Genomic DNA, 70,710 nt, shown 5'->3' with positions numbered 1-70,710 from the left:
AGGGGGCCATGATGGCACATCCTCCTAAGTTACCTTTGCATACCAGCACAATGCCCCATGACAACCTCAGAGGCTCATCTGGGACATTCTGCCCTCTGCAGATGGTGTTGCAAAGGTGACCAACACCATGTTCTATGTGGGGGACTTTGAGATATTGGCTTGTCACACAAGTGTTCAAACACCATTTACTTCTTCCTTCATACAGTACAAATTGCTTGAGGTATAGACACAAATTGATTGAATTTATTATTGAAATTTTCATGGCAAATGTGGAAGCCCAGGTGGGTCATCCCCCTGGCAACTAGTGAGATGTCCCAATACAGCAGAATCACATTGCAAAGATGTACATGAAAAGTACTATGCATGGTGGGATGGGAGGGGATGTATAGGTCAAAGGATACTTTGTGGATTAAACCTGTCAGAGGAGCAAGGGGGCTAGGATTTCTGCAGCTATTTCAATGCTAATATAAGTTGCACTTTCAGGAGTAGGGACCCCTGCCACCCAAGGCAGTCTTGGGACATCCCAAATAATTGCATTTGAATGGATGGCTATGTGGGAAATCCCATCTGTCCCAGGGCCTAAAAATCTGCATAGCCCTGGGACATGACCAGATGTCCCTGGGCAGACCTTGGTCTCAGAGGCTATTAGGCTGGATGGTTTGGAGAAACTATTCAGCCTAAATGCTTATGAAAAATGGTTACTTGAAATGTACTTACCATGGTGAAGTACAAGTGGAACTCTTTAAGAAATGGTGCTGTGAGCTGTGCAACTAGGTAGAACATGCTCAACTAGACCACAAAAAGATTATTAGGCTAGTGGAAAAATACCTGCATGGATGCTGTCACACATCAAAGGTGTTTGGTGACATGGACATGGATACTGCTGATGAATGGAGATGAAGACTATAGCCCTCATGTGTAGAATGACAGCCAGGAATGTTGGCAGTCATCCTTCACACAAGAATGAGTCATCAATGCCAAAGAGAAACAAAAGAAGCAAGGCCTGTGTATGGCATTCCAGTTTTTGACATATCTCCACTCTGACATCTGACAACTGCCCTCCCCTTTTGGATGTCCTATATTGGTATCAGATCAGTCCTGCATCTCTGTCATCCCACCTTGGCCTAGGAGTGATTTCTTCAAGATGTGACATGCACAGCCTCCCCCTAATGCAATTCCAGTGTGCTTACTCAGTTTCTGACAATGCTTGACTCATACTTTGAAATTCTGACTGTCCTTGACTCACCTATTGCCAATACATTAGGAAAAGGCTCCCTAGCATTATATAGCTATATAGCACTTTCTGTTGCTTATTATTGCTTTATGTGGACATATCACTGGGAGCCCCTGTACCCTGCATGTGCATGTGAGAAGTGTGATGTAGAGATTATGCATGAAGATATCACCTTAGTGGTGTACCTGTTATACCAGCTAAAGTGAAAACAATCAAATGGGGGGAGAGCACCTCTGCTTTCATAATCAGAAGACAACCACTGAATCAACAGCTCTGAATTGCTAAAGCAGCTGACCAGCAGTGGGAAGATTTGTGATTTGAGATGCTGTGGCATTGCAGGCCATTGAAGTAAATCCCGATCCATCACATGACACAAGGTCAAAAGGCAATCAGACCATTTGATGACCCTAGGGGGTGTGCACTGTTTTTACACTCCAAAAGTGGCCAGATGAAGGGACCACAACCACATTGGAGATGGTGCATTCTGTGCATTAACTTCATGGAGATTTGTTCCCACAGTGCTAGTCTAAGTCCCCAAGCTAAGTACCCAGACCATATGGCTCAGTGGTTGCAGCACCTGGTAAACACCTAGGAGGTCACTGTTTCAATCTTAGGACTGGGCACATTTTCCTCATAAGGCCACTTTGGGACATCCCTGCCCCCCTCTGGCAAGCAGTGGGATGTCCCACAACAGCCTCTAAGGCTACATTGGGACATCCCACCCTCCCCTTTGCCAACCAGTGGGATGTCCCACAACAGCCCCTAAGCCTATATTGGGACATCCCTCCCCACTATCTGGCCAGCAGTGGGATGTCCCACAGCAGCCCCTAAGGCTAAGTTGGGACATCCCACACCACTCTCCACATAACAAAAGGCCAAAATGCTATCAGACCATTTGCATGACCATAGGAGGCATGCACCCTTGTTGCACTCCAAAAATTCCCAGATTGAAGGACCATGTTGGAAATTGTGTATTCTGTGCATTGTACTCCACATAGATTTGTTCCCACATCACTGATTCATGCCCCATGCTACTGATGCTATCACCTAGACAATATACACAGCTGAGCAGTCAGAGCACCTGGTTAACACCTAAGAGGTTGCTTCAATCCCAGCTCTGGTCACATTTCCATCATAAGGCTACATTGGGACATCCCACCCCCCTCCAGCAGCCAGTGGGATGTCCCACAATGGCCTCTCAGACTATGTTGGGACATCCCAACCCCCTTTCCAGAAACCAGTAGGATGTCCCACCACAGCCTCTCAGGCTACATTGGGACATCCTACCCTGTATCTCTGACCTCTACATTGCCCTCTGCCCACAATTGGGATATATATTGTCACATTGTAACAGGCTCAACCAATGGCACCAATCAGTTCAAGTCAGATCACCATGATTTTTGGAGATTCAGAACCAGGGAAATGAAACACAGTGTTGGGAATACTGTAAGTACTCCCTACTAAGGAGATTTAATTATTTTATCCTTTCTACTGTATTTTTGCTTTGATTTACATTAGTGATACTTAGCCTGTGTGGCGCATTTTGGTAGCTTAGTCAGCATTTTTGTGCACCAGTGTATGTCTACAGTACACCATAAAAAAGAAGGAGAACCAGACAGTGAGACAGCAAAATCAAAGACTGCGAATGAAAGACTGTGACAAGCCCTCATTGAGGCACTCCCAGATGACCTCCAGATGCCTTTACTTGCTCATTTCCCCACTCCATTCATTTTGACCAACTCCAGTCACTCCTTCACATAAGCTCAGAACTAACTTACAACTGGAGCCCACTGTGAGGGGCTCTGCTTAGCTTGGATCCATTCCTCCTCCTCCTCCTCCTGCCTGGATTTCGCTTTTTGGCAGGCTTTACTTCGCATTTTTGGCCCTCTGGAGTTGTATGTCATCTCCTGTGTTCGTTGTTCACTCCCATCCAGCCATTCTGAGCCTCTAGAACCCCCTGTCAAATTGCTTTTAGGCATTTTGCCTTCAAAAGTCCCCTCAGGTCACATTTTACCCTCTTGAAGTCATTTTTCCAGCGCATTTTCAGACTCCTAGCACACTGTTTCATCGCCTTCAATCGCTAATCTGCCAGTAGGCTCCCTGCCCAGCCATTCGCAGCACTTCTGGCCACATTTGTGTGCCCTTGCCCCCAAGAGCCCTCTCCAGTCGCATTTTTGGCTGTTTGAAGCTGTTTCTCTTTGCATTTTGGTCGTACAAGGTCTTCTGCATCAACCTCACTCATTCCCCATCATTTTCATCTGCCTTGTGCCATTCCAGTTGCTGTTAAACCGCATTTTTTGCGTTCGAGACCCCTTTGAGCCACTTGGACCATCACTTCAGCTACCCTGGGTCTTTTCCCACCATTTTTCCGCTGCCTTAAGCTGTTTATTGTCACCAGCACTCACTCTCAGTCCATAGGAGTTGCCCACACCCATTTGAGGTTGCACAAAGTCACTTTTTGGCATGTTATCCCCAGAATCATCCTCACCCCCTCCTGCTGCCAGAGTTTTACTCTTGGCAGTGTTTCTGGCTTGTTTTTGGCATCTTACTGCTGCAGGTCACCATCCCCAGTCACTTGTCATCATTTTCCCCACCCATTGGCACAGTTCCGAACCACTCATGTCCCCATTGAACCAGTTTTCTGTGTTCAGCTTCAAGAACCACTCAGTCTTCCAGGGTTGTACCTCTGCTATTTGTGCTCTCATTTTCGCCTCCAGCAGTCATCTTTAGTTGTGCTGAAGCCCTCCCACTTGTTTTGCAGTTTTTTCAGTCATGCTTGGTCGCCTCCAGCTATAGATTGGCTCTTCAGGGCTTTGGGTTCAAATCTACATCACTAGTATTTGTGTCTTAGTGTTACTGGTCGAATTCTAGCCTTTGGGATTGCATCTGGGTAATCTGTACGCCTGAGTGCTTGAGTTCACATTTTGGCCCTTCAACTTGAGTATTTCTGCTTTGAGCTCACATTTTTGCTGTTCACACTCACTGTCTGAGTCATCAAAACCTTCAGGATTGCATCATAGACCTTTGAGCTCACTTTGAGTCCTTTGTACTTATGTGCAGCTGTATTTTCCCTTCAGCAAGGCTTGAGTTCTCAGGAGACCCACAGGACCTTCAAGACTACTTTGAGCAGGTAGTCAGGTACTGCGAGGAAGGGGAGTCTTCAACCATCTGAGTTGCACTTTGGTTTGCACCTCCAAGCTCATCAAAGCTTTGGTCACACTTCATCAAGCCTAGTAATAGTGAATGGGATCGATTCATAGGCCTGATCATCCAGGTGTACAGATGCCTAGATCACTTGCAATTTTGATTGTATATGTGAAATCAGCCTATGCTTTTTCAGACTTATATAGTGCTAGAACTAGTCTAATTTTTACACCAGGACCTACGTACATCTAATTTCACTGATTCTGAATCTGCAAAAATTGTGGTGATCTGACTTGAATTGATTGAGATATCAAAGATATAACATTTAGCTGCTACATGTGATTTTGTTCATTTGGCCTTACCCTCAGTTTTGAAAATAGCTGTAGCACAAGGAGCAACAAGGTGCAAACACAGTAGCTAGGACTGCAGGAATTGTATATACAGATTGAGGCATCACATACAGTGCCTAACAGCAATGGACATGTGATGGACATTGGTACCATATGTGATTTGACCCTGGACTGCACCTAACAAAGAGTTGATAAGTGGCCAGTACTCAAATGTAACAGTAATGGCTGGGGTGACTGACATGAAGCTACAGGATGCAGTAGAGGACTCCCAGGCAATCAGGGAGAAAGGGGGAAAACACTGATTGGATCACCCAATCCTGAGGTATATGCTAAACTGCCTCAAAACCCTTCAAACACAAAAGTGGGAATATCTCAACAATGAGCATGCAGAATTGGGTGAACAAGGGCACCCTGGAAATGGGTCAGTGAGAGGGATTTGTGGCTTGAAAAGCGAGAGAAGCAGTGCAGATATGCATGAGGTACAATGGGAGAACCTCAAGGGGTGGGCCTTGTGACAAAAACACAAATATCTCCATAACTACTGCACCAATCACAATGATCTAGACATCTCCAGGGAGTCATCATCTAGTAGTGTGAGTCTGCAAAAAAGCGAGAGATGCATCAGAGAAACCAGCAAGATACAGCCCCAAGATGATAGGGGTAACTCTGGGCAAGCAAACAAGCAGGTGAGGACCTCAGGACAATGGCTGGGGTGATTGACCCAGGCCTCAGGAAGGTGGTCAGGTACTCATAGATAAACACGGAAAAAAAGGAGCCACCATGATCAGACCATCAGATCCTGAGCTATGCATGAAACTGTCTCACTGCCCTCCAAACATGCAAATGGTGATATCTCAATAGCAGCTACATGGAATTAGACAAAAGAGGCCTCCCCAGAGAGGTCTCAGCGAGGGGAATGAGTGGTCCAAAATGCAATAGGAAAGGCACAGGACTGAGTGGAGAGCTGCAGACTTGTCCCCCAAATCTGATGGCAACATCAATATACAAGTGGTGCATGACAAATATGTTGTAGGGGAAGCAAAAACTACACTAGTAGTAATCTCCATTTATATACTCCCCAGCAAAGTCATGCTCATATTGTGCAGCATTACCCCATTAACCCAATGAGGTTCACCTGACTGGGTTGGAGGGTAGTAGTCATCAGTATATGGACTGTTGTAGTGAGGATGGTTGGTTTGAGATGGAATGCGATGGAATCCTTGGCAAGATGGAAGAAATTGATTGCAGTGGCCAGGAGGTAATGCCTAGAGAGAATGCAAGTCAACAGTGAAACCTCTGCAAAATCGAATTACTCACATCATATGGGATATTAGATGGGCCAGGATCACAATAGTTCTTATAGTCATCCTGAGAATTCTACATAGTTTTTCCTTAGTCTTGTTACCAAAGGTCAGAGACCTGGATACTCACTTGTCATCTGGGAAAAGACTGCTGCACTGGGCCAGCCTCTTGCATTTGAGGACAGCATGGAAGATTATCCTGATGTAGATCCTATACAACACTTCATTAGTCTTGTTATCAGACCATAGGAACCAAACCCTACCCCATATTGTGGAGCTGGTGCAGGAGGCTCAGATGGGCCAGGCTCTTGAGTGTGCACATGGTGTGGAATTGTGGATGGGTCATGACATGAATCTTGTGCAATGGGGTGCACATCCCAGTGTTGATTGTGTGGTGCAGTTCAACAGTCAGACTGTAAAGCCTTGCAAACATCAGCATATACCAGATGTTGAGTACAGTGCAGAACTTACCTGGGGACCAATAGTATTGTGATTTAATGCCTCCACATGAGGTCGCTTCCAAGAGGGAAAAGGGAGTTGTTGCTGTGGTTGTGGCTGTGGCTGTCAAAGGACCTCCATGTCTTGCTGCCAGCAATCTGTTTCCTTGAGGGACTTCTGCCACTCTGGATCATCTGAGATCTGCCACAAAACAGTACCATCAGTAGCTTTGATGAGTGCAATCTCACTCTTCAAAGGGTCAGCATCTGAAATATCAATGACCTCTACACAGAACTTCAGCATCCAACTGGATGAATAAAATAGGGAATACCTTTGTTCCAGCACTTAATCTCAATTTCCAGCACATCATCCAGACTATCTTGTTCTTCTTCATCATTGGTTTGCCCATCATACAAAAGACCCAGTTTTCTCTGAAGGTAAGGTACTACAAGTTGATGAAGAGCACCAGCCTTAAGTTTCTTGTACTCAAAACCAGGGCCTGGTGGAGATACACTGTGGGGCCAGTTGACAATAGTGAGGTGGCTCTTCTGCAAAAACTTGAGAAGCCAGTGCCAGGAAACTTTCTGGGATCACTGACTTCAATGCCATGTGTGACTGAGCAAAGGATCAAGATAAATGCATGTACAGCACAAGAATAACTTACCATGCAGATCCCTCAATGCAGCCAACATCTTCTCCTTCATCATGCTTTTGAATACTCTGTGGTTGCAGTCTCTCAGAGTCTCCTTTGTATGGCAACATAGTTCCAGTGCAGAACCCATATCTCCAATGGAACTGGTGCCAGCCACCCTGGCATCCACACTGTTGCCATTCCTGAGACACCTACAACAATCCAATGAGGTTGAATAAAACATGCAAGAAATAAACTTACTTGAAAATTATGGTATACTTATCCATGAGTGACTGGACATCAGTGCCATTTTCATTGATGAAGTTTCTTATCATCTCAGAGCCTCCAAATATGCCAGAAGTTTGACATCCTGCAGGGTCCTGTGCAACATACATTACCACTCCAACTATCACAATATCCTCAAGATTGGACCATGCCTCTGCCTGTGGAACAATGAGAATTGATGGCTGCACAGTTGCAACCACATACCAATCCAGAAAATTGTGTCTTTGCATTGTCCACTCTAGCTGCAATAGATTTGATGATTGGTTAGTTGGTACAATGGAGGAGCTCTCACTCCACTCATAGATGGCTTTTTACTTTTCCCTTCTTGCTGCAAAGTCATCCTTGGGGATGCCTTTCATGAGGGTGTTGTACTTCTTTGTAATCAAATTGTTGATTGAATTTCAATCAGCTGGTCAGGATGTTAGAATGGTAGATGTGAGAGGGAGGAAAGCCATACCACCATCTGGTTTGGGCTGCATGGCCCAATACCACAAGTGGAAGAGGTTGGCCTCATTAATTGTATGAGAAGCCTTAACACTAAATCCCACAGTGACGAGTATGTCACATGTAGACTGCCCATGCTGTCAGCCAAGTTTTTCCACCATCATCTTGATGTCCTTCGCAAAAGCACATATTTTGTCTAACACTGCTGTGGACAGATTCCCTGGCTTCTTGAGGTTTGGGAGTTGGGTGTCATGGTGACTGTTGCAGCATCAATGTCCTCAGCATCTATTGCCCTACCTTTACCCTTCTTCTGAAGTCTAGTATAGATCAGGCCACCTTCTTGGCAAGGATGGACAATGTCCCCTACAGGATGGGCAGAGTCACCAGACTTGTACACAAGTGGAAAGGATGGGGGAAGTGGGGATTGGGCACAAGAAACAGTCTGAGCATTGTGAGTGTGTGCATCATCATCATCATCTAAGAGTCAACATGTCAACACAAGGCAGATGTGTATATAGATGGTAACAGAACAGGATCACAACAATTCTTTATCTATATAACAACCAGGGGAATGATGGGCAGCAGGAAACAGTCATGAGTATCCAAAGCACCAAGCTTTGAAAAACAAGTGGGCACCAACCCCACCATTGCATGACCAGAGAGGCACCAAACCCTGAAATCAAAATAAATGAGAATTATCTGAAAAAAAAAAGAGAGAATGAGGGATACAAAATGGAAAAACCTACCATGGGAGTTGCTCAAGCTCTCCATCTCCTTGTCATCATTCTCATTCTCATTGTAATCAGAACCCTTGTCATCATCATTACTACCAGGAAGCCAGTCATCCTCATTCTCACTACCAGACAGCAGGTCATCCTCATTCTCATTACTGGACAGTTGGTCATCCTTGTTTTCATTGTTGTTGGGATTCTTCTCCACCTCCTCCATTGCAGAGTCCTCATCATGGATTTGGTTGTCCAGCTGCAGGGAAGGGGATGGGAGCATTGGAGTGTTGGTGATGGAAGGATGAGGTGTCAAGGAGTGTCTTCTATCTCTCAGGCCAAACATGTGCTCTTCCCAGCCTTCAGGAGGGTGGACTGTGTGCTGCAGTTTCAGTTTGCCAATCATATCTTTTGGAGTAGATTGCTGTGAGTGGAAAACAATGTTAGAGTAATGGATGAGAAATATACTACAAGACATACCCCTGAGTGTTGCACTCCATTGTTAGAGACAACAGCACCACCTTTTTTTAAATGTTTGGAAACTGGGGCATTTTGTGAGGATGGAATCCTTCAGTTGTGAAGAACATGAGTGATCAAGTTGGCAACAGAGTCCCTCAAAGGCTCTGGGATATCAGCAGAGTGGGGCATGGTTGTATGGGGGTGTTGAGAAATGGGGGAGGCAAGGTGAGTATTTAAGGTCAGTGCATGCCAAGCCAAGATGAACCACATGGAAAAAAAAAACCATCTAGAACATGTTGTCTCAGTGTGCAAAGTTCTGGACATAGCATCAGCAAGGACATATGAAACCACAAAAAGAGGACACAACATAAGGGGGATGAAGGAAAAGCATGCAGGAAAGAAGTGGTTGTAATGAGTATCAAGGATGACACACCTATTAAAATGGAAACATATGGGTGGAATTCCAATTGAAATCTGGAACAGTGGTATTCCATCTGCATGACCCAGAAAGTGGGTTTCCTCAGGACTGAAAAACCACAAGAGTTCATCAGTATCCAGTTATAGAGAAAGGAATGGGCTTACTAGATCAAAAATGAATTGCTCAAGCCCTTAAGGGCAGTCACTGATGAGAGCAGGGTTGACACAGTCCGATAGATGCAGTCCCTCTTTTTTTAAAAAAAAAAATTCTGAATTTAAGTGCATGAGGGTATGTCTACCCTATGTTGCACTATTCTAGCATAGTTTGACAAGCTGGTTTTGGCCCCTGTGGCCTACCATTCCTTACCAGTGAGTGAATGCCCTGATGGTGTGGTAAGGGTGGTTTAGGATATCTGCTGACCATTTTAAATCTATCTACATTGGCCCAGCAGTCATGAGACTGGCAAGTTTGTGAGGCATAATGAGTTCTTTGTCTAAGTGTTTGGGTCTGTCTTGGGCATTTGTGCTATGCTTGATGGTGTGATATCTGCAGGACATGGGAACTGGTTGTGCAGTTTGCTAGGGGAACATGGGTTTTTGGATATGGTGAGGGTTAATGTCAGTGTTAGTGAGTCGGTCAGATGGGGAGAGTGGGATGTGTTTGTCGAGTGGGTTCAGTGAAGTGGGATATATAGGTACTTCTGAGAGCTTTTTGGCGCATGCCCATGGTCTTGAGGCATCTGATGTCTTTTTTCCTGTCTTTGTCTGTTCACTTATCTGTGCATTGTGTTATCCTACATTTAAGTTTGTTTGTGGATCTCACCAAATGTTTTTTGTAGCCATTTGGTGGCTGATATGTATCTGAGGAGGTGTGGCTGTGCTTTTGGGTTGGTGAGGAGGTATGCCATAGACATGGTGTCCCTTCCTAGTGCTCTTTGTAATACATGTCACTCTCTGATGTATGTGGTGCACTGGAACAGGTAGTGGTGTATGTCTTCCTGGCTAGTTTCACTGCATTGCAGACACATAGGTGTGTCACTATGCCCTATGTGGTGGAGATGATTGTTTAGGGGGATATGTCCTGTGCATAGTTGTATATACAAGCTCATTTGTCTCTTGGGGAGAGGCAGTAAGCTTTGTGAATGATGCATTGATCAGTTGGGCATCTATGGCAGATGTTCTGTTGAACTGGGGTGAGTTTTTCCAGGTCTTGGCCCATAGGGTCTTAAGTTTCACATTGTGAGTTTGCTTGAGAGTGGAAATGCTGAGGGGTAACTTCTTCCTTAGTAGCAGGGGTAGATCCTCCAGAGGGCTGGCCAACTCTGGTCTCATTGCTGCTATTTTTGCCTCTCTGTCTGCTAGCTTTTTTCCCTCAATGTCCATGTGTCCTGCTATCCATTGTATTGTTACATTTTTTCTTGAGAGTTGTTCTTTGTTGAGGGCTTTGATGATCATTGATCTGGAACATGACAGTAGGTAGTAGCCTGGTCTCACTGACAACTGCTCACTCAATCTTATTACTGCTTGATTGTCGACTGTTATGGTTGCTGGGTATGTGACTTCCATTCTGGTGTTGAGGAGGTGTGCTGCTAATGGTAGGGCCATCGCTTCAGCTTTGAATACTGTGTGTTGTGATGCATTGCCTAGGTGATATCTTAGTGTGGTGATGTGTTGATAGTGCTCATAGAGGAGTGCAGCCATGCCTACTCCATCTTCTGTGCTTGACCCATCTGTGAATATAAGGGTGCAATCTTTGAGCTCCTCAAATTCCTTGACCACCTCTTTTTTTGTTCAGGGCTATGGTGATAATGTGCACAGGGGGTGCATGAGGTGGGATCAGGAAAGAGTGGATTGTTTCTGTGAGGTGTGGGTCAATGTTGAGGTCATGCAAGAGATGGTGGATGGACAATTTGTGTCATTTAACATTTGTTTTGCTGATTTTTGTAACAAGTGCATGGAACAGGTGTTTGCTGGGTAGCAACAAGAGCCAGAGTGATGGGTTGTACAGCATTTTCTGTATGATGATTGGTGCTGGTTGGATGTCGGTGTGTACTAGCAATGTGTCAGTGGGGGTTGATTTCATGGCACCTGTAGCTGCTGTCACACACCAAAGGTGTTTGGTGAGGTGGACATGGATATAGCTGATGAATGGAAATGAAGACCATAGCCCTCATGTGAAGAGGGACAACCAGAAATGTCAGCAGTCATCCCTCACACAAGAACAAGTCATCAATACCAAAGAAACAAAGAAGGAAGTGAGTTAAGTGCCAATAAAAATTCCTAAGTGCCCATGTACATCATTCTGGTTTTTGACATGTCTCTTCCATTTCTGCAGATACTGAAGCCATTCCCACATTTGCTTGTAGTGCTCAGCCATGTGATCCTACCTTCCAAAATTGGAGAGGATCTGTGCACTTCACATGTTTCTACAGCACTCCCTCCAAAAGATGCTTATTTTGCTAATTCTTCTGATATGGCTGCCTCCACATCAATTGTTTTGCTTGTCCCCTTTGCTAGGGACCATGGCTATGTATATCTACCAGGAGTTCCTACCAGCTTCTGTCCCTCTCAGCCCATCCAGCTTGGACAGTGCATTCTTTTTGTCAGTATGACCTCCAGGAGGACATTCTTTGGTTGCCTCAGGTCTGTTATTTGCTTGGAAAGGTCTTATGTGGTTGTTTCAGTCTCTCCAGTCCAAGAAGCATATGGATCCTTCCTCCCAGCTCCCTGCAATGTCTTCATTCCAGTCTCATCCATCATTCTTCCAAAACTGTGACAGTTACAGTATAATCTACTGTTCTCCACTCTCCCTGATTGCATCCATGAAAAGTATGATGCATGTCTTGCCTCCTTGTTGCAAGATACAGCAGAAGACACTCCCCCTTCATCCTCTCTTCCAACAGAGCCTCATTCATGAAGTTTTTATTTGCTTCACTGAGAGGATGGTTTGGGGGGGAAAGTTGTGATCCCCTATGCTCCTGTCACCCCACAGGCCCCCAAAGCTTTACCCTGATGAAAATGCAACCAGAGCTGGGATTGAACCAGCAACCTCCTAGGTGTTAACCAGGTGCTCTAACCACTGAGCTATATGGTCTGGGGTACCAGTGTCAGTAGTTTGGGGGGTTAGACCACTACTGTGGGAACAAATGTCCATGAAGAGTAATGCACAGAATGCACCATCTCCAACATACCCCTGTTGACATCTGACTCACCCTGTCTGCTTTTGGTGTACTATATTGGCATCAGAACAGCACTGCCTCTCTGTCATCCCACCTTGGCCTAGAAGCAATCTCTTTGAGATGTGACATGCACAGCCTCCCCCTAATGTGATTCCAGTGTGCTTTCCCAGTTCCTGATATTACTTGACTCATACTTTGACATTCTGACTATCCTTGACTCACCTATTGCCAATACTTACCAATCTTTTGGCCTTGCTTACTGATTCTTTGCATTTTGGCTTACTTATCCTTACCAATGCTTTCTAAGATGATTACCCATCACTTACATTCCTTACTCATCAGTTACCAATCACTTACCAAGTGTTTGCACCTTGTTTTCCATAGGCAACACCCCTGTACTGTATATAAATCACTGTACTTAGATAGCTGAATAAGAAGAAGATGCCAGAGAGCCCCTCTTGCTCACATTTTTCATCATCACTCAGTAATTCATTCATCAGCTGTGATAGTTGAGACTTTATTAAGGGTCTAACTATCATCTGTCATCAATCTACTTTGTTCCAAGTCCTCCCTGAGCTCAGTGCAGCTCAGGGCATTGAATTAAGTCATCATCCATCCTTCTGTAGGCTGACAGCAGTCTACCCCATCACATTCTATTGCATTCTTTCTCCCTCTTTGTCAGGAGCACCCCCAACCCTCAGCACTCATCTTTGAGTGTTGTAGCCTGCAAAAACCCTCCCAAAGAAGAGGTTCTACCATCTAGTTACTGCATAGGCACACCACCACTCACTCTTTTTGTCTTTTGTGTTGGTTTTGGTTGGTTTCCACCACTGAACCACTCTTTGACTCACACCACTATGGCTGCTATTCTTTGTATTGTTAGTAAATGTTGTGCTATACCTTTCAAGCCTCTAATTCTGGTGGAGTGGTTTCTGGAGTAGGCCAGTTGAAGCCACACTGGGGCTGCATACATCATCTTCGGGATGCCTACTGTCTGGTGGAGCTGACACATTAGCTTTGCAGGTATGCCCCATGACATTGCAGATATCCTCCTTAGGAGGAGTGCTTGCTTCATTCCCTTTGCTATAGCTTGTGCTGCAGTCTGCAGTGCTTTTTCAATTCCCCTTGCTTTCCTGTGGAACTCATGTTCACTGGCTATTTCCTCCAGGGGACCAATCTTGGAGAGCTTGGTTCTTAACACTTTGTTGAACTTTTTCCAATCTACCTTGCAGTAGTTGTGGGCATGGAGAGATGAGGATGGCATCAACATTGTTTTGAAGTATGTTAGAACCAGTAGGTGGTCGGTGTTGGGTCCCCATTCTTCTGGGCTTGTGTTGCAGCTGACAATTCCTTCCATCACTGATTCTGTACAGAAAGCATTATCTGGGTGCATCCAATTGCCGGAGGATGACAAATGGAGAGTGGGTATCCCCTTGGGCAGTGCTTGGACCATTCCTTAGTCTGCCATTAGTTTGAGTAGTTTCTGCACTGATGTGAGGGCTGTTGCCATGAACAAGTGGTGATTGCAATCTTTGTCCCAGAGTGGGTGATGTCTATTGAAGTCACCCAGCCACAATATCTGGTTGTTCTCCATCAGGTGTAGGTCCTCAATGTTGGCAGCAAGGTATGTACTCAGCACATCTGCAGTGTGATCATGCTTGCAGTCATTGTATATGTTGAAGAGCATGAAGGTGCCTCTCATGGTTCTCATACAGATTACAACAACATCTGGGGACAGGAAGGGAACCTGTTCCCAGGTGTTAGTACTTATTCAGGAGTTGATTCATGTTACTGCTTGGGGCTTAGCATTTTGTTTTGCTTTGGTTGTCAGGTATGCCACTCTCCAGTGAGTGTTAGCTCATGTGTTGCCTATCTAGTCAATTGGTGGCTCTTGTAGAGATATTATGTCCCATTCATCCACTATTGGGCTGTTAATTAATGAGTGCATGGCTATGTGGGAGGTATTGAGGTTCTGTTGCCAGATGTGTAATTTTGTTAGTGTATTATTGTGTATATGGTGTTCAGACATTGGTCATGGGAGGGGTGGGGATTGTGTTGCCTGGTGGGGGGTTTGTGATGGGGGTGGGGATGGGGGAGGTTGAGTTGGGGTAGTGGTTGGGGGGTGTGGGAGATTATGTTGCATGTGGTGACACATGAGGGGGCCTCCTCTTCCTCCTCTGGTGTTGTTTCAGCCATGTCTAGGTAGTATGGTGTGGAAGACTGCTGCCTCTCCAAATGTTGTCTGTCTGAGTTGGCCCTGGATTTTGGGCTGTGTGTCATGACCATGACACTGACATAAGCTCCTAACACCTACTCTGCCCTCTTCCAACATGTTCTCATGCTTCTCTGCCCTCTTCCAATGCATTCCCACACTCCTCTGACCCTCCCAACACCTCTCTAAGGTCCCCTGTCCATATTCTGACTGACTCTGCCCACCTCTGCTCTCAGGCCAGTCATGTGAAGGCCAGACCTTCACCTGTGCCTCCTCCAAGACCTTGGTCAGCTTGTCAGGATGTCAGACTTGCAGCCCTGCATCCCAGATAGGGTTCCACCCTTGTGTCAGTTTTTTCTCCATTCTTCTGCTCCTTCAGTATTTACCCTCTCTCCCTTGTTGTAGTAGTTTCCTTGTCTCAGTTAAGGTCCCCATCATCCCTACCCTCTATCCCTTGTGTTGGAGGGACTGCTAACCTGTTATACACTTATTGGTTTGCATTTTACACTGCACCACCCTTGACCTACATCATATATAAGGCCACATAGTACTCCAACATAATCAGTATGAATATTGAATAAAGTCCCCACCTTCAACTCCCTCTCAGTTCCCTCCAGAGTTTCACCTCCACTCCCTCTGAGTCTGCTCCACCTCTGAAATATGAGGGCTGAGCTCACGCAAGGGGCAGCACACTAGCTGAACCTGACACCCTCTCATCTGACCTCTGACCTCCAACTCCAAACTCTGCCTCTGAAACTTTCCTCCATACCCCTCTGCTCACTGTTCATTGAATATCTCACCACCCAGTGGTTGGATTCACTTCAGACTTTGACCACTGTACTCTGCAGCCCAACCCACTCCTACTCTTCCCTAAGAGGAAGTCAGGGGTGTTGTGTGATCTTGACACTGGGTTTTGGGGTCTTGTTGGTATGATGGGGTTTGTTGGCCATGGGGGTAGTTCAATGTGGGTCCATTCCTCCATAGTTGGGAAGTATGGCATTTGGTTTTCTGGGGTTCATTTGTCCATGGCATGACATCTTCTGGTGAGGTGTCATATACCAAGAAACCCACAGTTCAGTCTTATGTTCAGAATGCTGAGTCAACACCAAATGCCAAAATGAACTATGTTCCTCACTATACTTTTCTAGTTAGCTTTTGTACTGCCCTCGCTTGTGCCAAGGCAGTGTCTGTCTTCAGCTCTCAGACCCCCACCTCCTTGCTTGACTTTTAGTTAGTTCCTGGCTTTGCTATTTAGTCCCTCACTGGTAACCCCCAGCCTTCAGGTTTCCAGTCTTCAGTATATATACACTGCATATGTTGTACTTAGTTCCTCAGTCTGAATATCAACCTAGTTCACCCCCTAAGCTCCTAGCTTAAGCCTGAGACAACTCTCAGCCTTCACTCCTGACCCCCCTCAGCTTTCTCTGACTTCAACCCAGCTTGTGCAAGGGTCTAGCACACAAGCTAAGACCAAGGGTTGTTGCACCCAGCACTCAGCCTTTGGCCTTCAACCCCTGACCCTGTCACAAACTTAACACAAGGTCAGGGCAGTTTCTGTCAACACTGGTGTGGGTGTCATTCTGACAGTTGATGCAGTAGCTTGTGATGGAATTGCAGTCTTGTGTGTGGTGATCCTGGGCACATATGCCACACATGTCTGCAGTCTGTTTACAGTCCCTGGTGAGATGCCCAATGCATTGGCATCTAAGGCATATGATTGGCTCTTTTTTGTCTTTGTGTGGGCATAGCCTGTTGAGGCCCCAGTAGATGCCATCTCTGAGTAGCTGATTAGCAATTTCAGGGGAGGAGAGAGAAACAAGTGCATGTGCTACTCATTGGTTGGGGGAGCATTTGGCCAGATCTTTGATCCATTTGATTTGAGTGATTGATTCATGCAGCATGTTGTTCTCGCTTTCCATTTTGCAGAGGGTGTCTGGTAGTTCTGTGTTGGTCAAGACAGGGAGGAATGGGATTACTATGTTGAAGTGGTAGTTTTTGATCATGACCTTACCACCTAGTTTCATAAGGAAGGTTGCATTGTTGGTGGGTTCTTTAATCCACACAATGACTTCTTGGGTGTTGAGCTCTAGGAGTATTCCATTGTTGCATAGCTGTGTGATTGATTTGAGTTGTAGGTCAGGGCTGTTGACTTGTTCTACTGCCTCCATTGCTAGTTTGATCACTTCTATTATGGACTCTCTTGACAACAAGTCATTGAGGGTGGGGTGATTGCTGCTGGGGTTGATAAGTAGTTGACTCTCTATTACAGTGGCATGGGCCTTAGTGTATTCCAGTGATAGATGTTTCCCAGTGGGATTTGGTTGGAGTTAGTTGCTGTTGTTGCTAGGGCATCCCTGTATGGCATGTGGATTGTAGGGGGAGGTGTGTGGTTCTTGAGTAGATTCTTCATATCTTCCATTGTCATCTTCATCATGTTTATGTCTGTGATTATGTTTTGAACCTCCCCTTCCAGATGGTGGGTATCCATGCTACCAGTTGTGTTGGCAATTAACTCCATTTTTTCAACAAGGTTGTTGTTCAGCAAGTCTGTGTTCTTGTTGATTTTTTCTAGTTTTTCAGCAGTCAATAGGATCTTGGCTATCTGTGGGGAGATGGCCATGATGACTGAGTTTTATATGCTGGTTGATATGGCTTTGATGACAGTGTTTGCAATTGCCAATACAGCTAGTTCCCTAACTAAGTACACTGCAGCTCTGATGGCTGACCTTAGTGTATTATTCACTCCTCTAGTTTGTGAGATGTAGAATAGCATGTATGAGATGTGTTTGGGGGTGGCTGGTTTGCCTTGGACCATGTATAGTTGGTCCAGATATGATCTGGCTGAGTCTACATTTTCTATTTCAGCTTCCAGGTCATTGATGATGTAATCTAAGGAGAATCCACTGCTCCTGGTGGATTTACCAGTTAGGCCAGGGCCTGATGCATGAGGTGCTTGTGGGGGTCCTGGCATGGCATGGGAGTTTGACCTCAAGGATGTCTGTCCTGTTGAGGTCATGCAGCAAGGGTTGTGGTGTATCAAGAGTGCAGGATGTGAGTGATGGGTTAGGTTATGGTTCTGAGGACTGGTGGGGTGTTTGTTTATCATCACTATTCCTATGACAGGCTCTACTTTTTCCTAGCTGGTGTGATGAGCTCCAGAGAAAAATTTTCTTTTGGGGTCCTGGTTGGGGTGCCACATGGAGCAGAGTCAAGGAGCATTTTAGACACACTCCATTTCATGCAATTGATAGCCAAATTGAGCAAATAATGTAGACTGAATGTCAGAGGTACAACAACCTTTGGGCAAAGTTGTTGCTGAAACACATCTCCAGTACTGAGTGACAAGGGTCATTGTCATCTGTGCAATTGATCACCAGATCAACACCAAGACCACCCTTGAAGGTGCCAAGCCTTCAGTGGCTGTCAAGGGAACCAAGCCTGTGACATTTTGTAGAGAGATGCTCCAAGTGTTCTGCTGCTAAGTGGTAGAGCTTGAATGGTAGAAATTTACAAATGATGGAAAGTGCTGAGTTGCCACTTGCCTCACAGTCAGGCTGCCATACACAATACATGGCCTGAGGGTTTATACTTCATAGTAATTAATTGGAGACCAATGTGAGAAATACTTGCCAACAGATAATACAATAGCTGTTAGTCTTTACATAGATATGGTAAAAGAAATTCTGGTGGGAGTATGCACACAGTCATCTGCTAGATAGAGTGGCTCAAAAAAGTGTCCCAATGTTTGGTGATTTTGGATGGATTTGAGATTTATGAGAGAACCAGTAGGAATCAGTTCAGACTCCTGCAGGACCAAAAGCAGCACTAACTGTTGCCTTGACAACAAGGGTTTGTTCATGTAGTTTGGTTGCCATGGCACTGAGATATAACCATTTTAAAATGACATGTCATTGGGACACTTTTTTGAGCATGATGTTGTCAGTCATTATTTAGTAAATAACCTAAGGATTTGACAACTTCATAAGGATGGTTTGCTTCAATCTTGCCTGATTATGTAATGTACATAATCCTGAGCCATAAAAAAGACTTGGTGCCCACTCAGATAACCCTACTCCACCTTGAAATGCATTTTTGCCTCTGCTGGAGCAAGTGTCCATCTTCTTTCTGAATCTGGCCTTTCTGCTCATCAAATATCCTCTAAAACAAGTCTGAGAAGCAGCACTGTGGCCAGGGTCATCTGAGAGTTCCAGCTAGATAAGGAAAACCTCAAAATGTGACATCCTTGCCAGCTTTCTTCTACTAGCAGAAGGATAATAATCTCTAGTGTGACCTCTGGAAGAACTGAAAATGCCATCCAGGCCACCCATATAATAAGAGTGGCCCTTTCCCCAATGTGTTGATATTGGCAGTGTGGTAAATTCCATGTAAATGGGGATTGAGGGGGATAAGGTGGCAGGTGTACACTCTTTGCAGGACAACAATCCTGAAACTGCCAGACCTGACAGGCATAATGCTGCCATGGGGTATGTGGGTTGCAAGCCAGATGACCCTATGAAGGCTGCAATATGATCAGTCCAGAAATGTCACTTAAGAAGAACATACTCACCTTCACCATGAGATATTAGTAACAAAGTGCTTGCTAGCATTTCAGTGTCTGCTGCATTCAATTCAAGGTTTCTGATCAGAGTAATTAGAGCACCTGTGCCAAAATGTGTTAATTGTCAGGAGTTAGTCAGAAAAACACATACTGAGGTTGCTAGAGCTTATACCCAATCCACTTCTGGGCAAAGGTATCTCAGACATGGTGGGTCAGGGAATGGGAAGGAAAGGCTGGAGAGTGAATGTGCAGAGAATTGTAAGTATGATGGCATATCTCCAGCAGAAGGCTACCTCATTCCCTTTCCCCATTTGTCAGAAGCCATTGTGGGAAAACTGGAAGTTTGACCATGATGAATCATGCACTTAGATGTGATGTAACTCTTCATAATACCCTGGAGGAAGTAGCAGAAATTGATGGATAAGATACACTGAAAAGCTAAACACATGCCCACATTAGAATTTTGCATGGTTGATCATGAGGCAACCTGGAGAAAATTCATAGTAGAAAGGAGAACTTGAGATCAACAATCAGAATCACTGCCCTTGAAGGTAACATGACACCAAGTCTCTGATACCATAGAGGAACACACCACGTATTCAATTGGCAGGGATAGATATGAATGGATGTGTTGCTAACTCAAATCTTCCAGACTAAAAGGCAAGGGGAGAACTGCACTATCATCTATGCAATTGACCACTGAATCTGTACCAAGGATAGATGAGTGGGGAGACAAAGGCATTGCAATAGAAGGCATATACTGGCCAGGCAGAATGACAGTGCAGCCAGAGGTGGGAAGAACAATGGACCTAGTAATGTAGTATTCACTGGTAAATGGGTCAGTAGACTGCAAAGCATAATGACATGTAACTTATGCCAAAAGCACTGACCTGCAAAACCTTCATTAATGTCACTGAAATATGAGGGTCAGTCTTGACTGTTGTCATGTAAATACTACAAGAGAATGGACCATGAGGTGTCTGCATGTAATGAGGTATCTACACCATTGGTTGAACAATGATGACACATGTCCTAAGGATGTAAGGAGGCAGCAATGCTAGTGGTGGAAATAGAGAGAAGATGGCTTTAAAAGGAAAAGAAGTCCAACAGAACAAACATAAGACAGACATAAGGTAAAACAAGGAAAACAGGGGTGAAATGTGACAGGGTGGGATGTCCCAATGTAGGCTTGGATGCTGTTGTGGGACATCTCACTGGTTGGCAGAGGGAACAGTGGGATGTCTTAATGTATCCTTAGAGGCTGTTGTGGGACATCCCACTGGTTGCCAAAGGGGAGGGTGGGATGTCCCAAAGTAGCCTCATAGGCTGCTGTGGGACATTCCAAGTCCCCTTATGAAAGTCAGTGGGATGTCCTATCCCAGCCTCAGGGGGCCATGATGGCACATCCTCCTAAGTTACCTTTGCATACCAGCACAATGCCCCATGACAACCTCAGAGGCTCACCTGGGACATTCTGCCCTCTGCAGATGGTGTTGCAAAGGTGACCAACACTGTGTTCTATGTAGGGGACTTTGAGATATTGGCTTGTAACACAAGTGTTCAAAAACCATTTACTTCTTCCTTCATACAGTACAAATTGCTTGAGGTATAGACACAAATTGATTGAATTTATTATTGCAATTTTCATGGTAAATGTGGAGGCCCAGGTGGGTCATCCCCCTGGCAACTAGTGAGATGTCCCAATACAGCAGAATCACATTGCAAAGATGTACATGAAAAGTACTATGCATGGTGGGATGGGAGGGGATGTATAGGTCAAAGGATACTTTGTGGATTGAACCTGTCAGAGTAGCAAGGGAAAGCATTGGTGAGCATTGGTAAGGATAAGTAAGCCAAAAAGTGAAGAAACAGTAAGCACAGTCAAAAGATTGGCAAGTATTGGCAATAGGTGAGTCAAGGACAGTCAGAATTTCAAAGTATGGGTCAAGCATTGTCAAAAACTGAGCAAGCACATTGGAATTGTATTAGGGGGAACTGTGCATGTCACATCTCAAAGAGATTGCTTCTAGGCCAAGGTGGGATGACAGAGAGGCAGTGCTGATCTGATGCCAATATAGGACATCCAATAGGGGATGGTGGGTGTCAGGTGTCAGAAGGGGTCAATATTTGGGTGTCTGTGGGGTGACAGGAGCATAGGGGATTGCAACTTTCCCCCTAACTGTCCTCTCAGTGAAGAAAATAAACACTTCATGAATGAGGCTCTGTTGGAAGAGAGGATGAAGGGGGAGTGTCTTTTGCTGTATCTTGCAACAAGGAAGAAAGATGTGCATCATACTCATGATGGACACAATCAGGGAGAGTAGAGAACAGCAGATTATGCTGTAGCTGTCTCAATTTTGAAAGAATGATGGATGAGATTGGTATGAAGATGTTGCAGGGAGCAGGGAGGAAGGATCCATATGCTGCTTGGACTGGAAAGACTGACACAACCACATAAGATCTTTCTAACCAAATGACAGACCTGAGGCAACCAAAGAATGTCCTCCTGGAGGTCACACTGACAAAAAGAACTTGCTGTCCAAGCTGGATGGGCTGAGAGGGTGCAGATGAGGATGGGATGTACCAGGACACTTCTGGATGGAAGCTAGTAGGAATTCCTGGTAGATATATGTAGCCATGGTCCCTAGCAAAGGGGAAAAGTGAAATGATTGATGTGGAGGTGGCCATATCAGAAAAATTAGCAGAATGAGCAGCTTTTGGAGTGAGTGCTGTAGAAATGTGTGGAGTGTGTAGATCCTTCCCAAACTTGGAAGGTAGGATCGCATGGCTGAGCACTATAAGTGAGTGTAAGAATGGTGTCAGTATCTGCAGAAATGGTGGAGATATGTCAAAAACTGGAATGCTGTACATGGGTGCTTAACTCACTTCCTTCTTTTCTCTTTGGCATTGACAACTCATTCTTGTGTGAAGGATGACTGCCAATGTTCCTGGCTGTCATTCTATGCATGAGGGCTATAGTCTTCATCTCCATTCATCAGCAGTATCCATGTCCATGTCACCAAACACCTTTGGTGTGTGACAGTGTGCAGCATGCCGTCAATCTCTGCATGCAGTTGCTGGTGAGCTTCTCTCATGAGAATTTCTGTCAGTACCCAAAAGGTCATGTTGGTTGGACTCATGTATGATCTCCAGAGGAAGACAAGCAACAGCCTGGCCTTTTCTTCCAGCCAGAGCTTGGTTTCCCTGAAGATGTTTGACCATACCCTCCATTAGATCTGTCATGACCATGACATTGGCATAAGTCCCTAACATCTACTCTGTCCTCTTCTGCCATCTTCCAGTCCATTCCTGTGCTCCTCCAACCCTCCTGCCACATCTCCACACCTCTCTGAGGTTCCCTGTCCATATTCCAACCAACTCTGCCACCTCCACTTGCAAGCCAGTCATGTGGGGGCCAGACCTTCATCTGTGCCTCCTCCAAGACCTTGGTTAGCTCAGCAGGATGTTGGACTTGCCACCCTGCATTCCAGTTAGGGTCCCACCCTTGTGTTGGCTTTTCTCCATTCTTCCACTCCATTGGTATTTACCCTTTTTCCCCTCATTGTAGTAGTTCCCTTGTCTCAGTTGAGGTCCCTGTTGTCCCCATCCTCTATCCCTTGTGTCAGAGGTACTGCCAACCTGTCACATGTTTATTGGCTTGCATTCTACACTGCCCTGCCCTTGACCTACACTCTATATAAGGCTGCATAGTAATCTGATGTAATCAGTACAAATATCAACAATAAAGTCCCTACTTCCAACTCCCTCTGAGTGCCCTCTGGAGTTTCATCTCCACTCCTCTGAGTCTGCTCTGCCTCTGAAATATGAGGGCTGAGCTTGTGCAAGGGGGCAGCACACTAGCTGAACCCAATGCCCTCCCATCTGACCTCTGACCTCTGACTCTGACCTCTGTCCCCAAAACTTCCCTCCAAACTCCTCTGCTCCTTGTTTCCTTCAGACTTTGACCCTGTATTCCACAGCCCAACCCACTCCTACTCCACCATAAGAGGAAGTCAGGGGTGTTGTGTGACTTTGACAAGATCCCCCAATGCTCTGACATCTGCTGCCACCAATAGGAAGGGACTCTATGCAGTCCTGCATAAACCCTCTTGTCCAAACAGATTATGTCATTGTAAACATCATTGGTGAATGATGGGCCTGAGGTGCATGGCACAATGCTGCAAGCTGACATCTGCTCACAACCTCCATTAATGACACTGCCTTTGCCTCCTTCTTGGAATGTGTGACAAACATGCTAATCTCCTGGAACAGCTGCTGCACATATATCATTGCAAACTTACATATTGAAACTTTGGCCAAGGTACATCCAACTATGGGGCTATCTGATGCTGTAGGATCTCTTGCAAAGGTAGGACATTCTCCTGCAGTCCAGAGATCTCCTTAATCAGCTTGATCTGCATGGAATCACCTTTGAAAACACTGTGTTGTCCCTGCAAGATTGCATTGATACTGTTGGGGGAAGAGATGACAATCAGTTGCTGGCTGCCAATAAGCATTTTGAGGTTTGGCCATGTTATTTACTGGATACAAGATGGTGTCAGCATACCTGTCAACACAGGCTCAGTGGGTGTGCACTTACTGACAGTTCTGCAGGAATCCACCTGAATCAAGGATGCATTGGATGGCTGTGCTGGTGTATAGGAGGAGAGTGGGCACTACAGGGAGGTATTTCCCTGCAGGAGGGTACCAAGAATGAGATGATACAAACACAACCATGATGGCCTCAGAAGTGATCATGATGAGCATGTTAAAAAAGGCTATGAAATCAAAGTTTCAGACATGGCCTTTTGAATGATACAGGGTTTTATGTTTATGACCAATATGGACAGGCAAGCTGGTGTGATCTGCATTGGCAATTGCTGGAGATCCCTAATGCTCACACTGACCATGGTATGCTCAGATGTAAAGGTTAGTGGCATTTCATACTTCCCCTTCTTCTCAGTACCTGAACAACATAGCCTGCTGTCCTAATGTTGTCCTTTCATTTGTGAACTTTGAACTGGTGCACTTGGCAATGGTCACCTGCCAGCAGGGGTAGTACATCACCAAAATTGCAGAACAATGAGATTCAAATATATACAAATATATTCAAGGTGACACCAATGACACTGTAGATAAAGAGCAGTCATGTAGTAAAATCTACAAAAATGCTCTTTTACAGAGAAATGCCTGTTGATGCTGATGTTAAATAGAGTTTCAATGTCAGTTTCATTGACATGCTCATTGTCACTGTTCACTCTCCATGATATAGCAGACAACAACCACATATATCATGATCATCACATTACAACACAATCACACCACACATGATAGCAATACCTGTAGCTATTTGCAGGTATGCATCACTAGTTGGTGTTTGATGGTTCCATCTAGAGAAATCCACAGAATACTATACAGAGCAGGTGTGGGACTTGGAGAGCAAAACAGCCAGGAAGTGCATGAGTGAGAGAGCAGAACAAGACAGCAACAAGTGGATATATAGAACACATGATGGCAGCTGCCTCAAATAAGTAACCACCCAATGACAGAACTTAGTGAGATGAGGCATGCACAAGTTACTTTTTCTTGGAAGCCCACAAGCTTGATCTCTTTGTTATTGTTTCCTTGGTTGGCACCTTACTCTTATCCTTACTCTTATTGGAGTGTTTGCCATGTCCCTCCTTTGTCATCTTAGAAGGCCTACTTGTGGTGGCCTTCCTACCCTGCTGTGAATCACAGTCTGTTAATGGACTACTCTGTTCACCAGTGGAAAACATCATGCTGTGCTTGCATTTGAGTTGTGGCATCCAATCAGTGATATTGTTCACCTGCAAAGTAGGTGAAGGATCCAGATTTGCTCATGATTGCCTTTGGGCACAGGGTTCTGGTTCTGAAGTAGAAGGCTGTGGTGAGTGCATGAAGGACAGCTGACTAAATGAGGAACCTGCATTTTCAGGTGACTGGACTGGAGATGAGGGAGCAGATTTTTGTGAGCAAAAGGAGGACAGTTGACTGAATGAAGAACCTGTATTTTTGGGTGATGGACTGGAGATGGGGGGCTTCCTGGTGATGCCCTGCAGCCATTTGTGTGATGTTCTGAAGCCAGGGGCTGTGGGGTATTTGGGAAGGACACCTGAGTAAAGAAATGCCAGCCACCTTTGGGTGTTAACAAGGATGCTACCATTCTGATGCTGCTTCCTCACCTTATGGAACAGTAAATCAGCTGATTGATAATGTCAAGTGCAATAGTACATACACAGTTGCATCTACTAGCAAAGCCTGCAGGCTCCTCACAGAGGAGCCAAGTGAGCTCTGCGTGGTCGAATCCAAGCCTGTCTTTTGAACTCTTCACATTGACAGGTGCATTGACAAGTTTCTTGTCTGGATGGGGAGCTGCATAAGCTGCAATCATAGGCTTAAGATGACTGGTGTTATCAGATCATGTCTGGCTGATCACTTGTTGCATCTGAAAGAAAGTCACTTGTTAGCCACATGATGCACTAGACTTGTGTCACCATTGGCTTACCTCCCACATGAGAAGTGCAGTTTCGCCACTCTTCTTCTTAATGAGATCTATGAAGTATGGCACATGCTCCTTCAGGTAGTCATATATGCACTTGTATCAGTTGCATTTCTCAGGGTTGCTGTGATCATATGTATGAATACTGCATATATACTGCTAAATGATGTACTTACACTTTTCTATGGATCTTATTGCAGGCCTTTCTAGCACTTTCATCATTGGGTGCTCAATGTCATGACCATGACATCAGAATAAGCCCCTAACACCTACTCTGCCCTCTTCTGACATGTTCCTGTGCTTCTCTGCTCTCTTCTGATGCATTCCCATGCTCCTCTGACCCTCCTGACACATCTCCACACCTCTCCAAGGTCCCCTGTCCATGTTCCAACCAACTCCACTCAACTCCACCCTCAGGCTGGTCATGTGGAGGCCAGACCTTCATCTGTGCCTCCTCTGAGGCTTTGGTCAGCTCAGTGGGCTGTCAGACTTGCAGCCCTGCATTCCAGATAGGGTTCTGCCCTCATGTCAGTTTTTCTCCATTCTTCCACTCCTTTGGTATTTACCCACTTTCCCTCATTGTAGTAGTTTCCTTGTCTCTGTTAAGGTCCCCATCATCCCTATCCTCTATCCCTTGTGTTGGGGGGACTGCTACCTGTTATACACTTATTGGTTTGCATTCTACACTGCACTGCCCTTGACCTACATCATATATAAGGCCATGTAGTACTCTGATGTAATCAGTACAAATATTGAATAAAGTCCCCACTTCCAACTCCCTCTGAGTCTGCTCTACCTCTAAAATATGAGGGCTGAGCTTGTGCCAGGGGGCAGCACACTAGCTGAACCCAATGCCCTCTCATCCAACCTCCAACCTCTGACTCTGACCTCTGCCTCTGAAACTTTCCTCTGTACCCCTCCACTCACTGTTTGTTGCATATCTTACCACCCAGTGGTTGGATTCACTTCAGACTTTGACCACTGTACTCTGCAGCCCAACCTGCTCCTACTCTGCCCTAAGAGGAAGTCAGGGGTGTTGTGTGACCTTGACAGTATATTCATACTCTCACTTGTGCAAGCTCTCTCACTTCCCCTACCACATCTGCTATGCCTCCCATGACATGTCACTGACAATGGGATGCTACCAAGGCCCTTGCTACAGCCTTGCCAGACCCCTGACATCTCCCTTCAGTTGTTGAGCCCTTCCAGAGCTTCTCCTCCAGGGGGCACTCCAACTCTGACCCTGTGTCAAGTTTGTGAAGTCTGGGTTTGAGGCCAGACTGGAGACTGAAGTGGGCATGAGGCCAAGGGGTCAGGATCAGGGGGAAAGGCAAAGATACAGAGGGTGGACTGTTTGGACTTAGCAACTGAGGATGCAGCACTAGTCCCTTGCATGGGTTTCAGTCTGAGTCCAAGGCTGAGGCAGGGTTATCAGAGTAAACTTAGTTGATTTCAGACTGAGGAGTACAAGCCAAGTATCTATGGGTTTATATACTAGAGACAGACTATAGTACAGAGACTGGTAATGCTGGTCTTGCAAGGATTGCTAAGATGATTGGTAAGAATAGTATTAGTAATGTATGACTAAGGTGATGGAGACTGGGACAGGGTGGACTGGGGACAAGACCAGGCAGAGTTCAACCAAAGTGACATGCACTGCAAAGCAGTGTTAACCATGCTAGACTAACTGGGGGTAAGTGATTGGCAAGGCCAAGTCTGGCTGGGGTCAAGGCACAGTTATGACACCCTGCTCCAGACAGTGCCTCATGTGCTGCACCCTCCATCCATCAGCAGGCTGCCCTCTTCCCTCTGCTCTCTGCCACCTCCTGTTGTCATTCACCCTGGCAGAGATGGATGAGGCAACCCTGATGATGACCCCAATGATCCTGACTACCATCCTGGTGATGGGCCTGATGATGAGGATGATCCCAACAACCTTGCAGATCCCCTTGATGAGCCAGTCCTTGCTTTGACCTGGGCAATCCATGCCCTAGACTGCTCCAACCAGTGCTCCAGAGACTCCACTCCATGAACCAAAGTCTGCAAGCTGGATACCTTTGATGGGTCTGACCCTAAAAAACTCCATGAGTTCTTGGTCCAATGTGAGCTCAATTCCCAGGACCACCCTTGGGCATTCCACTCCAACTGAGCCAAGGTCACATATGTGCAGTCCTACCTTAAGGGCATGGCATTGGCCTGGTTTGAACCAGACCTCCTCAATCTGGATGATTACCTTAATCATCTGCTGTGGATGGATGACCACCATGAGTTCCTCCATGAGCTCACTACCAACTTCAGCCCTCCTCATGATGCTGCTGCCAATGCCATCCAGCATCTGGAAAACCTTACCATAAAGGACTCTTTGCATATTGCAAAGTACTTAGTGGAGTTCAACTGCTGGGCTTCTCAAGTAAAAGACTATGGCAAAGGTGCACTCCACCACTGCTTCTACTTGGGTCTCCCTGACCACATAAAGGATGAAGTGACCTGTGTTGGCAAGCCTGCCACTCTTCATGCACTCTGTGAGTTGGGCCAGACAGTAGATGCATGCTACTGGGAGCACAAGTCAGAAGTCTCCCACTCTGCCAAGCCTCCTCCTGCTGAAAGAACTCCACTCTGCACCTCTGACTCCAAGCCAAAACCCTCTGCATCATCCTCCACCCCTAAGTCTGACTCTAAAAAGGCCAAAGTGCCAAAGTCTGACATCGACCATCTCCTTGGAAAAGATGGCAAGCTCACAGCAGCTGAGCAGCTCCACCACCTTACTGGTGGGCTGTGCCTCTTCTGTGGTGAACCTGGCCACTCCACCAAGGATTGCCCAAAGTCAACTTCCTGTGCTGCCAAGGACCATGCCACTAAGGCCACCACTCTGACTGCTCTGCCTGTGGAGAGGTCAGAGCCAAAAAATTAATCTGCTCCTCCAGGGAACCTGTATGTCCTGGAGGAAGTGTTGATCCCATCTGTGCAGAAGTCCACCTCAACACATCTGCTCTTTCCAACCCTAATTCTCTTCTTCTGATCATTTCTCTTCTGATTTCTCTGTAGATACTTTCCCCACTCTGGTCAACTCAGGCTCTTCACACTGCTTTGTTGACCCTACCTTAGTTAAAAAATATAAAATCCCAACAAAAAATGTCTCTCCACCTATTCCTCTCCAACTGTTTGATGGTACTAGTAATACTGCCATTTCCCGAGTAGTAGATTTCTCTGTCTGCTTTGCCTCTGTGTCATATCCATGACTCTTGGACTCAATCCTGGTCCAGTCCAGACCCCTAGCCCCTATCTCCGGTCCATTCCAGCCTCCCAGCCTTGTGCTGCTCCACCCTGGTCCTCCCAGGTCCATGTCCAGGTCACCCAGACATAACTCTGGTCTATTTTCCTTTGTTTGTACTATATTTAGTCTAGTCTCCTTTTGTCTGACTCTGCTTACTGTACAAATCCTGTGTCTGACCCTAGTTATGCCAGTCACCCAGACTTTGACTATTAGCCTTGGCACAGCCCCAATGGCTGTCCATGCTCTTGCTAATCATCTGGCTAATAGCTTATTCACAAGCCTGGCTTCATGTTCATTATCCCAGACCAGCCTCATGTATTTAACCCCTGTACTTACTTTGTAGCACTCCAGTCAGAATATCAATTTAGTGTTACCCTCAACTCTGTACTACACCCCAACTCTACTCTATAGCTAAGGCCAATCCTTAAGCTATCCCTGGCCCCTGTCCTGGACCTCTCCCCAGCTTGCATAAGGGTACAGCACATAAGCTGAGACCAAGGGAGGTAGATCCAACCCCAGACCAGCTTCCCCCTGTGTGCACTCCAAGACTGGTCAGTTTCCCATGCTACCAGCCTTGTTCCCATGCTCCTGGCCTTAAGTCTGGTCCTCTGGACTTAACTCCAGTCCAACCAGACTTGGCCCCTGTCTCCTGGCCTTGACTTTGGTCAGCTGGACTTAGCCCCTGTCACCCAGTCTTGAAGCCTTGTCACCTGAGGGTGAACCCATATGTAACAGATTCTGCCTCTTCATTGGTCTTGGGACACAACTGGCTCACCTGCTACAATCTGTCAATTGACTGAGCAGTATCTCATTCTGACCCTCAATACAAAGATTGCTGATGCCCTTGGTGCCTCTGTCACCTCCTTTCATGACTTCCACTTCAGTACTGACACCCTCTGCTCCATCCACTCCTCTGACATCAGCTCCACTGCCTACTCTGATGGCTGACTTGCCATACACTGCTCTGCATATCTCCCTCATTGGAGCTGCAGCCTTTGTCTGTGCCTGTGCCCTTCCTGGCTCCACACAGTTCCACTTGCACCTCCACCCTGAAGATATGAAACTCTGAGCCTCTTTGATGCCCTCTGCACCTCCTGATCTCTCTGCAGTACCCTCTAACTACCATGAGTTTGCTGATGTTTTTAGTAAAGCAAAGGCTACTGAACTCCCTCCACACCACAGCTTCAATTTAAATATAGATCTCAAAGAAGAGGCTTCTCCACCTCTAGGCACTGTCTACTCCCTCTCTCTGCCTGAGCTCGAGGTGCTCCACACCTTCATAGATGAGCACCTCAGCTACAGTTTCATTAAACAGTCAACCTCCACCCATGGTGCTCCTGTCCTCTTCATTAAGAAGAAGGATGGCTCACTCTACCTCTGTGTGGATTACCAAGGACTCAACAAAATCACCAAGAAAGACTACTACCCACTTCCTCTCATCTCTGACTTGCTTGATTCTCCAAGCCACACTAAAATCTATAGTAAAATCAACCTCTGCCATGCCCACCACTTGGTCCAAATTGGTGCTGATGATGAATGGAAAACTGCCTTTTGCACTCACTATGGTTCCTATGAATGGTTGGTTATGCCCTTCAGTCTTACTAATGTGCCAGTAGCTTTCCAGCAGTTTGTTAACAGCATCTTTGCCAACATGCTTGATGTCTGTGTTGTTGTTTACCTTGATGACATCCTCATCTACTCCCACAACAAGGAGTTGCACCACCAACATGTAAAAGAGGTCCTCCACTGCCTCTGCCAGCATAGCCTCTTTGCTAAGCTGGAAAAGTGCAAGTTCCACCAAGACTCTGTCAAGTACCTCAGCTATGTCCTTTCCCCATCTGGTCTGACCATATCCACTGATAAGGTCCAGTCCATTCATGATTGGCCTGAACTGCACAAGGTTAAAGACATCCAGTCCTTTCTTGGGTTCATGAACTTCTATTGTCAGTTCATTAGTAACTACTCTGACATAGTTGTTCTGCTCACCTGCCTCACTCAGAAGGGCACTCCTTGGAGCTTCTCCAAAGAGTGCCACTCTGCTTTCCTCCACCTTAAGACTGCCTTCACCTCCACTCCAATCCTTACTCACTGGGTGCCTGATGCCCCTGTCATGGTTGAGACTGAAGCATCAGACTATGCCATTGCAGGTATCCTCTCAATTACCTGCTCTGATGGTGAACTCTGCCCTGTTGCTTTTTACTCCCACACACTCACTGCTCTGGAGCTCAACTATGATACTCATTATAAGGAGTTGTTGGCAATCTTCAAGGCCTTCCACCACTGGCAACATTACTTGGAAGGCTCCACCACTCCTGCTGACATAGTGACTGACCATAAAAACTTGGAGTATTTCTCCACCTCTAAGGTCCTAAGCTGCCATCAGGCTCATTGGTTGGAGTATCTCTCCCAGTTCAATCTAGCCATCCATTTCTGCCCTGGCTGCCTTGGAGCCAAGCCTGACAAACTTACCCACCACTGGGATGTTTACCCAAAAGAGGGGGATAAGGACTACATGCAGGTAAACCCTCATAACCTCCACCCTGTGTTTACCCAGGAACAGTTTGCTTTGTCCCTCCATACTACCCACCTCTTGGCCCCTGTTCTCCAAGCCACCATGATCTTTGATGTTGAGCAGCTCCATGCTGACATCATCTCTGCACTGCCCTCTGACCCCATCTCCACTTCCCATCTCCCAACTCTGACAGACCTCTGCTGGTCATTAGACCATGAGGGCCTCCTCCACCTCAATGGCCACATCTTTGTCCCTGACATTGATGGCCTCTGCCTCTGAGTGCTTCAGTTTAAGCATGACCATCTGCTTGCAGGTCACTTTGGGCAGACCCACACTGTAGAACTTGTTTGCTATGAGTATGTATGGCCTAACCTCCACACTGATGTAAACAACAATGTCAGGTCCTGCACCACTTGTGGTCACAGCAAGGTCCCACATCACTGCCCCTTCAGCCTACTGAAGCATCTTCCCATCCCTGAGAAGCCATGGAACTCCATCTCCATGGATTTCATTGAACATCTCCCCAACTCTGCAGGCTACTCTGCCATCTTGGTTGTTGTAGACTGCCTTTCTAAACAGACCATGTTCATTCCCACCTCTTCCTTACCCACATCTTTTCCAAGCATGGAGTACCCACTCATGTCACCTCCAACAGGGGTCCAGAATTTGTGTCACACTTCTTCTGCTCCCTCAGAAAGGCCCTAGATATGTGCCTTCATTTTACATCAGGCTACCACCTGGAAGGCAATGGCCAAACCAAGTGCATGAATCAGACCCTCGAGCAATACTTCCACACCTACTGTAACTATCAGCAAGACAATTGGTCAGAGTTACTCCCACTAGTGGAGTTTGCTTCTAATAATGCACTGAGTGCTACTACTGGAGTCTCTCACTTTTTGGCTAATAAGGGATACCACCCAAACTTGTTGGTTTACTCTGACTGCAATCTCACCTCTCCAAAGGCCCATAACTATGTTGTGGAGCTTTCTGCCCTGCATGACTTCCTCCACACTGAGATGGCTGCTGCTCAACTCCACTATCAAGGTCTGGCTGATGCTAGATGCATTCCACCACCAGAGTTAAAAGTCAGTGACCAGGCTTATGTCAAGGCCAAGTACTTCTGCTCCACCTGCCCTTTGGCCAAACTTGCAGAGAAGAACTTGGGCCCCTATGCTATCATAGCTAGGCCTGGTATGCACTCCATCACCCTCCACTTACCTGATGCAATGTGGGCCATCCACCCTGTCTTTCACTTGTTGCAGTTAGAACCTGCCACTCCAAACCCCTTCCCTGATTGGCACCAACCTCCACCTCCACCTGTTGAGGATGGTGACCTTGAGTATGAGATTTCAGAGATCCTCAACTCAAAGGTGGACCACCACCACCACCACTGTCAGCTACTGTATCTAGGCCATTGGGGGGGCTATGAGAACACTGATGATGAAACCTCTTGGGTGCTGGCAATGGAGTTAGAACATGCTTCCAAGTTGTTGGCTGCTTTCCATGCTCACTATTCTCACAAACCTGGACCTTACTCACCTCTGTCATAGCTTTGCTATGGGCTTCAGGGGTTCAGGCCCTAAGGGGGGGATACTGTCATGACCATGACATCAGAATAAGCCCCTAACACCTACTCCACCCTCTTCCAACATGTTCCCACACTTCTCTGCCCCCTTCCGACACATTCCCACACTCCTATGACCCTCCCAACAGATCTCCACACTTCTCCAAGGTCCCCTGTCCATGTTCCAACCAACTCCACTCAACTCCACCCTCAGGCTGGTCATGTGGAGGCCAGACCTTCATCTGTGCCTCCTCCAAGGCCTTGGTTGGCTCAGTGGGCTGTCAGACTTGTGGCCCTGCATTCCAGATAGGGTTCTGCCCTCATGTCAGTTTTTCTCCATTCTTCCACTCCTTCAGTATTTACCCTCTTTCCCTGGTTGTAGTAGTTTCCTTTTCTCAGTTAAGGTCCCCATCATCCCTATCCTCTATCCCTTGTGTTGGAGGGACTTCTAACCTGTTATACACTTATTGGTTTGCATTCTACACTGCACTGCCCTTGACCTACATCATATATAAGGCCATGTAGTACTCTGATGTAATCAGTACAAATATTGAATAAAGTCCCCACTTCTGACTCCTCTGAGTTCCCCCCAGAGTTTCATCTCCACTCCCTCTGAGTCTGCTCTACCTCTGAAATATGAGGGCTGAGCTCATGCAAGGGGGCAGCACACTAGCTGAACCCAACACCCTCTCATCTGACCTCTGCCTCCAAAACTTTCCTCTGTACCCCTCTGCTCACTGTTTGTTGCATATCTTGCCACCCAGTGGTCAGATTCACTTTGGACTTTGACCACTGTACTCCACAGCCCAACCTGCTCCTACTCTGCCCTAAGAGGAAGTCAGGGGTGTTGTGCAACCTTGACACTCATGCTGTTCACAACTGACCCAGACACATATGGACTATACTGTTGTCACACACCAAAAGTGTTGTGGATATGGTTACAGCTGACTCTGCCCAACTTGTTGACAAGTTGTGTGCTATGCCATGAATGGAGATGAAGACTATAGCCCTCATGTATAGAAGGACTGCTGGACATTAGGAGTCATCCTTTGCACAAGAATGAGTCATCAGTACTAGAGAGAAAAGAGGAAGCAAGTTAAGCACCCATCAAAAGTTTTTAGCACCCATGTATGGCATTCTGGTTTTCATCACATCTCCACCATTTCCAAAGATATTGACTCCATTCTCACACTTGCTTGAAGTGCCCAGCCATGCAAACAGCACTCCATCCATCATTTTGCTAAGTCCATCAGAAATGGCCACCTCTTCATTAATCATCTTGCTTGTCTCTTTTGCCAGAGACAGTGGCTACATATATCTGCCAGGTGTTCCCACAAGCTTCTGTCCTGAAGCCCCCTGGTTCATTCCACCATTGTCATCCCTGTCTCATCCCATGCAGCTTTGTCAGCATGTTCTCCTTGTCAGTATGACTTCCAGAATGATGTTCCTTGGTTGCCTCAGGTCTGTCACATGGTTAGAGAGGTCTTATGTGGTTGTTTCAGTGTCCAGGTGTAACACATTCTTGAGTATGTAAATATATTTTGTTTTTACTTTACTTTGTTCTGAGCAAGTATGACACAGACAACATTCACAGAATTCATTTTTAGTATATACCATGGTCTACATTGTATATACTAGCAGGGGAGGGGATGAAGGGGGGGGGGAAGGGAATTGTATGCTGGGGGGGGAATGCTAGAATGCTAGATGATTAAAAGAAAACAACCATATACTGTATTCAGAGGGTGAGGTGAACATTCTGACCATCAGATGAAGTACCTTGGTCCTCACCACCTGCAATGCCTTTCTGCAATGCAAAATTCTGAACACACAGTTGCTCCAGCTGAACCACAAGCTTCATCTTCTTGATCTCCTGAGCCACCATCGCTTGCTCATGCACATGCAGCTTGCATTGCATTTGCAACTGATGCTCATGATCCTCTGCACAAGCTGACATCCTCTCAGTCATCCTTTGCACAAGAACAAGTTGTCAGTGCTAAAGAGAAAAGAGGAAGCAAGTTAAGCATGCATTAAAGGTTTTTAGCACCCATTTATGGCATTCCAGTTTTCATCATATCTCCACCATTTCCAAAGATATCAACTCTGTTCTCACACTTGCTTAAAGTGCTCAGCCATGCAGTTCTTCCTTCCAAATTTGGAGAGGATCCTCACACCCTATGCATTTCTACAGCACTCCATCCATCAGATGCTCATTTTGCTAAGTCCATCAATCATGGCTGCCTCTTCATCAATCATCTTGCTTGTCTCTTTTGCCAGAGACAGTGGCTACATATATCTGCCAGGCATTCCCACCAGCTTCTGTCCTGAAGCCCCCTGGTTCATCCCATCGTTGTCAGCCCTGTCTCATCCCATGCAGCTTGGTCAGCATGTTCTCCTTGTCAGTATGACTTCCAGAAGGATGCTTACTTTTCATTTTTTGCTTACTCATCATGATTGCTCAGTCCTTACTCATTACTTACCAAGCATTTGTGCCTTGTTTGTCACAAGCTGTTCCCCCCCCACAGTATATAAAACCCTGTGTACTTGGCTACAATCCACAAGCAATCAAGAAGCAGTCCAGAAGTCAGTTCAGTGCATATCTCATCATTGACAGTTGAGGCTCATTTGGAAGAGTCTAACCATCCCCATTCATCATCCTAGGTAGTTGAGGCTCCATCAAGGGTCTATCTACCTTCATTCATTATCTGAAGTATCATCTGTGCTTTGTCAGCACACCTGCTTAGTCATCCATCCACACCTGTGTAACTCAATGACAACTTGTGCCAGGAGCACCTCCACTTGAAGTCCCCCCCCCCACATTAGATTTTCTTCTGCACTCCAGGTTCTGCAGAGGAAAACCACCACTTGCACATTATTTGTCTTTGGTGTTGGATTTGTTGGGTTTTCACCAGCTTTCCACACTTTGACTCACAGTGGTTGGAGTTACAATGCAAGATGTGACACAATGTGACAAACATTTTGCAACCCTGTCATTTCATCATCCAAACTGGCACCTCTCTGGCAGCTTCTACACCTCACATATTACTCTCTTTTTTATCAGAAGTTTCTTTATGCATCATTCTATATGTACATGTGTACTTTGTGTATTATTTACTGGTGTGGTTGTGTAGTTCTGAGATATAGTATTTGGATTTTGCAAAACTGATGAAATGTTAGTACACACATTTAGATAAGTTACCATATTTAGTCAGAAAGGGAGGTTGCAGTGCAGTGTGGTGCATCTGGTGCATCACACAGTGCAAACACTGCCCAACTTTGAGCATGCCTAATAGCTTTCATGCTTGTGTTGCTTGCAAGATTGTCATAAGTCTGACCAGCACCTGTCTGCCCAAGCAATGCAATATATTTCTGATATTTCTGCTTCAAGCTGCAAACTCTGTAAGTGAAAATAGCAAAAAAAGGGGGGAGGAGGGGAGAAACATACACATCAAGATGACTTCAAATCAGACCAGTGAATATACATGGGTTGTCCTGAGCAAGGGCATGGATCTCAACAGACTCATTGCCTGCTGAAAAAATTTCCTTTGCAATCTCCACATATATGTCATTCTTCCCATGGCACAACTGCTGCTTACTTCTACCTTCCTCTGGAACATCCTGTGTAGAATCAGAAAAGAGCTTCTTGTGAGCTGCTTTGTGAGTTTTACACCATCCAATAAGGTGATTGGTTCATGCAGTGTGCCTTTTCCCACTGAATCTGAATATTTGGCTGCTTTGCAACTGATTTGGCAGATTGCAATGATGGGAGACCAGCAGAGCCTGGCCCAATTGCTGGGGCCATCACTATGTCGAGTGAACAGTGAGAAGTGAGTGGTTCACTTACAAAACTTGGCCAAAGTTCAATCAGAGTTTCAATCTCCAGGTTCTCAGCTGGAAACTCACCAAAAAAACATGTGAGAAACACATGAAGCTCCTCAGACATTGAGCTGACCTATTGACAAAAACCTGACCACTGGTTTCATCCAGCCCACTTCTTCCCCTTATGCTGCACCAGTCCTCTTTGTGAAGAAGGACAGTTCACTCCAGTAATGTGTTGACTTCTGGGGCCTTAACAAGCTCACCAAGAAAGACCAGTACCCCCTACCACTAATATCTGACCTACTAGACTCCCCTAGTCACACCAAAATCTACACTAAAATTGACTTGAGGCACACATACCACCTTGTCTGGATTGCACCTGGAGATGAGTGGAAAACAGCCTTTAGAATGTGCCATGGGTCTTATGAGTGGTTGGTGATGCCTTTCGGTCTTACCAATGCCCTGGCCACCTTCCAATGGTTCATCAATACAATCTTTGCAGATATGCTAGATGTCTGCATCATTGTCTACCTCAATGACATCCTGATCTACTCCAGAGATGAGTCTTCACACAAGCAGCATGTCTGGGAGGTTCTTTGCCAGCTCCAGTTGCATGGCCTATATGCTAAACTGGAGAAGTGTGAATTCCACTCGGACTCTGTGGAATATCTGGGCTACCACTTGTCCTTGACTGGCCATACCATGTCCTCAGAAAAGTCAAAGCCATCTGTGACTGGCCTGAACCCTGGAAGGTAAAGGACATTCAGTCCTTCCTGGGCTTCACCAATTTTTATTGCCAGTTCATTTTTAACTACTCAGACATAGTGGTACCTCTAACCTGGTTGACATGCAAAGGTGCTCCCTGGAATTTCTCTGAGGGGTGCCACTGGTCTTTCAACAAACTCAAGCAGGCCTTCACCTCTGCCCCAGTCCTAACTCATTTCTCCCTGGATGCTCCTATTACTGTTGAGACTGATGTGTCTGACTATACCATAGCCAGCATTTTGTCCATCACTGGTGGTGATGGTCAAATCCAGCTGGTTGCATTCTACTCTCACACCTTACAGCTGTTTGCAAAATGATGCAGAAAATCTGTTTGACCATCAGACTGTTCAGATATAGCTGGGATAGGACCCCAGAAGTACCTTAGTGGGTAGCTACTGTCTGTTTACCATAGTACACTACTAATGGGTTGAGGCACTCAAGGTGAAGATGGGGTACAAATAGTGTTGGAGTGTGAGTAAGCATGCTGACTTGGATAAGTACAGGATCATTGGTGACTAGGGCAGTGCTACAAGGAGACTCAAAAGTATCACTAGAAATACAGATTTGTAGCTGAGAAAACAACAAGAATGAAAAAGCCCAAAAAATGCTGAAAGGCCCAAAGCTATGACTTGAAGAGCTAAAAATACAGGGGCAAGGGCTGACAAGCTTGATAGCTGAAAATGATAGGAGGAATGAAAATGGTTAAAGCTCTTTTGTCTTCATGGTTGCTTTTGGGGCAGTCTTTCCCTTCTCCTTTTTCTTGAGTCCATAGACAGAAAGTGAAATTGTGAAAGAATGTAATTTTTCTGCATTGGGAATGGGGGATTGCAACAGCAATGACATGTTGAAAAACAAGTCTGCCATAGGGACAGTCTAAGTATGTGCTTACAGTACACACTATTACCATAGAGGTGGTTTCGGGGTCCTATCCCAGCTATATCTGAACAGACTAATCACCAAACAGATTTTCTGCATTGTTTTGCAAACAGCTGTAACAGCCCCAGAGTTAAATTATGACACCCATGAAAAGGAGTTACTTGCAATCTTTGAGGCATTCTGGACATGGCAGCATTACCTGGAAGGCTTTGCAATACTGGTTTACATTGTCACTGATCATAAGAACCTGGAGTACTTTTCCACCTCAAAGGTATTGGCCTGGTGCCAGGCACACTGGTCTGAGTTTCTGTCACAATTCAATATGATGGTGCCCCAACTTCTGAAAAGCACAGTTTTTTCAAAGGGATTTTTGTTGACTTCATCATGGGAGTTTGTTGGTGTCCAAACTGTCCACCATCATCTTGTTAGAGAAGCATGAAGGGCAGGGTGGGCTAAAGCACAGGGTAGGGGTAGGTTAGTTTGAGTTCATAAGGATGCATGGAGTGTTTGGTAAGGAGGATGCCTCCTGAGATGCCCACTTCCTTTGTACAGCTGCAAGCTACCACCATCTTTGACCCCCCCATACAAATGTGCATATCTCTAAACCCTGCCCACTTCTGACTTAGCCATGTATCCACTCACTCTGCCCATTCCCCATTGCTCACCCATCCTTTTTGCAATCACACACATCTTTTTTCAGTGCTGGCAGTGCTATATCAGCCCTCCTGCATGCCTGACCTGTCTGTCAACTCTTCAATCCTGACCTATCTGATGAACTCCCCTTGATGTGATTGGGCAAATATCCTGCTATTTTTGAATCCTTCAATGATGGCTGGTGTCTTGTCATCAGGGATAATTCTTGTCCATGCCAATCATCCATCACTTCCACTGCTGAGGGAGCCCAACAAGATATAGGGTTGGTCCCTGTATGGGTATTTGTTAAACCTATGAAAGGCCTCACCCATTGAACAGCCTATGCATGTCTCAAGTGTGGATGTACTCAAGCTTGGTCTGGGTGGCACAGAACCTTCAAGCAATACAATGATCTCCTGGTCAAATTTCCCATAGAGTGCAATCTTACATGAAAACTTTTGCTGTTGACACACAGTCATTATGCCTTTCACTGTTCACTTTGAATGATATGTCACTGTGTCCCTTGCTGTGTCACCCTGTTATTTGGAAACACCAGTCCATTTTCACATAAGCTTAGTTCTGGCATATACTGTTCTTCCATTTTGCCTGTTCTGTGCAAGTATCAATCATTGTTCTGCTCCCCTTGCTGTGCAAGAAAGTTTAAGATATGATGCCAACCAAGCTCATCATCACATGTCATGCTTCTATCAATTGCCTGCCACTATTAGTTGTGCATTGTTATACCCATTCTCATTGTTTTTTTTTTGCAGTGATACCTGTATGGAATTGTAACACCATACCCTCCACACCCACAACTTGTTGTTATGAATCTGCTGAGGCTTCTTAATTCTATAGTACCCATGCTACTGATTTGCAGTAGTGAGGTGCAAGTCAAGTTACATACTTGCTTGAATCATTCACCTTATGCCAACTCTTCAACTCATCCTTGCACTGACTGTGGATAATCAAGATGAGTGTTCCTTTTGTGTGCTGAAGTTGAAGACTCAGAGGCTAACCCACTACTAGTATGTCATTTCCTTTGTTGAGGTACATTTTTCCACATTAGCAATCTGTTCATCAGAATAAACTGGGCTGTACAGTTGCATGATGTGTTAGGTGTACAGCAAATTAGGACCAGGGGGCTGGCCATAGCCTCAGGTCCAACAACACACACACACAGATATAGTTTTATCTATCTGAGTGCATCCTTTTTGTTTGTTGACACACTCCTGTGTTCTGTGTGTACCAGTGGGTACTCTGCATAACACTAAGAACACCTCGTGTTTCTTGTGCATTCTATTGTTCTGCTGACATGCTGTGCAGTGTATTATAGGCAGCCTGCATAACTGCAGAATTCTTTTGTTCCGCCAAAGTTGGAGAGGACCTACAGATTGTGTGCGCCACCATCATTTCGTGCATGGCACTAGTCAATAACCGAGGAAATTGACAACAGGAATGACCATTACAGCTGTAATGGACAGTGTGAACTAAATTTGGATCTCCGAGACGGCCGAACAGGAGATGTACTTAGCAGCGATGAGGTGGCACGACTCTAGACGCTCAGTACTCAACGTTCAACGTCAACCTCCAGGCTCCCATCACCACACAGCACTAGTGCCCATCTAACGCGACTCCTGTTCTATATCTTCACCTGCCAGTGACCATGCCTGGTCCCAGCGGCGCAGCAGTGGAAAGTCATTCTCCGCCATCCTCACGCACAACTCCAGATGCTAGCCTGGGTCAATCGACTGCAAGCAACCGAGACCTCTCTGCGGCGAGCGGACAGCTCCATGTCCACGGCGTTCGGTGCGTTCGTCCACTTTTGTCTTCATCGAGATAAACCTGATTCATGACAACAACCAAGTATTAACGATGCGATACGTTCGGCCACGGAAGACGTCCACAAAGCACAGCAATGCGAGGCAGACAAAATGCTCGAGTACATGCTGAGGCGTGCTTCGGAGACGCCAGATGACCTTGAGAACTTGGACAGTTATACCCTATTGGGCAGATGCATGGCGCAGGTTCTGGGCATATGTAATGAGGAGGTCAAAGATATCAACGGATTCCCGGTCTCGAAGATCAAAAAGGCTCTCGTAGAATAGTAAGTTTCGTGACTTGCGTGCTGGTGTTGATGTCAGTGTTCTTTGCTAACGTCTTGTACCAGCACGGCGTATGAACAGGAGGATGACTTGTACCAGCCCTTTGTCCAGGCGTCCAACACTGCTCTTGCGTACCTGCGGGAGCTAGATATCGTTGGTATGCGTAAAGGGGAAAGCGCGGAAGTACAGATGTTCTTTCAGCGCAACGATCCAGAGGTCATCTCTCATATTTCAAAACGCAAACCAGATATCGTCGTTATTCCATTCGCGAGGACTGGAGCCAGCGACTGGGGCGACCATGTATCGACGATAGGCCCAGGTAAGGCACCCACGGCGAGCTCGTGGAAGGATGTGCTCGGCGTCTTCGAGTTCAAGCGACCCAAGTCGGCAATGAGTTCTCCTCCCGCGAAATACATCGTGTCCGACTACCGACCTTCCAACCCAAAGTTTTTGAAGAGTGGCAAAGATGGAAATGAACTGGAAGAAATTGAGCCGCAAGAGGCTCCTGTTGCCAAGCGAGCGACACTCGCAGGACAGGGTCTGCGTAAGTAATGGCACTACACTGTTCAGTCAGGTTTAACATGCAGATCAGTTCGCGACATCACTTCTGAAAGCGCTCAAGTGGCACCCAGGAAACACCTATTGAGGGCCGAGCCTGAGTCTCGCGCAAGCAAGCGGTCCAGGACCGAGGAGCCCCTGGCACACGTAACAATCCAGACAGCGTTGTACGCTGCTGAAATGCAGTCCGCCAATATTGCGGTGAAGCATGCCCTCAATTGTATTGTTATAGGTGCGTATTTTTTCTCGCTTGTGAGCGGATTGCGCTGGACGCCTTTCAGGCGACGACATATGGATTTGGTATTACGACCATCAAGGCCACATCAGCGTGGCAGGGTTCAATTTTGTTCAGGATCTCCCTCGCTTTCTGGTGCTGTTATACGCTCTCCAGCGATTCAATTTGGAGGACTGGGGTCGAAACACAGCTTTTCAACCGAATCTAGAAGGGGACCACATCAAGTCTCACACTACCGAGGTCGAAAGAAAAATACTGACACTGCACAACTGGAAGAGACGCGCCCGGATTGGGCTGGGAGGACGTGGGACTGGCGTTATGGACGTCACCTGCGATTCACCAAAGCTGGAGAAGCCGACGGAAACGACGGCCGACGCCATGGTGGCGAAAATTTACTGGGCGGAGGAGGCACGAAATAAAGAGGAAGGAATTTTGAAATGCGTCGAGAATACTGCGAAGAATGAGGGGCACGCCCAAGGACACGTGCCGACCTTGGTCTTGTCGAAGAGGTTTCGGTATTCCACCCATACAATTAGGAGGGCTCTTGGCCTCACGAACCCTGAGAAAGGCAGCCGGACGCTCGTCCTGCTCGTGTTCAAGAAGCTTTCGCCAATCAACGAGCTCAAAGGCGACCAACTAGTTGACGCATGGTGGCAATGTGTTTTGTGTAAGTCCCACTTTGTTTTTGCGGTGCCTTGGTTCTGACAATCATTCTATTCTAGGTCACTATGCCCTCTGGAATGACGGGATTCATCATCGTGATGTGAGCTGCGCAAACCTGATGTACTATAAGGTGGGCGGCAAGGTGATGGGCGTCCTAAACGATTACGACCTTTCGTCTTTGGCAAGTTCTCCCAACCCGTTGGATGACGAGTGGACTGGAACAACACCGTTCGTGGCGATCGATCTCCTCGAGGAAGGTGGTCAGAATGGCAATGTGAAGCACCAATACCGCCATGATATGGAATCGTTCATCTGGGTATTCATCTGGATTTCCCTGCAGTACAAGGACGGCATATCGCTAGAACCTGGACCCCTGGATTCATGGGGCAATGTCAATGCCCGTGAATGCGTTGAATTGAAGAAGAATTTCCTGTCTGCCGCTGTCACTGGAGTGCCTGACAACATCGACAACCTCGCTCTTGTGTTGACGCTCGCGAAATTTCTTGGGCAGAGGCTCAATGCCCGTAATGATTTCATCATTGGGAAAAGGCTTGCTCTGTCAAAGGCGCAAGGTGAAAAATCAGAGACTACTGAACAGCTTGAAGGGATTGTTGAGGAATATAACAAAAAGGTTGCTGAGAAAACACCAGAAATGGTGCTTGGAGAGTTGTGTCGCGAAGTGGCGCAGTATATTAACAAAGATTATGGCCGGTAAATTTTATCTGTACAACCTATGACATGCCAAACAAGCACAACAGGCTTGCCACAGTGACATAGAATATACTTGGCTGTATCAGGGTTCCAAAAGAGGAGCATTTCTTGTAATTTCTTGTATTGAAAATGCCACCACAAACACAGGAACTTTGTTCTCCAGAAGTTTGGCATTGGAGAGCTGGGGATAAATAAGTATGACATCATAAACCAAGCAGGAGTGAGGAAGGGGTGTGTCAACTTGACAGATGTCCAAGACCTTGCTATTGCTGATGCAGTCCCTGATGAAGGTATTGCTCCATTGTTGCACACAGCACAGTTTAAGTCTGTTCATCAAATGAATGAATGGTGCATCCTTATATCAAACAGTTTGACCCACAACCTCAGAACACCATTTTGTCAACACCTCTTTGTCTGTGTTGAGATATGCATCTACAACTTTGGGAACAGTATACTCTCAGCTCCCCCTTGAATGCCTCTCCTGAGAAGTGTTGGCTGAGTGCCCTCTTCACCTGCATGACTTGTGCCACCATGAGCTGATCGTAGAAGTGACTGAGTGTATTTGGGCAATCAATGTGATTCTGATTCTTGGTAGGCAGCATGGAGGGACAAGAGCTGTTTTGTAAGGATAAGGGACTTCAGTGCAAAAAAGCAAAGATGAAGATGATAAGTGTTCAGTGTGTCAGTGAATTAACAAACTGTAGTCCCAAAGAGCTGAATTGATGCTATGTAGTCTCCCAAGGCATGTAGTTTGTGTGTTGAAAGTTTGAAGGTTCACTGTTGTGGGCCAGTCTGTGCTGTAGCAGGCCTTGCATTTCCATCTCCCTGAGCTCTTGCAGCTGATGAAGCTGTGCATTGACTGCATGCAGCCTCCTCAGATGGTAAGTCTTTCATTGCAATTTGATCACATACAGCACTTTGAAGTGATGGAAGAGGCATCCAAGCCTTGTCATTGAGCTATTGAGGAAGTGAAGACTTGTGTCAATATGGAGGCATAACTTGGTGAGTGTGTGCCATGTTGCCAGCTTGAAAAGAAAGGTCCATTATTGTGTTGTTATATGGAGGGGGAAGTAGACCCTCAAAGACAGGAATGGAGCACTGCAAGGATCATAGCATGTCAGTCACCATTCAAAGCAAAGCAAAAACAAACATACCTGCAGGAGGTTTGAAAATCATGTGCAGCAAGTTTTTTCATCACTGATAAGTTAACACTGAATTTGCAGATGGTATCTCAACTGAATGTAGGGATCTGTCAATATCTGTACATATGATTCAGATGGCACAAGTATAAGCACTGAACTAGTTATTACTGTTTATTCAACTCCTGTATTCTATCACCTCCAAGTGTGTACAGTATCCATATTAAATGTGTGAACACAGCCTTCCAGACACTGAGCTTGAACTCATGAAGAAGGTTGGGAACAAGAAGGGAATATGTAAATGTTGAGGCTGAATTGAGCTAGCCACTCTGAAAATGCACTCTGAACCATGGATTAGATGGCAATAGAAATGGAGAAAGATGGATGATACTCACATGCAGAGGGATCAACAGATGTAATGCCAGGTATGAGAGGGGGGTTGTAATAAACCAAGTAGTTGATCAGCAGATGTTATTCCAGGGAGTTAGTGTGTATAGGTAATGAAACCAGAGAAAAAAGGGGGTGAGGGGAAAGGGGAGCAGAAAACAGAAGGTGAGGTTAGTCTGAGTGTCATTGGGAATGCATGTATTCTGCACCTTTCTGAGATTCTCAAGCTCCTGGCAATGTTCTCTGTCCAATATTTCTCCATGAGTGTCATTCAGTAGATCTTGGTTCAATCCCCATAGTGACCAGGTGTTAAGTGTCAATAGGGCCTGATGCCATCTCTGTCTCTGCTGGTTCTGGTAGAGGAGTAGCACTTATCAGACACACAGACACTTCTCCAAACTGCTCCCAAGTTAGGTCTTTATCCTTTATAACAGATGACTTATCTCTGGTGGTTGATGCTGGCACCCAGATATAGTGGCCATTGTTGGCTTTGAGTAGGGTCAAGGCCTCATCATCTATCAAGGGGATGAAGGTTTCTGCTTCTGCTAAGCCAATATTGGTGAAGAAGTAAAGTTTGCAGTATTTTCCCTTTTTGAGTTTGCACACTGTGTACAGTGAGGGATTATTAATGGGACCCAAGGGGACTCCTACTTTGCATATCAGAGTGTGCTCAGTTCAGTTCTTTTTCCATTCTTCTGCTTGTACTGTCTCAGCTTCTTTGAGTCTGTGACATTGTTGCTTGGTGAGTTCTCCCCCAGCTTGTTCCACTTGATCTCAAGCTCTTTGGGCCTCTTGTTTCTTGCATGTTTGCCAGCTAAGTTTTTCCTTGTTGTTGTTTAGAACACATAGGGTTGCTAGAATATTTGTGGCTTGTTGGTCATCTACTGCATCATTAGCAAGTTGCAAACAAGCTTCCTGATACTCCTCTGTGGTAAAGTTAGGCTGTCAAAGTCTTGTGCTGCAAGCCTCTTCATGGCTGACACATTGTGGGCAAACTTCTGAATTGTTCTGCAACCAAAAGTAGGGATGTTCCGAAATCTGGTGAATGTATTTAGTAAAAAACATGCAAGTGGAGATTGGGATTGGTTGAATCATTATGAGACAAGTACTTACCTTCTATTGAATTCTTGTATACTGTCACCTCCTGCTGCAAAGAGAATATGTAGCAGGTATGTGAAAATTGCCTTCCCTACACCAAGCTTGAATTCATGGAACACCAGGAGGAAAAAGTTGTCCATGAACTGTAGCAGGTGTTCAGAGAATGCATTCTTAAATAGATTCCATTCAGCAGTCTTCTATATGTAGTTTGCATGGAGCACTGACCATTGTCAGGACATAGGAGTACTTGTCCAGTTGATATCCCACTTGCTTTCCATTGACAGCTGCACTTTTCTGGAATATGAGCTTGCATGCCCAACTGATGCACCCCTGCTATTCAATACTGTCCATCCAAACATGCCTGACACTGTGTCACATACCATGTGCCATGCCCATCTTTGAAAATGACTTTTTTGCTACAAGACATTGTGGACAGGCACATATACTGAGAAATTTGATTCTGGCCACCAAGACCCTTAGGACAGCATCAGCATGGCACCCCAGAAGCCAACAGGAAACTGACTTTTCTGGGTAATTGGCTGAATAGGAGAACAAGCAGGATATTACCATACCTTCAGAATGTAAGTGACATGGTGACATGTCATGGCTGCCAGCTTCCCTCTTAGGTACTTCAACTGGTTCCAAAGATACATATAAAATGGCCACATTGATGCATCACCAAAGTTGGTAAGGTGTGTTGAGTCTGACCAAAGCATCAGGCACATGGCAACACATTCTAGGTCTCCATCCAGTTCACAAGGCAGTTTATTGATGTCTTCATGTGCATGAAGCATTTCCAGTGAGGAGTAGGCTTCTGAAAGTATGTCAAGTGCATGATCATCACTAACCTGCCAGTGCTGTCTGAATGGCATGGTGTGGAATGTCTTGAACTGTTTGCTTTGAAAGGCACTTGTGATGATGTCAATGAGGTCCAGATGCCAAACTCCATCAATAATCATTCTGGGGGCAGCCAACTCAGATGGCCACTTTGACTTTTCATTTGGTAGGCAAACCATGACAGCAGATCTACATCATCCATTTTCTTCCTTAAAGGGGTTGTTTGTGCCAAGGAACTTGTCAAGTAGTTTGGCCCCATGCAAGTGGTGGAAACTGGTGAGCTCCCTTGGATTGCAGAGGGGGTGAGCCAGGAACTGGGCCAGCTGGTTGAGTTCTGCAGCAGACTTTTGGTCTTCTGGTTTGTGCCTGAATACTGCCAAGCCATCAAAATACTGCATGTGAGGTTGGTGAAAGGAGCATATGTATGTGGCTGCATGTGCACAGCCACCTTCAACACCTGGAACTCCCATAGATGCTGGGTCAGTGGTGCAAGTAGGTGGAAATGAGCTGTCCAGGCCCAGAGCATTGCAAACACTCCCAAGTGACTCATCAGGTATATGAGTTGGCAGGTTGGCATAGACACAGTGCAAGTCAAAGTGTGGAAAGGTGGTGGAAACCAACCAAAACCAACACCAAAGACAAATAAGTGCAAGTGGTGGTTTACCTCTGCAGAACCTGGAGGGCAGAAAAATTTAAAGTGAGGAAATTTTGATGGTAGGTGTTCCTAGCACAAGTTGTTGACAAGTTACACAGCAGTGGGTGAATGAACATTGGCTGAGAGGGGGATGCTGGCTAGAGTAAAGAACTTCAATGGAATGTGCTCCTGGTGCAAGTTGCTGACAAGTTACACAGGAGTGAAAGGATGACTAAATGAAACTTGCTGACTAAACATGGGGAGGACTGCAGATGATGAATGATGGTAGATAGACCCTTCTGAATGAGCCTCAACTACCAAGGATATGAATGATGACAGATAGACTCTTCCAAATGAGCCTCAACTGTCAACAACAAGTTATGTCTGAGATGCACTGAACTGACTGACTTGATTCATGAGTGACTTGATTGCTTCTGATTCTGTTGTAGCTAAGTGTCAAAGTTGCACAACACCCCTGACTTCCTCTTAGGGCAGAGTAGGAGCAGGTTTGGCTGTGGAGTACAGCAGTCAAAGTCCAAAGCATATCTGACCACTGGGTGGTGAGATATGTGATGAACAAGGAGTGGAGGAGTATGGAGGGAAGCTTTAGAAATAGGGGTCAGAGTTGGGAGTCAGAGGTCAAATGGGAGAGCATTTGGTTCAGCTAGTGTACTGCCCCCTTGCATGAGCTCAGTGCTTGTATTTCAGAGGTAGAGCAGACTCAGAGGAGTGGAGACAAAACTCCAGAAGGAACTCAGAGGGAGTCAGAAGTGGGGACTTTATTGTCAATATTCATACTGATTACATCAGGGTACTACATGGCCTTATATACAATGTAGGTCAAGGGTGGGGCAGTGTAGAATGCAAACCAATAAACATATAAGAGGTTAGCAGTACCTCCAACCACAAGGGACAGATGATAGGGATGACAGGGACCTGAACTGAGACAATGGAACTACTACAATGAGGGGGAAAAGGGTAAATACCAATGGAGTGGAAGAATGGAGAAAAACCAACTCAAGGGTGGAGCCCTATCTAGAATGCAGGGTTGCAAGTCCAACATTCTGCTGAGCTGACCAAGGCCTCAGAGGAGGCACAGGTGAGTGAAGGCAGCTGGAATGTGGACAGGGGACCTCAGAGAGGTGCAGAGATGTGTTGGGAGGGTCAAAGGAGTGTGGGAATGTGTTGGAAGAGGGCAGAGAAGTGCAGGAACATGTCAGAAGAGGGCAGAGAAGTGTGGGAACATGTTGGAAGAGGACAGAGTAGGTGTCAGGGGCTTATGCCAATGTCATGGTCATGGCACTAAGTACAGGGGGTTTATATACTGTAGGGGAACACAGCCTATGACAAAGAAGGCACAGACACTTGGTGAGTAATGAGTAAGGACTGTAAGCAATGAATAATCACAATGAATAAGCAAGCAAAGAGGATTGGTAAGTACTGGCAACAAACAAGTCAAGGACAGTCAAAATATCACAGTATGAGTCAAAGAATGCCAGAAACTGAGTAAGCACACTGATATCACGTTAGGGGGTGGTGATGCATGTCAGATATCAGCAGAGACATCACTAGATCAAAAGATGGGATGACAGATGGACAGCATTTCCAGACAGGGAGTACTAATTCCAGAATTGAAGGGCATGAGTCAGGCATCAAAGGGCTTGGGTGTTGTGGGTCTTTGTGGTAATGGGTGCATAGGTGATCATGTCTCCAACCCATTCATCCTCTCAGAAAAGTTAGCAAGACAGTTCATGAACAGGGCTCTGATGGAGGAGAAGGAGAAGGGAGGACATCTTCTGCTGGATCTTGCAGTAAGAAGGCAAGATGCATGTCATACTTGTCATGGATGCAATCAGGGAGGGCAGAGAACAGTAGATTATACTGCAGCTGTTGCAATGTGGGGAGAATGATGGACAAGATTGGAATAAAGACATTGCATGGAGCAGGGAGGAAGGATCCATATGCTTCATTAAGTGGGGACACTGAAACAACCACATAAGACCTCTCTAACCATGTGACAGACCTGAGGCAACCAAGGAACATCATTCTGGAAGTCATACTGACAAGGAGAACATGCTGACAAAGCTGCATGGGATGAGACAGGGATGACAATGGTGGAATGAACCAGGGGGCTTCAGGACAGAAGCTTGTGGGAACACCTGGCAGATATATGTAGCCACTGTCTCTGGCAAAAGAGACAAGCAAGATGATTAATGAAGAGGTGGCCATTTCTGATGGACTTAGCAAAATGATGGATGGAGTGCTGTTTGCATGGCTGGGCACTTCAAGCAAGTGTGAGAATGGAGTCAATATCTTTGGAAATGGTGGAGATGTGATGAAAACCAGAATGCCATACATGGGTGCTAAAAACTTTTGATGGGTGCTTAACTTGCTTCCTCTTTTCTCTCTAGTACTGATGACTCATTCTTGTGCAAAGGATGACTCCTAATGTCCAGCAGTCCTTCTATACATGAGGGCTATAGTCTTCATCTCCATTCATGGCATAGCACACAACTTGTCAACAAGTTGGGCAGAGTCAGCTGTAACCATATCCACAACACTTTTGGTGTGTGACAACAGTATAGTCCATATGTGTCTGGGTCAGTTGTGAACAGCATGAGTGTCAAGGTTGCACAACACCCCTGACTTCCTCTTAGGGCAGAGTAGGAGCAGGTTGGGCTGTGGAGTACAGTGGTCAAAGTCCAAAGTGAATCTGACCACTGGGTGGCAAGATATGCAACAAACAGTGAGCAGAGGGGTACAGAGGAAAGTTTTGGAGGCAGAGGTCAGATGAGAGGGTGTTGGGTTCAGCTAGTGTGCTGCCCCCTTGCATGAGCTCAGCCCTCATATTTCAGAGGTAGAGCAGACTCAGAGGGAGTGGAGATGAAACTCTGGGGGGAACTCAGAGGAGTCAGAAGTGGGGACTTTATTCAATATTTGTACTGATTACATCAGAGTACTACATGGCCTTATATATGATGTAGGTCAAGGGCAGTGCAGTGTAGAATGCAAACCAATAAGTGTATAACAGGTTAGAAGTCCCTCCAACACAAGGGATAGAGGATAGGGATGATGGGGACCTTAACTGAGAAAAGGAAACTACTACAACCAGGGAAAGAGGGTAAATACTGAAGGAGTGGAAGAATGGAGAAAAACTGACATGAGGGCAGAACCCTATCTGGAATGCAGGGCCACAAGTCTGACAGCCCACTGAGCCAACCAAGGCCTTGGAGGAGGCACAGATGAAGGTCTGGCCTCCACATGACCAGCCTGAGGGTGGAGTTGAGTGGAGTTGGTTGGAACATGGACAGGGGACCTTGGAGAAGTGTGGAGATCTGTTGGGAGGGTCATAGGAGTGTGGGAATGTGTCGGAAGGGGGCAGAGAAGTGTGGGAACATGTTGGAAGAGGGTGGAGTAGGTGTTAGGGGCTTATTCTGATGTCATGGTCATGACAGTATCCCCCCCTTAGGGCCTGAACCCCTGAAGCCCATAGCAAAGCTATGACAGAGGTGAGTAAGGTCCAGGTTTGTGAGAATAGTGAGCATGGAAAGCAGCCAACAACTTGGAAGCATGTTCTAACTCCATTGCCAGCACCCAAGAGGTTTCATCATCAGTGTTCTCATAGCCCCCCCAATGGCCTAGATACAGTAGCTGACAGTGGTGGTGGTGGTGGTCCACCTTTGAGTTGAGGATCTCTGAAATCTCATACTCAAGGTCACCATCCTCAACAGGTGGAGGTGGAGGTTGGTGCCAATCAGGGAAGGGGTTTGGAGTGGCAGGTTCTAACTGCAACAAGTGAAAGACAGGGTGGATGGCCCACATTGCATCAGGTAAGTGGAGGGTGATGGAGTGCATACCAGGCCTAGCTATGATAGCATAGGGGCCCAAGTTCTTCTCTGCAAGTTTGGCCAAAGGGCAGGTGGAGCAGAAGTACTTGGCCTTGACATAAGCCTGGTCACTGACTTTTAACTCTGGTGGTGGAATGCATCTAGCATCAGCCAGACCTTGATAGTGGAGTTGAGCAGCAGCCATCTCAGTGTGGAGGAAGTCATGCAGGGCAGAAAGCTCCACAACATAGTTATGGGCCTTTGGAGAGGTGAGATTGCAGTCAGAGTAAACCAACAAGTTTGGGTGGTATCCCTTATTAGCCAAAAAGTGAGAGACTCCAGTAGTAGCACTCAGTGCATTATTAGAAGCAAACTCCACTAGTGGGAGTAACTCTGACCAATTGTCTTGCTGATAGTTACAGTAGGTGTGGAAGTATTGCTCGAGGGTCTGATTCATGCACTTGGTTTGGCCATTGCCTTCCAGGTGGTAGCCTGATGTAAAATGAAGGCACATATCTAGGGCCTTTCTGAGGGAGCAGAAGAAGTGTGACACAAATTCTGGACCCCTGTTGGAGGTGACATGAGTGGGTACTCCATGCTTGGAAAAGATGTGGGTAAGGAAGAGGTGGGAATGAACATGGTCTGTTTAGAAAGGCAGTCTACAACAACCAAGATGGCAGAGTAGCCTGCAGAGTTGGGGAGATGTTCAATGAAATCCATGGAGATGGAGTTCCATGGCTTCTCAGGGATGGGAAGATGCTTCAGTAGGCTGAAGGGGCAGTGATGTGGGACCTTGCTGTGACCACAAGTGGTGCAGGACCTGACATTGTTGTTTACATCAGTGTGGAGGTTAGGCCATACATACTCATAGCAAACAAGTTCTACAGTGTGGGTCTGCCCAAAGTGACCTGCAAGCAGATGGTCATGCTTAAACTGAAGCACTCAGAGGCAGAGGCCATCAATGTCAGGGACAAAGATGTGGCCATTGAGGTGGAGGAGGCCCTCATGGTCTAATGACCAGCAGAGGTCTGTCAGAGTTGGGAGATGGGAAGTGGAGATGGGGTCAGAGGGCAGTGCAGAGATGATGTCAGCATGGAGCTGCTCAACATCAAAGATCATGGTGGCTTGGAGAACAGGGGCCAAGAGGTGGGTAGTATGGAGGGACAAAGCAAACTGTTCCTGGGTAAACACAGGGTGGAGGTTATGAGGGTTTACCTGCATGTAGTCCTTATCCCCCTCTTTTGGGTAAACATCCCAGTGGTGGGTAAGTTTGTCAGGCTTGGCTCCAAGGCAGCCAGGGCAGAAATGGATGGCTAGATTGAACTGGGAGAGATACTCCAACCAATGAGCCTGATGGCAGCTTAGGACCTTAGAGGTGGAGAAATACTCCAAGTTTTTATGGTCAGTCACTATGTCAGCAGGAGTGGTGGAGCCTTCCAAGTAATGTTGCCAGTGGTGGAAGGCCTTGAAGATTGCCAACAACTCCTTATAATGAGTATCATAGTTGAGCTCCAGAGCAGTGAGTGTGTGGGAGTAAAAAGCAACAGGGCAGAGTTCACCATCAGAGCAGGTAATTGAGAGGATACCTGCAATGGCATAGTCTGATGCTTCAGTCTCAACCATGACAGGGGCATCAGGCACCCAGTGAGTAAGGATTGGAGTGGAGGTGAAGGCAGTCTTAAGGTGGAGGAAAGCAGAGTGGCACTCTTTGGAGAAGCTCCAAGGAGTGCCCTTCTGAGTGAGGCAGGTGAGCAGAACAACTATGTCAGAGTAGTTACTAATGAACTGACAATAGAAGTTCATGAACCCAAGAAAGGACTGGATGTCTTTAACCTTGTGCAGTTCAGGCCAATCATGAATGGACTGGACCTTATCAGTGGATATGGTCAGACCAGATGGGGAAAGGACATAGCTGAGGTACTTGACAGAGTCTTGGTGGAACTTGCACTTTTCCAGCTTAGCAAAGAGGCTATGCTGGCAGAGGCAGTGGAGGACCTCTTTTACATGTTGGTGGTGCAACTCCTTGTTGTGGGAGTAGATGAGGATGTCATCAAGGTAAACAACAACACAGACATCAAGCATGTTGGCAAAGATGCTGTTAACAAACTGCTGGAAAGCTACTGGCACATTAGTAAGACTGAAGGGCATAACCAACCATTCATAGGAACCATAGTGAGTGCAAAAGGCAGTTTTCCATTCATCATCAGCACCAATTTGGACCAAGTGGTGGGCATGGCAGAGGTTGATTTTACTATAGATTTTAGTGTGGCTTGGAGAATCAAGCAAGTCAGAGATGAGAGGAAGTGGGTAGTAGTCTTTCTTGGTGATTTTGTTGAGTCCTTGGTAATCCACACAGAGGTAGAGTGAGCCATCCTTCTTCTTAATGAAGAGGACAGGAGCACCATGGGTGGAGGTTGACTGTTTAATGAAACTGTAGCTGAGGTGCTCATCTATGAAGGTGTGGAGCACCTCGAGCTCAGGCAGAGAGAGGGAGTAGACAGTGCCTAGAGGTGGAGAAGCCTCTTCTTTGAGATCTATATTTAAATTGAAGCTGTGGTGTGGAGGGAGTTCAGTAGCCTTTGCTTTACTAAAAACATCAGCAAACTCATGGTAGTTAGAGGGTACTGCAGAGAGATCAGGAGGTGCAGAGGGCATCAAAGAGGCTCAGAGTTTCATATCTTCAGGGTGGAGGTGCAAGTGGAACTGTGTGGAGCCAGGAAGGGCACAGGCACAGACAAAGGCTGCAGCTCCAATGAGGGAGATATGCAGAGCAGTGTATGGCAAGTCAGCCATCAGAGTAGGCAGTGGAGCTGATGTCAGAGGAGTGGATGGAGCAGAGGGTGTCAGTACTGAAGTGGAAGTCATGAAAGGAGGTGACAGAGGCACCAAGGGCATCAGCAATCTTTGTATTGAGGGTCAGAATGAGATACTGCTCAGTCAATTGACAGATTGTAGCAGGTGAGCCAGTTGTGTCCCAAGACCAATGAAGAGGCAGAATCTGTTACATATGGGTTCACCCTCAGGTGACAAGGCTTCAAGACTGGGTGACAGGGGCTAAGTCCAGCTGACCAAAGTCAAGGCCAGGAGACAGGGGCCAAGTCTGGTTGGACTGGAGTTAAGTCCAGAGGACCAGACTTAAGGCCAGGAGCATGGGAACAAGGCTGGTAGCATGGGAAACTGACCAGTCTTGGAGTGCACACAGGGGGAAGCTGGTCTGGGGTTGGATCTACCTCCCTTGGTCTCAGCTTATGTGCTGTACCCTTATGCAAGCTGGGGAGAGGTCCAGGACAGGGGCCAGGGATAGCTTAAGGATTGGCCTTAGCTATAGAGTAGAGTTGGGGTGTAGTACAGAGTTGAGGGTAACACTAAATTGATATTCTGACTGGAGTGCTACAAAGTAAGTACAGGGGTTAAATACATGAGGCTGGTCTGGGATAATGAACATGAAGCCAGGCTTGTGAATAAGCTATTAGCCAGATGATTAGCAAGAGCATGGACAGCCATTGGGGCTGTGCCAAGGCTAATAGTCAAAGTCTGGGTGACTGGCATAACTAGGGTCAGACACAGGATTTGTACAGTAAGCAGAGTCAGACAAAAGGAGACTAGACTAAATATAGTACAAACAAAGGAAAATAGACCAGAGTTATGTCTGGGTGACCTGGACATGGACCTGGGAGGACCAGGGTGGAGCAGCACAAGGCTGGGAGGCTGGAATGGACCGGAGATAGGGGCTAGGGGTCTGGACTGGACCAGGATTGAGTCCAAGAGTCATGGATATGACACAGAGGCAAAGCAGACAGAGAAATCTACTACTCGGGAAATGGCAGTATTACTAGTACCATCAAACAGTTGGAGAGGAATAGGTGGAGAGACATTTTTTGTTGGGATTTTATATTTTTTAACTAAGGTAGGGTCAACAAAGCAGTGTGAAGAGCCTGAGTTGACCAGAGTGGGGAAAGTATCTACAGAGAAATCAGAAGAGAAATGATCAGAAGAAGAGAATTAGGGTTGGAAAGAGCAGATGTGTTGAGGTGGACTTCTGCACAGATGGGATCAACACTTCCTCCAGGACATACAGGTTCCCTGGAGGAGCAGATTAATTTTTTGGCTCTGACCTCTCCACAGGCAGAGCAGTCAGAGTGGTGGCCTTAGTGGCATGGTCCTTGGCAGCACAGGAAGTTGACTTTGGGCAATCCTTGGTGGAGTGGCCAGGTTCACCACAGAAGAGGCACAGCCCACCAGTAAGGTGGTGGAGCTGCTCAGCTGCTGTGAGCTTGCCATCTTTTCCAAGGAGATGGTCGATGTCAGACTTTGGCACTTTGGCCTTTTTAGAGTCAGACTTAGGGGTGGAGGATGATGCAGAGGGTTTTGGCTTGGAGTCAGAGGTGCAGAGTGGAGTTCTTTCAGCAGGAGGAGGCTTGGCAGAGTGGGAGACTTCTGACTTGTGCTCCCAGTAGCATGCATCTACTGTCTGGCCCAACTCACAGAGTGCATGAAGAGTGGCAGGCTTGCCAACACAGGTCACTTCATCCTTTATGTGGTCAGGGAGACCCAAGTAGAAGCAGTGGTGGAGTGCACCTTTGCCATAGTCTTTTACTTGAGAAGCCCAGCAGTTGAACTCCACTAAGTACTTTGCAATATGCAAAGAGTCCTTTATGGTAAGGTTTTCCAGATGCTGGATGGCATTGGCAGCAGCATCATGAGGAGGGCTGAAGTTGGTAGTGAGCTCATGGAGGAACTCATGGTGGTCATCCATCCACAGCAGATGATTAAGGTAATCATCCAGATTGAGGAGGTCTGGTTCAAACCAGGCCAATGCCATGCCCTTAAGGTAGGACTGCACATATGTGACCTTGGCTCAGTTGGAGTGGAATGCCCAAGGGTGGTCCTGGGAATTGAGCTCACATTGGACCAAGAACTCATGGAGTTTTTTAGGGTCAGACCCATCAAAGGTATCCAGCTTGCAGACTTTGGTTCATGGAGTGGAGTCTCTGGAGCACTGGTTGGAGCAGTCTAGGGCATGGATTGCCCAGGTCAAAGCAAGGACTGGCTCATCAAGGGGATCTGCAAGGTTGTTGGGATCATCCTCATCATCAGGCCCATCACCAGGATGGTAGTCAGGATCATTGGGGTCATCATCAGGGTTGCCTCATCCATCTCTGCCAGGGTGAATGACAACAGGAGGTGGCAGAGAGCAGAGGGAAGAGGGCAGCCTGCTGATGGATGGAGGGTGCAGCACATGAGGCACTGTCTGGAGCAGGGTGTCATAACTGTGCCTTGACCCCAGCCAGACTTGGCCTTGCCAATCACTTACCCCCAGTTAGTCTAGCATGGTTAACACTGCTTTGCAGTGCATGTCACTTTGGTTGAACTCTGCCTGGTCTTGTCCCCAGTCCACCCTGTCCCAGTCTCCATCACCTTAGTCATACATTACTAATACTATTCTTACCAATCATCTTAGCAATCCTTGCAAGACCAGCATTACCAGTCTCTGTACTATAGTCTGTCTCTAGTATATAAACCCATAGATACTTGGCTTGTACTCCTCAGTCTGAAATCAACTAAGTTTACTCTGATAACCCTGCCTCAGCCTTGGACTCAGACTGAAACCCATGCAAGGGACTAGTGCTGCATCCTCAGTTGCTAAGTCCAAACAGTCCACCCTCTGTATCTTTGCCTTTCCCCCTGATCCTGACCCCTTGGCCTCATGCCCACTTCAGTCTCCAGTCTGGCCTCAAACCCAGACTTCACAAACTTGACACAGGGTCAGAGTTGGAGTGCCCCCTGGAGGAGAAGCTCTGGAAGGGCTCAACAACTGAAGGGAGATGTCAGGGGTCTGGCAAGGCTGTAGCAAGGGCCTTGGTAGCATCCCATTGTCAGTGACATGTCATGGGAGGCATAGCAGATGTGGTAGGGGAAGTGAGAGAGCTTGCACAAGTGAGAGTATGAATATACTGTCAAGGTCACACAACACCCCTGACTTCCTCTTAGGGCAGAGTAGGAGCAGGTTGGGCTGCAGAGTACAGTGGTCAAAGTCTGAAGTGAATCCAACCACTGGGTGGTAAGATATGCAACAAACAGTGAGTGGAGGGGTACAGAGGAAAGTTTCAGAGGCAGAGGTCAGAGTCAGAGGTTGGAGGTTGGATGAGAGGGCATTGGGTTCAGCTAGTGTGCTGCCCCCTGGCACAAGCTCAGCCCTCATATTTTAGAGGTAGAGCAGACTCAGAGGGAGTTGGAAGTGGGGACTTTATTCAATATTTGTACTGATTACATCAGAGTACTACATGGCCTTATATATGATGTAGGTCAAGGGCAGTGCAGTGTAGAATGCAAACCAATAAGTGTATAACAGGTAGCAGTCCCCCCAACACAAGGGATAGAGGATAGGGATGATGGGGACCTTAACAGAGACAAGGAAACTACTACAATGAGGGAAAGTGGGTAAATACCAAAGGAGTGGAAGAATGGAGAAAAACTGACATGAGGGCAGAACCCTATCTGGAATGCAGGGCTGCAAGTCTGACAGCCCACTGAGCTGACCAAAGCCTCAGAGGAGGCACAGATGAAGGTCTGGCCTCCACATGACCAGCCTGAGGGTGGAGTTGAGTGGAGTTGGTTGGAACATGGACAGGGGACCTTGGAGAGGTGTGGAGATGTGTCAGGAGGGTCAGAGGAGCATGGGAATGCATCAGAAGAGAGCAGAGAAGCACAGGAACATGTCAGAAGAGGGCAGAGTAGGTGTTAGGGGCTTATTCTGATGTCATGGTCATGACATTGAGCACCCAATGATGAAAGTGCTAGAAAGGCCTGCAATAAGATCCATAGAAAAGTGTAAGTACATCATTTAGCAGTATATATGCAGTATTCATACATATGATCACAGCAACCCTGAGAAATGCAACTGATACAAGTGCATATATGACTACCTGAAGGAGCATGTGCCATACTTCATAGATCTCATTAAGAAGAAGAGTGGCGAAACTGCACTTCTCATGTGGGAGGTAAGCCAATGGTGACACAAGTCTAGTGCATCATGTGGCTAACAAGTGACTTTCTTTCAGATGCAACAAGTGATCAGCCAGACATGATCTGATAACACCAGTCATCTTAAGCCTATGATTGCAGCTTATGCAGCTCCCCATCCAGACAAGAAACTTGTCAATGCACCTGTCAATGTGAAGAGTTCAAAAGACAGGCTTGGATTCGACCACGCAGAGCTCACTTGGCTCCTCTGTGAGGAGCCTGCAGGCTTTGCTAGTAGATGCAACTGTGTATGTACTATTGCACTTGACATTATCAATCAGCTGATTTACTGTTCCATAAGGTGAGGAAGCAGCATCAGAATGGTAGCATCCTTGTTAACACCCAAAGGTGGCTGGCATTTCTTTACTCAGGTGTCCTTCCCAAATACCCCACAGCCCCTGGCTTCAGAACATCACACAAATGGCTGCAGGGCATCACCAGGAAGCCCCCCATCTCCAGTCCATCACCCAAAAATACAGGTTCTTCATTCAGTCAACTGTCCTCCTTTTGCTCACAAAAATCTGCTCCCTCATCTCCAGTCCAGTCACCTGAAAATGCAGGTTCCTCATTTAGTCAGCTGTCCTTCATGCACTCACCACAGCCTTCTACTTCAGAACCAGAACCCTGTGCCCAAAGGCAATCATGAGCAAATCTGGATCCTTCACCTACTTTGCAGGTGAACAATATCACTGATTGGATGCCACAACTCAAATGCAAGCACAGCATGATGTTTTCCACTGGTGAACAGAGTAGTCCATTAACAGACTGTGATTCACAGCAGGGTAGGAAGGCCACCACAAGTAGGCCTTCTAAGATGACAAAGGAGGGACATGGCAAACACTCCAATAAGAGTAAGGATAAGAGTAAGGTGCCAACCAAGGAAACAATAACAAAGAGATCAAGCTTGTGGGCTTCCAAGAAAAAGTAACTTGTGCATGCCTCATCTCACTAAGTTCTGTCATTGGGTGGTTACTTATTTGAGGCAGCTGCCATCATGTGTTCTATATATCCACTTGTTGCTGTCTTGTTCTGCTCTCTCACTCATGCACTTCCTGGCTGTTTTGCTCTCCAAGTCCCACACCTGCTCTGTATAGTATTCTGTGGATTTCTCTAGATGGAACCATCAAACACCAACTAGTGATGCATACCTGCAAATAGCTACAGGTATTGCTATCATGTGTGGTGTGATTGTGTTGTAATGTGATGATCATGATATATGTGGTTGTTGTCTGCTATATCATGGAGAGTGAACAGTGACAATGAGCATGTCAATGAAACTGACATTGAAACTCTATTTAACATCAGCATCAACAGGCATTTCTCTGTAAAAGAGCATTTTTGTAGATTTTACTACATGACTGCTCTTTATCTACAGTGTCATTGGTGTCACCTTGAATATATTTGTATATATTTGAATCTCATTGTTCTGCAATTTTGGTGATGTACTACCCCTGCTGGCAGGTGACCATTGCCAAGTGCACCAGTTCAAAGTTCACAAATGAAAGGACAACATTAGGACAGCAGGCTATGTTGTTCAGGTACTGAGAAGAAGGGGAAGTATGAAATGCCACTAACCTTTACATCTGAGCATACCATGGTCAGTGTGAGCATTAGGGATCTCCAGCAATTGCCAATGCAGATCACACCAGCTTGCCTGTCCATATTGGTCATAAACATAAAACCCTGTATCATTCAAAAGGCCATGTCTGAAACTTTGATTTCATAGCCTTTTTTAACATGCTCATCATGATCACTTCTGAGGCCATCATGGTTGTGTTTGTATCATCTCATTCTTGGTACCCTCCTGCAGGGAAATACCTCCCTGTAGTGCCCACTCTCCTCCTATACACCAGCACAGCCATCCAATGCATCCTTGATTCAGGTGGATTCCTGCAGAACTGTCAGTAAGTGCACACCCACTGAGCCTGTGTTGACAGGTATGCTGACACCATCTTGTATCCAGTAAATAACATGGCCAAACCTCAAAATGCTTATTGGCAGCCAGCAACTGATTGTCATCTCTTCCCCCAACAGTATCAATGCAATCTTGCAGGGACAACACAGTGTTTTCAAAGGTGATTCCATGCAGATCAAGCTGATTAAGGAGATCTCTGGACTGCAGGAGAATGTCCTACCTTTGCAAGAGATCCTACAGCATCAGATAGCCCCATAGTTGGATGTACCTTGGCCAAAGTTTCAATATGTAAGTTTGCAATGATATATGTGCAGCAGCTGTTCCAGGAGATTAGCATGTTTGTCACACATTCCAAGAAGGAGGCAAAGGCAGTGTCATTAATGGAGGTTGTGAGCAGATGTCAGCTTGCAGCATTGTGCCATGCACCTCAGGCCCATCATTCACCAATGATGTTTACAATGACATAATCTGTTTGGACAAGAGGGTTTATGCAGGACTGCATAGAGTCCCTTCCTATTGGTGGCAGCAGATGTCAGAGCATTGGGGGATCTTGTCAAAGTCACACAACACCCCTGACTTCCTCTTATGGTGGAGTAGGAGTGGGTTGGGCTGTGGAATACAGGGTCAAAGTCTGAAGGAAACAAGGAGCAGAGGAGTTTGGAGGGAAGTTTTGGGGACAGAGGTCAGAGTCAGAGGTCAGAGGTCAGATGGGAGGGCATTGGGTTCAGCTAGTGTGCTGCCCCCTTGCACAAGCTCAGCCCTCATATTTCAGAGGCAGAGCAGACTCAGAGGAGTGGAGATGAAACTCCAGAGGGCACTCAGAGGGAGTTGGAAGTAGGGACTTTATTGTTGATATTTGTACTGATTACATCAGATTACTATGCAGCCTTATATAGAGTGTAGGTCAAGGGCAGGGCAGTGTAGAATGCAAGCCAATAAACATGTGACAGGTTGGCAGTACCTCTGACACAAGGGATAGAGGATGGGGACAACAGGGACCTCAACTGAGACAAGGGAACTACTACAATGAGGGGAAAAAGGGTAAATACCAATGGAGTGGAAGAATGGAGAAAAGCCAACACAAGGGTGGGACCCTAACTGGAATGCAGGGTGGCAAGTCCAACATCCTGCTGAGCTAACCAAGGTCTTGGAGGAGGCACAGATGAAGGTCTGGCCCCCACATGACTGGCTTGCAAGTGGAGGTGGCAGAGTTGGTTGGAATATGGACAGGGAACCTCAGAGAGGTGTGGAGATGTGGCAGGAGGGTTGGAGGAGCACAGGAATGGACTGGAAGATGGCAGAAGAGGACAGAGTAGATGTTAGGGACTTATGCCAATGTCATGGTCATGACAGATCTAATGGAGGGTATGGTCAAACATCTTCAGGGAAACCAAGCTCTGGCTGGAAGAAAAGGCCAGGCTGTTGCTTGTCTTCCTCTGGAGATCATACATGAGTCCAACCAACATGACCTTTTGGGTACTGACAGAAATTCTCATGAGAGAAGCTCACCAGCAACTGCATGCAGAGATTGACGGCATGCTGCACACTGTCACACACCAAAGGTGTTTGGTGACATGGACATGGATACTGCTGATGAATGGAGATGAAGACTATAGCCCTCATGCATAGAATGACAGCCAGGAACATTGGCAGTCATCCTTCACACAAGAATGAGTTGTCAATGCCAAAGAGAAAAGAAGGAAGTGAGTTAAGCACCCATGTACAGCATTCCAGTTTTTGACATATCTCCACCATTTCTGCAGATACTGACACCATTCTTACACTCACTTATAGTGCTCAGCCATGCGATCCTACCTTCCAAGTTTGGGAAGGATCTACACACTCCACACATTTCTACAGCACTCACTCCAAAAGCTGCTCATTCTGCTAATTTTTCTGATATGGCCACCTCCACATCAATCATTTCACTTTTCCCCTTTGCTAGGGACCATGGCTACATATATCTACCAGGAATTCCTACTAGCTTCCATCCAGAAGTGTCCTGGTACATCCCATCCTCATCTGCACCCTCTCAGCCCATCCAGCTTGGACAGCAAGTTCTTTTTGTCAGTGTGACCTCCAGGAGGACATTCTTTGGTTGCCTCAGGTCTGTCATTTGGTTAGAAAGATCTTATGTGGTTGTGTCAGTCTTTCCAGTCCAAGCAGCATATGGATCCTTCCTCCCTGCTCCCTGCAACATCTTCATACCAATCTCATCCATCATTCTTTCAAAATTGAGACAGCTACAGCATAATCTGCTGTTCTCTACTCTCCCTGATTGTGTCCATCATGAGTATGATGCACATCTTTCTTCCTTGTTGCAAGATACAGCAAAAGACACTCCCCCTTCATCCTCTCTTCCAACAGAGCCTCATTCATGAAGTGTTTATTTTCTTCACTGAGAGGACAGTTAGGGGGAAAGTTGCAATCCCCTATGCTCCTGTCACCCCACAGACACCCAAATATTGACCCCTTCTGACACCTGACACCCACCATCCCCTATTGGATGTCCTATATTGGCATCAGATCAGCACTGCCTCTCTGTCATCCCACCTTGGCCTAGAAGCAATCTCTTTGAGATGTGACATGCACAGTTCCCCCTAATACAATTCCAATGTGCTTGCTCAGTTTTTGACAATGCTTGACCCATACTTTGAAATTCTGACTGTCCTTGACTCACCTATTGCCAATACTTGCCAATCTTTTGACTGTGCTTACTGTTTCTTCACTTTTTGGCTTACTTATCCTTACCAATGCTCACCAATGCTTTCCAAGTTGATTGCCCACTGCTTCCATTCCTTACTTATCACTTACCAATCACTTACCAACTGCTTGTGCCTTGTTTTCCATAGGCAATGCCCCTGTACTGTGAATCACTGTTAGGAAGAAGACATCAGAGAGCCCCTCTTGCTTGCAATTCATCATCCCTCAGTAATTCATTCATCACCTTCAATAGTTGAGACTTTATTAATGGTCTAACCATCATCTACTTTACTTATCATCACCTATTATCAATATACTTCACTCCAAGTCCTTCCTGAGCTCAGTACAGCTCAGAACATTGAATTAAGTCATCATCCATCCTTCTGTAGGCTGACAGCAGTCTACCCCATTTCATTCTCTCACATTCCTGCTCCCTCTTTGTCAGGAGTACCCCAAACCCTCAGCACTCATCTTTGAGTCTTTTAACTTGCCAAAATCTGCCTGAATAAGACATTCTGCCATCCAGGTACTGCATAGGCACACCACCACCCACTATTTTTGTCTTTTGTGTTGGTTTTGGTTGTTTTTCACCACTGAACCTCACTTTGACTCACAATGGTCTGTACTTTCATGAAGACAATGTGTGAGTACTATGACACACATCAACTACCACAAGAGACAGCTGTCTGTGGCTGCCATACCATAGCAATGGCAGTAAAGACTGGTATATCCAGCTCAGCTGGGTCATCTTAACCCAAATGCAAATCCCTCAATCTGCAAACATATGAGTTCCATGCCCTAGGCAACTATCTGAACATGATCTGACAGCATGGTACAACAGATAACTATACAATACAACCAGTGGGACTGTTTTTGCACAATTGTAAAACACTTACAGATGAATTTCATAGGGTGAATTTGAACACAGGCAGTCGAAGCAGCAGTACCCATGAACTTCAAAGAACCATGCTACAACAATGGCATCCATGTGCACACACACAAGGCTCAAGAATGAGTTATTGACCAAATAAATTGGCATTAGTGAGCTGCACTGGATCCCACTCAGGCTCCACACTTGCAAACTATGCAGCAGGCATTCAAGCATTGCACATTGTGCACAGGTGTAGATGGGACATCTATGAGCAGGAATACAAGGCCATCCTAGAAGGCACCACAAGACTAGCCCCCACTTCATCCAAATGCCCCCACAGAGCCCCATTTACTACAGATACCCTCAAACTTCTACACAGAATGGTAGACAGAAACAACCCACATGATGCAGCAATTTATTCCTGTCTGGTGGTAACCTTCTACTGCATTGCCAGACTGGGAAAATTCACCATCTCATCCATCTGAGGTTTTTATCTGACAAAACACATATCCAGGGCAGATTATCATCTTGTCCACAACCAAGACAGTCTGCCTGTCAGGGTTTTTCACCTTCCAGCAACAAAATGCTTGATCAAAGGTGAAACAGTGTCACACACCAAAGGTGTTTGGTAAGGTGGACATGGATACTGCTGATGAATGGAGATGAAGACTATAGCCCTCATGCATAGAACAACTCCCAGGAATGTTGGCAGTCATCCTTCACACAAGAACAAGTCATCAGTGCCAAGGAGAAAAGAAGGAAGCAAGTTAAGTGCCAATAAAAATTCTTAAGCACCCATGTACAGCATTCCAGTTTTTCATGTATCTCCACCAACTCTGCAGATACCAACACTGTTCCCACACTTGCTTATAGTGCTCAGCTGCACAATCCTACCTTCCAAAATTGGAAAAGATCTGCACACTCCACACATTTCTACAGCACTCACTCCAAAAGACACTCATTGCACTAATTCTTCTGATATGGCCACCTCCACATCAATCATTTCATTTGTCCCCTTTGCTAGGGACCATGGCTACATATATATACCAGGAGTTCCTACCAGCTTCTGTCCTGAAGCATCCTGGTACATCCCATCCTCATCTGCCCACTCTCAGCCCATCCAGCTTGGACATCACATTCTTTTTGGCAGTATGACCTCTGGAAGGATGTTCTTTGGTTGCCTCAGGTCTGTCATTTGGTTAGAAAGGTCTTATGTGGTAGTTTCAGTCTCTCCAGTCCAAGAAGCACATGGATCCTTCCTCCCTGCTCCCTGCAATGTCTTCATACCAATCTCATCCATCATTCTTCCAAGATTGTGACAGCTACAATATAATCTACTGTTGTCCACTCTCCCTGATCACATCCATGATGAGTATGATGCACATCTTGCCTCCTTGGTGCAAGATACAGTGGAAGGCACTCCCCCTTCAGAGAGGACAGTTGGGGGGGGGGGGGGAAAGTTGCAATCCCCTATGCTCCTGTCACCCCAGACCCCCAAAGCTTGACCCCTGTTAATATCTGACTCACCCTGTCCCCTTTTGGATGTACTATATCAGCATCAGATCAGCACTGCTTCTCTGTCATCCCCCCTTGGCCTAGAAGCAATCTCTTTGAGATGTGACATGCACAGCCTCCCCCTAATGTGATTCAGTGTGCTTACCCAGTTTTTGACAATGCTTGACTCATACTTTGACATTCAGACTGTCCTTGACTCACCTATTGCCAATACTTACCAATCTTTTGACTTTTCTTACTGATTCTTCACCTTTTCACTTACTTATCCTGACCAATGCTCACCAATGCTTTCTAAGATGATCTTACATTCCTCACTTATCAGTTACCAATCACTTACCAAGTGTTTGCACCTTGTTTTCTACAGGAAATGCTCCTGTACTGTATATAAATCACTGTACTTAGATAGCTGGAAAAAAGGATGTCAGAGAGCCCCTCTTGCTCACATTTCATCATCACTCAGTAAATAATCCATCGGCTTTGATAGTTGAGACTTTATTAAGGGTCTAACTATCATCTACTTCACTTATCATCATCCATCATCAATCAGCTTCACTCCAAGTCCTCCCTGAACTCAGTGCAGCTCAGAGCATCAAATTAAGTTTTCATTCATCCTTCTGTAGGCTGACAGCAGTCTACCCAATCACAAACCTCTCCCATTCTTGCTCCCTCTTTGTCAGGAGCACTGCCAACCCTCAGCACTCATCTTTGAGTGTTGCAGCTCACAAAAACCCTCCCAAATAAAGGGTTCCACCATCTTGGTACTGCATAGGCACAACACCACTCACCTTTATTGTCTCTTGTGTTGGTTTTCACCACTGAACCACACTTTGACTCACAACAGTACAGTGGACCCCACAGGACAATCCCATCACAGATCCCTTCCACACTCTACAAAATCATTTCTGTCTTAACCCAGCTACCAATGATGCACACCTCTTCACTTGGTCACAACCCATCAAGGGCATCAGATTGCTCTCAAAATCTGAAGTGATGGGAAAGATAACAAAGGCAGCCAAATCCCACACAGGTTTTCCAAACCTCAAAGGCCACAGCCTTTGCATTGGCAGCACACTCTTCTATCTTCTGAATGAAGTCCCTTGAGACATTGTAACAACCATGGGTGGCTGGTTGGGATAATCCTTTACCATATGCCTCAGACACCAAGCACTGGCACTCACTCCTTTCCTACAATCCAAACCAGAAGTCCTCAACTCTCTCAAATGATACAGTGGCTCAAAAAACTGTCTGCATGTCTGTATGTTTTACATTAGTTATGACTAAACACAATAACCCCCAAACCTAGCCCTAAACCATGGGTGTATGAAATAAGATACTTGCTCTTGGCTTTCTATTGGTCCATGAATCAAGTCATTTGGATAGGAATTGATAGAATAGCAGCCATTTGAAAATCACATGTCATGTGGCCAGTTTTTTGACTTAAAGTTTTGATTATATATATTGACCCTGGCATGCTGTTATATTTTTACATACATCAACCAAGGGTTCTATTATGTTACCTTTATGTAATGAGTATGATCCAACATATATAAACCCCACCACCCTCTGCTCATTTTCTCATCATCACCATGAAGTCCATTTCCACCTCTCAAAGACAAAACATCATCTCTCTTGCCTCTCTTGGCCTGTCCACTAGGAAGATTGCCTCACAGACTGGTCTAGGGAAGTCTACAGTATCCCAGGCTCTTCAGGAAATCCAACACTTCAGTCAACCTCCCTCAGAGACCTATTAGGTCTGGAGATTTTGATATAAGTATTAACCTAAAAGGTGTCATTTTGTTGGGAATTCTCCACCACCATTCCTGGAGATTCTCCAGGGCAGCAATTTAATATGGGTGGAGAAAACATTTTCTCTGTAATATATATATATTATACATCAAATGAAAGGGTAGCTGGGGTCCACATTGGGTTTTCTTCAGGCTCAATAGACCCACTTTCCAGGTCAACCTGGGCTTTCCCCAGGCTAAATAGACCCCTTTCCATGGTGAACCTGGGTTTTCCCCAGGCTAAATAAACCCACCTTCCCAGGCCATGTCCTGGTGGTGATTCTACATGCATCAGGAAAACAGTGATTGTTCTAACTGTTCTAATCACAACTTATCTCAGAAAGGTAGAGGTATGTACATGCATACCACATGGAAGAGGCCATACAACTCAAGCTTAGCCTGGGAGTAGTGGCTTTCCACTTCATTGAGGGTAATGAATCCAAAGCAACTAGGCTATTGTTTGCCATCTTTGCTAAGCTGGTAGAGGATGTGGCCAACTGCAATGACCAAGGTGTCAACTGCTAAAATGACCTTGTGACCACACTCATTGTCAATCCACTGGAGTGCAGGGGACTTTAAAATTTCATCCTTGAGGCATTGCATGGCAGCATGTTGTGGTTTGTCCCATGTGAATGGCACATCTTTCCATGTGAGTGTGACTAGCAGCTATGCAATCTTGGCAAAGTCAGACACTGTGGAAACTGTGAACCTGGGTCAGGTTGCAGCACTCAGGCCAGTTGCAGATCTTTTGCACTTTACTTTCCTCTTGAATGTGACCTTCAAAGGTGCACTTGTGGCCAACAATCACAGTGGAGGGAGCAGCTAGGATGAACTTCTTTTCCAAGATGGTGGCTCTGACATTCTGCAAATGCTGAAGAATGTGGTTAACAACTATACAGTGATTCCAGATAAACTTCTGGATCCCAGGTTCTCTGGGATAGTCTCATAGGAACCATCTGCATGCTGATAGTGGGTGGTCTCAGCATTTCACAGGAACATCATCAATGAAGGGCAATGTATGATGTGGGATTTTGTCTTGGAGCACAAATGCAGTATCTCCTTGGTATACCTGTACTGTGTTTGCATGGCCTTGTGGCAGGGTAGTAAGCCAATGCAGTCCAAGTGGGGTACTGAAGGTGGTGAGGTTACAGGAGTCAATGTGAAGCACATGCTGGTTGTACCCAGTGTAGACATCCATCATTGCATATACCACATGGCTGGCAAAGGACTCTGCAAGATGTTCTACAAGGGGCAGGATGGACATGTTGCAGATGGTCACTGCATTCAGGGGCCGTAAGTCACACATGAGGTGAAGAGACCTTCCATCATTCTTTACTATGCAGAACCAGTGAGAGTGGTAAGCCTCTGTAGAAGGCTCATACATCCCAGACTTGATGCAATCCTTAATCATGTCAATGACCTGGGCATGAATTGTGCTTGGAATAGGGATATTGCATTGGACCCAGGGTGTGTGCAGGATCATGGGGATCTTTACAGGTGGGAAGTAGCATTTGTCTAGGTGTCCATGCACCATGATTGATTTCCCAAGCAAATGTGGGCTTGTGGACCAAAACAAGCCAAGTTACAAGTTTGCATTCTTCTGGCCAAAGCCAGTCTGCTGGGTCAAGATCAAGCTCTGTGGCCCATTCAGCAGTGAAATGGGTGCCTGGTGAAGTCTGGCAGATGTGTGGGAAGTGGTTGCAGGCCAGCAAGCAGATCATCAGGCAGGCTGTGCATGATGTGGTGTTCTTCTGCCATCAGGGCAGGTACCATCCAAACCTTCTTGGCAACTGGCTTGTATATGAGAGAGTGAACTGTGGGGTCTAGTTGGTAAATGCTATTGAAAGTGGGTATAGCAGAGGGGTTTACTATCATCTGAGTGGAAGAGAGGAAAGCAAAAGTAGGAGAGGGTATTCCAGTGGGTATGTTCCATGGCACAGATGCTGTGGGAGAACAGAAGTTCATTGAGGTGAAGGCTAGGAAAGACAATGTGGGACTGAGGAACAGATAACAGCAGCTGAATAGGAAACAGGACATCTTAGTAGGCTCTCCCTCACCATTTGGTGGATCATCAATATTCAAAAACCCCATTTGACAATGCTCTGGTGACTGTTGCAGTGCTTGCCACACTTACAGTGTGGGCAGCCCTTGCACCATGGGTGCATGGGCAGAGCGTACTCACATCCATCATTCAGGTCATGGAGAGTAATCTGCTGTCTGCCATTGGGATAGCCATTTGTTACTGCACTCATGAGGCAGATGAATGGATGCCTGAGAAGCATGTTGAAGTTGGCACATTCAATTACCTGATCCTGGTGCATGACTGGCCTGGCTCCAAAGTCAAGTTTCAGGTTCTCTAGAATGCCTACAGTAGTGTCTTTAGACATGTTAGCAGAGGTCATTGTCATATCCATGACTCTTGGACTCAATCCCAGTCCAGTCTGGACCACTAGCCCCTATCTCCGGTCAAGTCCAGTCCTAGTCCAGCCTAGAAAACTCAACTCTGGCCCTAGATAACCCAACTCTGGCCTGAATAACTTAAGTCCAGTGTTTTACCCCTATCTCTGGTCCACTTCAGCCTCCTGGCCTTGTGCTGCTCCACCCCAGTCCTCCCAGGTCTATGTCTGGGTCACCAGGACATAACTCTGGTCTGTTTCCCATGTTTGCACTATATTTAGTCTAGTCCTTTTGTCTGACTTTTGCTTACTATATGAAACCTGTGTCTGACTCTGGTATGCCAGCCACCTGGACTTTGGCTATTAGTCTTGGCACAGCCACTGTGGCTATCCTCACCTTGCTAATCATCTCACTAATAGCTTATTAACAAGTCTGGCTTTATGTTCATTACCCCAGACTGGCCTTGTGAATTTAACCTCTGTACATACTTCATAGCACCTCAGTCAGAATATCAATTTAGTATTACCCTCAACTCCATATTACCCCTCAAGTCTACTCTATAGCTAAGGTGAAGCCTTAAAGCAATCCCCAGCCCCTGTCCTGGACCTCTCCCCAGCTTGCATAAGGGTACAGCACATAAGCTTGGACCAAGGGAGGTAGATCCAACCCCAGACCAGCTTCCCTCTGAGTGCACTCCAAGACTGGTCAGTTTCCCATGCTACTGGCCTTGTTCCCATGCTCCTGGCCTTAAGTCCAGTCCTCCAGACTTAACCCCTGACCTCTGGCCCTAACTCCAGTCCAACCAGACTTGGACCCTGTCTCCTGGCCTTAACTTTGGTCACCCAGACTTAGCCCCTGTCTCCTGGCCTTGATGCCTGGTCACCTGAGGGTAAACCTATACTTAACAGTCATAGTCATGAGATGGTTGCTGCACAATGGCAATCCAATCTTTTCCAAGATGTGCCTAGGCATGGCAA

At 46.2% G+C, this 70,710-nt stretch overlaps 9 protein-coding genes and 1 non-coding gene across 10 annotated transcripts; 4 read left to right on the top strand and 6 right to left on the bottom strand.

The window, feature by feature from the left end:
* Nucleotides 1-5,836: 5,836 nt before the first annotated feature.
* Nucleotides 5,837-6,351, bottom strand: F5J12DRAFT_785823 (uncharacterized protein; the record flags this gene model as incomplete). The annotated part of the gene is made up of 4 exons (XM_051743309.1): nucleotides 5,837-5,993; nucleotides 6,046-6,105; nucleotides 6,160-6,240; nucleotides 6,293-6,351. 4 exons carry the CDS (start codon nucleotides 6,349-6,351, stop codon nucleotides 5,837-5,839), a joined length of 357 nt encoding a protein of 118 aa, XP_051596088.1.
* Nucleotides 6,352-6,593: 242 nt separating this feature from the next.
* F5J12DRAFT_785822 (uncharacterized protein) lies at nucleotides 6,594-9,983 on the bottom strand (the record flags this gene model as incomplete). Its single annotated transcript, XM_051743308.1, has 12 exons — nucleotides 6,594-6,751; nucleotides 6,799-7,024; nucleotides 7,066-7,082; nucleotides 7,132-7,310; nucleotides 7,360-7,541; nucleotides 7,588-7,625; nucleotides 8,125-8,304; nucleotides 8,468-8,500; nucleotides 8,574-8,973; nucleotides 9,030-9,117; nucleotides 9,442-9,534; nucleotides 9,865-9,983. The coding sequence occupies 12 exons, from the start codon at nucleotides 9,981-9,983 to the stop codon at nucleotides 6,594-6,596; spliced, it is 1,713 nt and encodes a 570-aa protein (XP_051596087.1).
* A 2,463-nt stretch (nucleotides 9,984-12,446) lies between these two features.
* Nucleotides 12,447-12,519, bottom strand: F5J12DRAFT_t184. The gene has a single exon. It is a non-coding gene; the product is annotated as a tRNA-Val (tRNA).
* A 12,431-nt stretch (nucleotides 12,520-24,950) lies between these two features.
* Nucleotides 24,951-26,320, bottom strand: F5J12DRAFT_785820 (uncharacterized protein; the record flags this gene model as incomplete). The annotated part of the gene is made up of 4 exons (XM_051743307.1): nucleotides 24,951-25,202; nucleotides 25,631-25,789; nucleotides 25,901-25,990; nucleotides 26,168-26,320. 4 exons carry the CDS (start codon nucleotides 26,318-26,320, stop codon nucleotides 24,951-24,953), a joined length of 654 nt encoding a protein of 217 aa, XP_051596086.1.
* Nucleotides 26,321-36,535: 10,215 nt separating this feature from the next.
* On the bottom strand, nucleotides 36,536-36,931 carry F5J12DRAFT_690794 (uncharacterized protein; the record flags this gene model as incomplete). Its single annotated transcript, XM_051740379.1, has 2 exons — nucleotides 36,536-36,636; nucleotides 36,724-36,931. Coding segments are annotated over 2 exons (309 nt in total), but the record flags the coding sequence as incomplete, so codon positions are not given.
* Nucleotides 36,932-40,842: 3,911 nt separating this feature from the next.
* F5J12DRAFT_416820 (uncharacterized protein) lies at nucleotides 40,843-43,615 on the top strand. Its single transcript, XM_051739318.1, has 6 exons — nucleotides 40,843-41,140; nucleotides 41,199-41,438; nucleotides 41,502-41,974; nucleotides 42,029-42,226; nucleotides 42,276-42,896; nucleotides 42,952-43,615. The coding sequence occupies exons 1-6, from the start codon at nucleotides 40,998-41,000 to the stop codon at nucleotides 43,605-43,607; spliced, it is 2,331 nt and encodes a 776-aa protein (XP_051596084.1). The 5' UTR covers nucleotides 40,843-40,997; the 3' UTR covers nucleotides 43,608-43,615.
* A 2,288-nt stretch (nucleotides 43,616-45,903) lies between these two features.
* Nucleotides 45,904-46,068, bottom strand: F5J12DRAFT_726417 (uncharacterized protein; the record flags this gene model as incomplete). Its single annotated transcript, XM_051741723.1, has 1 exon — nucleotides 45,904-46,068. A coding segment is annotated over one exon (165 nt), but the record flags the coding sequence as incomplete, so codon positions are not given.
* Nucleotides 46,069-58,106: 12,038 nt separating this feature from the next.
* F5J12DRAFT_785818 (uncharacterized protein) lies at nucleotides 58,107-59,476 on the top strand (the record flags this gene model as incomplete). The annotated part of the gene is made up of 4 exons (XM_051743306.1): nucleotides 58,107-58,259; nucleotides 58,437-58,526; nucleotides 58,638-58,796; nucleotides 59,225-59,476. 4 exons carry the CDS (start codon nucleotides 58,107-58,109, stop codon nucleotides 59,474-59,476), a joined length of 654 nt encoding a protein of 217 aa, XP_051596082.1.
* Nucleotides 59,477-60,285: 809 nt separating this feature from the next.
* On the top strand, nucleotides 60,286-60,721 carry F5J12DRAFT_785817 (uncharacterized protein; the record flags this gene model as incomplete). Its single annotated transcript, XM_051743305.1, has 2 exons — nucleotides 60,286-60,452; nucleotides 60,550-60,721. 2 exons carry the CDS (start codon nucleotides 60,286-60,288, stop codon nucleotides 60,719-60,721), a joined length of 339 nt encoding a protein of 112 aa, XP_051596081.1.
* A 3,483-nt stretch (nucleotides 60,722-64,204) lies between these two features.
* On the top strand, nucleotides 64,205-64,522 carry F5J12DRAFT_726403 (uncharacterized protein; the record flags this gene model as incomplete). The annotated part of the gene is made up of 1 exon (XM_051741721.1): nucleotides 64,205-64,522. A coding segment is annotated over one exon (318 nt), but the record flags the coding sequence as incomplete, so codon positions are not given.
* Nucleotides 64,523-70,710: the final 6,188 nt, after the last annotated feature.

This window comes from Pisolithus orientalis (genome assembly GCF_024613125.1).
Source record: "Pisolithus orientalis strain OTSU chromosome Unknown F5J12scaffold_43, whole genome shotgun sequence".
NCBI lineage: Eukaryota > Fungi > Basidiomycota > Agaricomycetes > Boletales > Pisolithaceae > Pisolithus > Pisolithus orientalis.
The sequence above is the reverse complement of the archived record's forward strand: the minus strand, read 5'-3'. Positions and strand labels throughout refer to the sequence as shown.

Coding starts and splice junctions, on each gene's coding strand:
- F5J12DRAFT_416820 (XM_051739318.1), top strand. CDS start 40,998: ATGCCTGGTCCCAGCGGCGCAGCAGTGGAAAGTCATTCTCCGCCATCC. Junction 42,227..42,275: donor CCTCAATTGTATTGTTATAG/GTGCGTATTTTT, acceptor GACGCCTTTCAG/GCGACGACATATGGATTTGG. Junction 42,897..42,951: donor ATGGTGGCAATGTGTTTTGT/GTAAGTCCCACT, acceptor ATTCTATTCTAG/GTCACTATGCCCTCTGGAAT.